This window comes from Tasmannia lanceolata, unplaced genomic scaffold, assembly GCF_043159265.1.
Source record: "Tasmannia lanceolata isolate RefF3 unplaced genomic scaffold, GAP_Taslan_0.1 ptg000037l, whole genome shotgun sequence".
Lineage (NCBI taxonomy): Eukaryota > Viridiplantae > Streptophyta > Magnoliopsida > Canellales > Winteraceae > Tasmannia > Tasmannia lanceolata.
In genome coordinates this window covers 23,336,711-23,408,799 of record NW_027518714.1, presented here as the reverse complement: position 1 = coordinate 23,408,799, position 72,089 = coordinate 23,336,711, and the positions used below count along the sequence as shown (strand labels likewise).

The window sequence follows — 72,089 nt, the reverse complement described above, 5'->3', positions numbered from 1 at the left end:
TTTTATCTCTCATTTACTTTTCATTTGTTAGATTTGTGTTTGTTTGGCGTGTTCATGTCAATATGTATTCATATGAACGGGATTTGTGTTCTTAAGTTTATTGTTTGTGTTCAAATTTGATGGGCTAATGCCTATGGTTTGACCCACAAACACACAAAGTCTTATACACATTCACAATTTGCAAGATAAATAAATCAAAAGGTCCCTTCATAGTTGAAATAAACAATATCATCAAGTTCTCCACTAGTTCCTCCCCATAAAACAAATGAATAGTTACCCATAACTAATATAATAAAATCATCAAATAACGAAATAAAATCTTTCGCGTGGTTCCATATGAAATCAATAAATCACTATCTAAAGCTTGGATGAGCTAATCGAGCTATGTCCATCATCCATTTATTTTCCTGGTCCTTGAAATAATCTCCTAAACGCAATTGCCGTACCTTGGCGATCCTAAGCCTCTTGGTCATTTGGAAATAGTTATATATAGATAGAGAGAGAGAGAGAGAGAGAGAGAGAGAGAGAGAGAGAGAGAGAGAGAGAGGGAGAGCCAATGCTCAACAAGCAGTTATAAGCTCTATCTAGCTGAGATAATCATGTTAAAACAAAACATTTTAAGCGTAAATCTTATGAAGAAATTAGTTCACAATACAAGAGCAAATATGCAACTTTTCGTTAGTCAATGAATAAGTCAATTTATTTATTTCCAGAAACATGCACGTCTGGTAACCAAAATAAACAATAAAGGCGTTTGTCTCAGCTTCATAAACAATGCGCATCCGAGGAGAGAAAACAATTCAACTGCTGGAATCTACCATCCATGGAACTGCGGCCACACTCTATCCTTGTGACAAGGCCACTTCACTAGGTCACCACTTTGTGGCAAGCAATATTCACTAACAGTTCAGTATCACTATCATATGGTCAATAAAAATGATCGTATGCCATCGTTTAACCCCCACTGGCAGGATCACTTCATAGTTTTGTTCGACTGGGAAACCATAAAACAAAACATGGGGAATCAAACGATGTTCGATGTACAATACATTTTCAATTCAAGAATCGGTTAAACAATTGTCGTAAACATCGAAAATTTCAAATCGTTCAATTCAGTGTCTTTTGCATGTTCGACTCATAACGACTAAAAACATAGAGGTACATGAAGTCCGGGCGGTTCACCAAGGTATCAAATTTCTAATAGGGGAAGACTTCAATTGAGTAATGGTGGAGGGTGATTATTTAAATTTGATTCGATGGTTGACCGGCTCTCGTATATTTCCTTGGTGGTTTGCGAATCTATTTAATGAGATTAGGGACATCTTCTAATGTGTTTCTTTCCATCACATTAGAAGATCGGCCAATGGAGTGGCGGATAATCTCGCAAGGAGAGGGATCCTTTTGGAGTAGTTGATTCAATCCGTCTTTCTTCCTACTTGAGCTTTTGGATGTGCCCTATCTCTTGATTGTATAGCTTTGTTTTTCCTTTGCTTCTCCCTTTCTATCTTTATTCTATATTTTTTGACCATCTTGGTCTTTTTAATGAAATTTTTACCATTCAAAAAGAATAATAATAACAGGAATACTATTGAAGATATGTCATAACTAAACTTTCATGTGAACAACATGTAAAAAGGAAAAACCAATTCGAAATCAACATCATTATGTATCATTCATTCCAAATATTCGTTTTAGAAAACACATGGAGAACAACTAGATGAAAACAACTAAATAAAATATATCACCACTCACAGACAATCATTTCTCAGTGCCTTCACAACATTGGACAATTCTCCAAAGAGATCTCTTTTGCCGGTCCCTTGAAGATCGGAAGCCAAATGCTATCAATTGAGGTTTCTCATCACTAAAGTGTACCTAAGGGGGTCAAACATTCGATTTTGAAGCAAAAGAGTGCGTTTGCGGCACTCAAATCAACCCAAAAACACTGTTGGACAGATCATCGAGCTTGGTCGACCGAACTGAGGATTCTTAGAAAATTAAAAAGCAACCGGAGAGTTTGCTTCGGTCGACCAAACTGTCCTCGGTCGACCTACCGTGTGAATCTAGGTTTTTGTCTGAGTCGCGAGATTTTTACCCCTTCTTCACATCGAATGTCATAACTTCCTCGTCTCTCGTCGGATGCCGGTGAGACCGGTCTTGTTGGAAAGCTCATGACGAGAGGACCCTAATGAGATCAATAGGTTCGCCGGAATCATGACGGACGACAGGTTCAAAAAGAAAACCTAACTTTTCTTCCCTAAAACATCCTACTCTTCTCAATATTGATGGAAAACAAAATATCTTGTAATTAGAACATATTCGTACCTTAGATTAGGCTCTTCGGCAATCGATTCTCCTCAAACACCCTTTCTCTCTGGGCTTCCTCCAATAAGTTTAGGGTCTCTGTGGTTTGAAAAATTAGAGATTTACAGATTAGTATTTGTATCCCTAATTATAAAATTTACAATAGAGGATTGGACTTAAATACCCCCATGCATTTGGGGTATTTCAGGCTGTTATCTTAAATTCAATCTTAATGCGGAAAACCGATCATGCCTCGGCCATGATGATAAGAGGGAGTTGCTAGGCGATGTGATGCTCCTGATGAACACTGTTTGTCGATCACCGGAGAGATCTTCCAATCTAACCAAGTCTAAATGCTCATATCAATAGAATATAGGTCTTGCCCTTGGTAGGAGGGACTACCCAAGAAAAACCCTAATATCACTCTTAGTATCTTTATGTGTGTTGTTCCTACTAAGCAACCACTTATATTTATAATTGGGAGATTAGGTTTAGGTCACAACTTCCTTAATTTTTTGGAGATAAATGGCATGATTGTCCTTTTTTTCATTCTTAAGGGCATTTTAGTAATTTGCCCTCCTTTTGTCCTTTATGAAAAGTTTTCAGGGCAATTATGTAAATTTGTTCTTCTTAGAGCTTCTTTCATTAAATGTAGTATCTCCATATCATTTCAGAGATTCTTAGGAGTATTTTTGTAAAATACCCATATTATTAGGGTTTCTTAGGCTTTGTGGTTATATAGGCCAGAATCCAAATTAAGGCCCAAAACCCAGTCACGGAACCCAGAACCTAGGATGTGAGCCCTTGAACCAGTTTCTAAGCTTAAAACCTAGGTTCAGAACCCAGGCTCCAGAAATTTGGGCATGGGATCTGTACAGTAAGCCCAAAATCTAGTTTTGCGTAGAAATGATTAAATAGAGGCTCAAAATCAATTATTCAAATCCCATAATTAATTCTTTAGGGTCCAAAATTGATTTTTAAGATTAGAAAATCAGAGAAATTATATGGTGCTCGACCGTCAACTCCCGTGTGGGCGGTACCGCCTTTGATATTTGATCCAAGAGCAGCCTCTTAAAAAGTGGGCTGCTATTGGATCAAATATCAAGAGTGGTATCGCCGACAGGGGACTTGACGGTCGGGCACCATATAAAAACTCAAAAAATCAATTCTAAGGTCCATTTAAGCATTCAATTGAGCTAGAACTCTGTTTTTGGTCAGATGAAGTCTCTTCTCTGCTAAGACACGAGTTCTAACTCAAGGAATTATGGAATTGTTAATGGTTAAAGTTACCTTGGTGACTTTAATGCATGGAATGTGTTATTTTGTGAGGCCCACTTATTGAAACGAGTGCGTGTTAGATCATACGTGGAATGTTTGACTATGTGGTTGCATGAATGGTTATGCGAGAATTTTATGGTGAGGCCTACAATAAAAAAATTGTAAACATTGACTTATAAATGAGAACCATTTTACTTAAGCACATACTTTGGTTGATATCTCATCGATAAAAGTCTGTAAAAGTCGGAATAGACCTATCTGCATGCAGATTCTAATCTGTGAGTCGATTTTGATTTTATAAATTATAATCATGTCACATAAAGGACGACATGAAGGCAACATGATAGCGGCTACAACATCTTGATTTGTATTGACGTTCAATGATTAAGTGTGGCCGACAATTGCACCTAGCCAGGTTAAGAGAACTTGTTTTTCTTTAGAAGTCGATATTATGGGATCAATCGATTGCGAAATTGACTCCAGAAATCTATATACCCTCGGACATCTAGAAATATCTCGATCTCCAATTGATTACCCTGCCTGATTGATCCTTGAATCACGATCACTTCCCTGTGAGGCTGGGTAATCATATTTCACGGTTTGATCGTAATGCCTGATGTTACTTGACTTGATATGGATCAACCATCTCTATGTGACTGAGTGCACTTGGCAATTGCACTTTTGTCGTAAAGGTCTTGTCATGACCCAAGATGTTGTTGCTGCTCATTGGTCAGTCAGACACCTTTTCTAAGATTGATCAGAATCAACGGATCCTCAAGAATCAATGGATCCTAAGGTCAATTTGATTATATCAAGTCACCTTGACATGGTTGTGTGCAATTGTCGGCCACACTTCACCATTGACCATCAAATCAAGTCAAGATGTTGTGGACACTATCAAGTTGCCTTGACGTTCTCTTATATATGACGTGATTAATCAAAATGAACTCACCAACTAGAATCTATATGTCAATAGATCCATTCTGACTTTTACAGGCTTTTACCAATGAGGTATTGACCATAGTATGTGTTTAAGCAAAAGAATTCTCCTTTATAAGTCGATATTTACAATTTTTTTTATCACTCACCTCACCATAAACCTCTAGCACAACTATTTATTTAACCCAGTGTTTAAAAACGCGGACCCGACGCGGAATGCGGCCGAAGAAAATCCTTGTCAACTCGGCGCGAACGCGGCCAAAAAGGAGGCTGGCGCAGTTGATATGTTCAAATCAGATGAGTCTTCATTTAAAAAAATAAATAAATAATAGAAAAAGTATAGAAATAATATAGAGGTATTTTTAAAATGGAATTTGCTAGGCAATTTTGTAAAAAGCCATTCACAACCCACATTTACAGCAGAGAACCACCTAAGATTCATTAAGGGCCCATAATGAATAAGACAAAATATGCCACTAGATGGCTTTTTGCAAGATTGCCTAGTAGATCCCTTAAAAAATGTTATATTCTCCCTCCTATTTAGTCCAAAAAAGTAGTCATAAATACAGTCGAAGGGTTGCCACAAATAAACAAAGGGACACTTATGGCACTTCCCAAATATTTAGGGGTTGAAAATGCATGATAGAACGGCTGTATTGGTTGGCAGGTGACAAGTGACAACACATTCAGCCATCTTGTTTTTTTATTTTTACTGAAAAAGAATCTTGTGATTGGAAAAAGTTTTTATTTTTACTGTGGTTGGCAGGTGACAAGTGACAAGACATTCAGCCCTATAGCTTTCAGTGGTCTGCTACATTGAAAAAACAAATCTTGTTTTTTATTTTTACCGAGTCATTCATTTTTTTTGGTTCAACATGACTCAGACTCGGCCGAGTCTGTGACTCTATGACACGGCTACCACCATTCCGCGTCGACTCGGCCGAGTCCCGAGCCGAGCCAACGAGTTTTAAAACACTGATTTAACCACATAGTCAAACATTCCACATACGATCCAATACACAACCATTTCTATAAGTGGGCCTCACAAAATAACACATTAAAGTTCCAAAAGTAACTTCAATTATCAAGTTTATGAACAAAATCATAATTCATTGAGTTATAATTGTACTTTACCGATTTCAAGTAATTTTATTTTACTAGTATTTACATCAATGGGGGACTGATATTGGCGCTACCATATTTTGATAAAGTCACTGCTTACATTGTTTTACACTTTTAATTAGCATTCTACATTACTTAAGACACTATCAACATCCAATCAGGAAGTGTAAAACAAAATGTTTATTGCCATTATCATAATATGGTAGTGCAAATATCATTCCCTTTATAATATTATCAAGTTTATGAACAAAACCATAATTTCTTGAGTTATAACTCATGCTTTGGCCAAGAAGAGACTTTATTTAGCCAAAACCAGAGTTCTAGTTGCCATTAAAAAAAAAGAGAGTTCTAATATATTGGTTACCATTTTTTCTAATTTAGACCATGCTGTATCAGAATATTTTGATTTGATTTATTTATCAGTTTATCTCAAATGAACTCATGATTTTAGGTGTTTGAATTTGTGCGGAAGGAGGTTTGGTACAAGCCAGATCTATCATTATATTGTGATATGATTTTTGTGTTAGGAAAGAATAAGCTGATTGAAATTGTTGAAAAGCTTTTCTTTGAACTAAAGCAAGAAGGCTTGAAACCCGATACCAGGGCGTATACTGAGATGGTGGGAGCCTTTCTACAAGTGGGCATGGTGGAAAAGGCAATGGAGATGTATAGGTTGATGAAGGAATCAGGTTGTGATCCGGATAAGTTAACCTTAACCATTTTGATTAGGAATCTCGAGAAGGCTGGAGAGGAAGAACTTGCATCTGCTGTAAAGAAGGATTGTGCAGAATATATGGATTTTCCGAAGAGGTTTCTCGATGAAGTCTCAAGGAAACATGTAAGCATTTCTGTACTTTTTTTTAATATGAAGCAATGTGTGTTTCTATGTTCTAGTTTTGCTTTTTAAGTAGTATCTATACAACTTTATGAATTCTCACTTTTTCATACTTTTTTACATTATCTTTCATATATTGTGTTATCTTATTTGTATGCAACACGCAACTTTTCATTCTCTAGGTACATGTGAATACTATGTTGATGTTGTAGGATATGATCTCCTTTTCTTAAGCGAGTTAGTCATGTCAAAAATTATAATGCTGTTGTCAATTTCTTTTTGTTGGATTGTCTGTCTCCTTAATCTGATGAGGTTTTTTTTCGATAAAGATAACTTATTAGTGCAAGCCCAAGGCTTCATGGGTTAAACCGGAAAACTTTTAGGAGCTAGATAGGTTACTCTTCAAGTTAAAGTAGCACAAATCAGTCCCAATATCAGATAAGCATTCGATAAACAAGCAATCGTGTTAGGGTTTTACTAATTAGTTAACCATCGAGATAATTCATCAATAGGCTTAGAATATATTCAAACATGCTTTGCAATAGGAGTTCACACGAAAATATAATCAATATATAAGTATAACATATATAAGTATGACAGCAACATTAAAGGATCTGGTTACGATTTGGAAGTAAAGAAAGTGCAACTCTAAGCATCCTCAGGAATATGGTCAAGTGCAAAGAAACTGGTCAAGGCTGTCTGTGACTGAAATAGAATCTAATATGGCTAGAAACTAGTAGTAGTTAAGTTATTACCGGAAAAGTCAGTACATCAACCTCGAATCTCATATGCTCGAGGTCCATGAGGGTGGTAGAGAAGCCCAGGATGCTTCAATCAGTCCAAGATCGTAGCAGTCAATATGTCGCGGCGGAAGGGAAATTATAGTGGAAAACTGCACATGCACACCCCCGGGCAGCAAGATCACGAAAATAGTGCATAAGTAACAGCAGGGTGATGCAAGGCTGCAAGTAAGCCGTAAGGCTACTCCCACCAAAACAATAGAACAGTCCCCCATAGAAGGAGACAGGTGAAGAGGGTGATGGAAGGTAGTAAACAACAGGAATATCAACTAATGCTGGAAGAAGGAAAAAGAATGGTAGTGGGGACTCCCGGAGGGCCGGAGACAATACAGATATAGGAAGAGTGAATCAACAGTCCCTATAGAGGGAAAGGATCAAGAACGAGAAATTGATTCTTATAATTTCTTGGAACTGAGGTTTATTTGTTTTTAAGTGGCTACATAACTGAACGAGAAATTTCTTTACCTGTCCAATATATAACAGATCCTATCACTAGGCTCACCAACCAACCTAGACTTTGATTCTTATTATTCCTACCGGATATCAAAACCATAAGGATTGTTTGCAGCCATGAGTTCCCAATTGACATAAGCGCTCTTGGGTGGCGTGGGCCATTGGTGGAATACGTTGTGGATTGAGATTTTATAAAGCATGATCGCGCCATTTTTGTCATTCTGACATTTCTTGGGGAGAGAGAGAGAGAGAGAGAGAGAGAGAGAGAGAGAGAGAGAGAGAGAGAGAGAGAGAGAGAGAGAGAGAGAGAGAGAGAGAGAGAGAGACCCTTTTAGTATTAGGGATTTTGTGGAAATGGTGAGCCATGCTCAGAGCTCTTCCTGAAGCTGCTCTCTTGCTAGGCTGTCTAATTTGGCAAGTTTGTATGGTTCAAGGCAGCCCGCCCCTGTGTGTGTGTGACGGCTGGGGGAGAATCCGTTTGGGAGGAGGTGCAAAGCAGGAGAGGAAGGCATGGAGGGGAGCACTAAAATGCCATTAGAACAAGAAAAACAACTTGTTTAGAAAGAAGAATTGGGCTGATGAAAACATAGTTAAAATAGCGCCCCTCCGCTATGTCCGCGATGCGAAGAGTCAAAATCTACAACCAAGCTAGGTTTTTATAGAAAGATGAAGACTAACGAAAATATTTCAAAAAACACACGCAAAAAGCTGACATTAGGGGATGGAATGGCTATAATGGGTGCACATATTTTGCTCAATGATCCAAACCATTTATTTTGTAGGCATTGTTATGGATGGGCCATGAAGCAAAATCCACCACCGTTGGACGATTTTAACTCTCCAATTTGTGACCACTAAATGGATGATGAGGAAATAAAAGGCAATGGGCTGTCTTCAGCAAGAAAGCCTCTACAAATTCGAGTTTTGGAATCCTCCAATGGGGGCTAGTTTTGCTCCATGGCCCACCCATAACCATGGTTTCAAATTTCTATTTCGGAATGCGTTTCAGTCCTCACTGAAACTGACATTTCGGCTGAAATCTGACTAAATAAATTAAAACAATATATTATGTCGTACAAATTTTCGGCAGAAATTACCAAAATTTCTATAATTTCAGGGTAATATTAAAAAATGGACAAAATCCATATTTTTGGGGATTTTCCTTAAATTTCGGACCGAAATTTCGGGACAAACGAAATTTATACCATTTCAGGTTTAAAAGCGATTTCGATTTCGGTCTCCACCGAATCCCGAAATTTCAGACCGATATTTCGGATTTCTGTCGAAATTTCAAACCATGCCCATAACAAGGCCTAGGCAATAAATGGCTTGGATCATTGAGCAAATGGCCCCTCTTCGTTTTTGCCTGCTCAAATTTTTCCTTGGAATAATATGTGCATCATCATATTAGAGCCCATATATATGTATGGAGAAATTATATGGTGGCCGTTTGTGATGCACGTGCAGCCCCAAAAAACAGTGGGGGCCACCTTGTTTGGGTGATCCAAACCATTCATTTGTTGGGCCCTGACCTAGATAGGGTGTACCCAAGAAATCTTCTCCATAGGATGATCCTAACCCTCCGATCCGTGGAGGTTTCTTTACAGACGGCACAGTATAGAAACCTCCACAGATCGGAGGGTTAGGATCATCCTATGGAGAAAATTTTTTGGGCACACCCTATCTTGGTCAGGGCCCAACAAATGAATGGTTTGGATCACCCAAACAAGGTGGGCCCCACCGTTTTGGGGGGCTGCACGTGCATGCACGGCTCGCAACCATATAATTTCTCATATATATATATATATATATATATATATATATGAGAAAACGGTTCCTACACATATGTGTAGAGAGTTCTCTACACACTAGCTTAAAATACAGTGGGGGCCCACATTGTTTGGGTGATCCAAGCCATCCATTTTAAAGGCCCTCACATAGATAGGGTGTCTACAAAAAATCAGATCCATAGGATCATCCCAACCCTACGATTTGTGGAGGTAAAATGGATGTCTTTAAACCTTCACAAATTAGTCCATTTTTTGCCTCCACATTTCGAATGGTTAGGATGATCCTATGGATCTGATTTTTTGTGGACACCCTATCTATGTGAGGGCCTTAAAAATGAATGGTTTGGATCACCCAAATAATGTGGCCCCCACTGTATTTTAAGCTAGTGTGTAGATAACTTATCTACACATGTGTAGGAACCTCTCTCTCTCTCTCTCTCTCTCTCTCTCTCTCTCTCTCTCTCTATATATATATATATATATATATATATATATGAGGAAAGTGTTGGTGAGCTTAAGCTCACCAAACTTATGGTGAGCTTAAGCGCCCCAATCACATGGGTCCCACATTTTCTGTGGTGATCCAAACCATTCATTTGCAAGGCCCTATCATAGATAGGGTGTGTACCAAAAGTCAGCTCCATAGGATCATCCTAACCCCTCCATTTGTGGAGGACAAAAATGGGCAGATTTGTGGACAAATAATGTCTGTCCATTTTGACCTCCACAAATGGATGGGTTAGGATGATCCTATGGAGCTGATTTTGGTACACACCCCATCTATGTTAGGGCCTTTCAAATGAATGCTTTGGATCATCCTAACAAAGTAGGCCCCAATGTGATTGGGCGCTTAAGCTCACCAACATTTTCCTCTATATATATATATATATATATATATATATATATATATATATATATATATATATATATATTTATCTTGGTTTTCAATATCTAACTTTTTCTCTCTTCTGCAGCCAAAGTGATCAATTGAACTTGTCTAAAGGCTCCCATACATCTTCCTTACAAACTCAGATCAGATTGTTGCATTGTTGAGCTGAGTGAATTAAATGTATGTACAGAAAAAGATCATCTGTATGGGATTGAGCCTCTAGCTCAATGGTCAAGGCTTTGTTCTTCTATGGTTCAATCCCAGCTTACCTGCCACAAAAAAGATCATCTGTACATGTCAACAGGGGCCCACATCAAAATTGTACATGCCAAATCAAGAGAGAAATTGTGAAGAGGTAACTCCGTATCTCCAGTTTTTATGGAAGAAATATATTTCGAGAGAGACTTTCTTCATCCATTTGTGTATTCTTTTTCTGTCACTAGGAGTTCTATTCTGTCATATTATGAGCATAGAATTGGAGAACTTTTTTCCTTTCTTCATTATACAGTTAAAACAGTGGTCCATTTTCTTTATGAAGGTAACAATTATTTAATCAAACATAGTAATAAGTTTTATTTATGTAGGTAAGAATTATTAGTTGATCAACAAAGTACAAGCTGAACCTAAGATTTTAAACATAGTGATGCATTTTATTTATGTAGGTAACAGTTTTTTGTTGATCTCATTTAAAGTACAAGCTGAACTTAAGATAACAAGCTACAAAGCATGAGAAATAGCATGTGAGTCTTGGGGAAAAGGCATCTGCAAAAAAAAAACAAAAAAAACCTAGCCACTATGTCTGACAATAGTTGATTATAGAGAGAAAGATGGTGGTTGAAGATCATGGAGATACGTATTTTCACGAGAAATGGTCTGGTCTGGTATTCTGGCATGCCCTGTTTGATGGCTATGAAGGTCTGCTGCTTATTAATGATGTGGGGATGAATAAGAAAAGATCAGTTGGATTTTTTATAGAATTTGGACAATCATCGGGGCCAAATGGACCGCTCCGACATATTGGAGTTCTGCTTGGAAAGTTTCATTTTGCATTCTGTTTCATTTTCCCTTCTGGGAAAGATCAAGTAGCAGGTGTTCTTTGTAATGGTCTCAATTGTGAGGTCTCAATTGTCAGCGTGGACATTTCTTCATTAGAGAAGATTTTCTTAAGCTCCTCTCTTAAAGAGATATCTCTTGATTGAAATGTTTCTAATCTTAGATAAGGTTCAAATCCTTGTAGATTGTAAAGATTGAAACGTATTCTTATAAAGACGAAACCCTCCAACTAATGAAGGTAAGCAGTTCTAGCATTCCAATGCATCATTCTCTCCCTATCTCCATTTGAACTATATATTTCTACAGCATTTGCCATTACATGAATGTCATTTTTAGAGATTGTAGTGTGTGGGTTTAAGATCTAGTATTTTTCAAAAAGTAATATGGGGCCCACCTCAGAGGATGATCAATACCGTTCATTTGTTGGGACAACAACATAAATAGGCCGTGCGCTTACAATAGGATGATCCTAACCCTCCAATCTATGAAGGTTTCCATAATGTGCAGCGCTCTACAGATCGGAGGGTTAAGGTCATCTAATAGAAACGAATTTTGGCATTGAGCCTATTTACATTGTGGCCCAATAAATGGACGGCTTTGATCATCCTCCGAGGTGGGACCGACATTACTTCGATCATCCAGTACAAGGATTATCAACTGGACGGTTCATATCAATAAGGCCATATCTGGCAGCCAGGAATTTTTTTTCATGAGAAATCCGTGTCTTCCAAGTGGTGGGAAGGAGAGATTTGAGAGGCCACGATTGAAATGAGCTTGAGAAGTGGCTAAAAATAGGAAAAAGTCAATCCCATTTTGAGTAGTCTTTTGTTTCCTGAATTTTAGCCAGAAGAGTCTCATTCAATTGCCCTTGGGATCTTGAATTTACATACTTGGAGGAAAAAAGTCTCAAAGAAATGTTGGTTTTCATCAACAACCACAGAACTTTGGTCAACTTTAGGGCATAAACTTTCTCCCAAGAAATTTGGGAGAGAAATGTATATCTTATAAATAAGGCCTAGAATTTGTGATCAAATAATCGTTGGTTGATATCATTTCTAGAAATCTTAAAACGTCAGTGTTGATATCATTTCCCACCAAAAACTGTCTGATTACCAGTTATAGTTGTATGACAGTCTAACATAGTCGTATAGTATGTAGTTATTTAAAATTTAGTTTGAATACTTGAAATTTGACTTAGATGATTTTATATGCTTTGCAATATGATTTGAAATTTGCTCGGGACTTTTTGCAAGAAGGCATTTCACAAAAGACCCTAGCAAATCCCTTTTATAATTGATTTTAGCACATAGTTATGTAGAATACTTACATCTCACACCCCCAGTATCCTTCCTAAACCCAAATTTCATTTGATCCCCAACCAAATATCCTTTGGAATACTTAAGCCATGTTTGTTTTGGATTTTGAGAATAGATTTTGAGTCCAAAACTGATTATTGAACTCAAATTGACGTTTAATTTTGAGTCTTGAGCTCAAATTCAGATTCTCAAAATTCATAACAAACTGGGCCTTAGCAAGTCCAACCAAATAGTGGTCAAGTGGTCTTTAAGTAGTCTTTGAGTATAATTCAAAAGTTTTATTTGGTTGTCTGGTAAAAGACTAGTAAAGTATAGTAAAGTAGAAGTTATTACATTTGGTTGCATATATGAAAGGCCCATGTCTACTAACAATTTTGATTGCTAAAAAGGTCCATCATCTCATGATGGTTGAAGTCTGAACACCTTCAAAAAAGTTCTTTCATGTCTATAAACACAATAGCAGCCGTATAGTTTTTCTTGGCATCCCCAATTTCAAAGTTGAAATTTCTTTCCATTCAAGAACCAAAAACAAAAAGAAAAAGAAATTCAGAAGATCAAGTTTTGCAACTGATACAATTTATATGGGATCCATCTCATCAATATGTAGTCGAGCTCTGAGAATCGATTTATCATTCCAATATCTGGATTTCTATGATGACAATGCAGGCCTAAAAGCTCTCTCCCATAACTTCAACCAATAGGTCTTCGAGAGAGTGGCTTCATTTCTGCAGCTCCCAAGATGGGGGTTTCAATGGTAGCGCACCTACTTTCACTGTATAAAAACACAGTTATTGTGTTGAAATGAAAACCATGTATTCTGAACTTTTATATTGTGAAAGACTTGTATTGTGATTGGGGTTGGGATTTTATACGAGGTTTTGGTTGTAGACCATAACGAACATGTATTCATTTGTAATAAGAGCGTTTGAATCACCTTGGGCCAAGGAACATCAAACCAAGTAAATCTATTGTGTTCTTGATGCGTGTTTCTCTCATCTTATCTTGATGTTTTGTCGCACTTCGTGCTAGATCATATTTGAGAAGGTATCTCTTGATTTTCTACAGATATATCTATCGAAGGAATACATTATTTGACAGAAATAATGATGGGGGTTTGAAAGTTGACCTAAGTGTACTTGAATAATGATATATTACCAAGTAAAACCCATATCTATGAGTTCGAGGGGTCTTTGTCAGGGTGACCCTTTAGCAATCTCAAAGGATACCTCCAATACCTGCAAGCCCTGAGTTTCCCAAGCAAGAGCCATCAAAATTTAACTTCAACCTTCCAAAGGCAAGAGGGGTCCATCTGGGAGCAACAATCTCTTCTCTTTCCCTAATATCACAAATCTCTTTCCAATTCTTCTGCTGTCCTGAGGCCGAATAAAAAGAGAAATTAAGGAGCACTCTTGCCCATGAGATAACCAAGGTGATTATCTAAGAGAAAGACACCAACGCACTTTTGACCACACTCTTGAATGTTCGGGCATTCTTTTCTTTCCACAATACCCAAATAGATGCCATCAGAGAGATTCCACAAAGTTTTACCTATAGATGGCCAAGGGGCGAAAGATCAACTATCCAGAACATCAAGTATATGAGCAGGAGATCCCAAAAAGATTCAGGATCTTACTCCAAATCTCTCTAGCATATCTGAAATGAATTAAAATATGGGACACTGAGTAGCCCGCTTCCACACAAAGGTCACAATGATCAATAATGAAAAAACAACATCAACGAATATAATCAATGGTCTGAATCCCATTTTGAAAAGCAGACAAACCAAACGCTTCGATCCAATTGAGATGGTATGAATCCATTCTAAAATCCTTTTATTTAACTCTTTGAGCTTCTACATAAATTCAAAGCCCATCCAACCATTTACTTCAGTCTCCTCCTACCAGCTTTCCAACACTACTTAAAACCAGAAATTTCCAACCAAAAAATTCTAAAACGTCAATAGAGGACATGTTGCAAGATCCAGGAGAACCAAGAAGAATTCAAGAACCAAGAACCCAACAGGAGCTGGCAATGCAATATCATTCACCTTGTTGAAGTAAAACAGTAAGGAAGGTCCTTATATTTTTCTAAGGCATCTACAAGTATTCGAGCAAACACCTAAATTCACAGTGGACAAGGATACATAAACTAAAAAAGGTTGAGGCCATAAAGAAGCATTGATAGTTGAACAGTTGCCACTCTCCACATCTAGATGAACAAGGAAAGGTGAATTGTAATGACCCAGATTCCAATAGCAGATCACTGCGGAAAGAAAACAAGTAACCTGCATTAAAAATACCATAATTTTTTTTTCGAAACAAGTGTAACTGCAAAATTAAAATTCCATTAATGCCCAAACTAGATCAACATCCATAATGTATACTGTTCCACCCATTGAGGATTATTATTAAATCACCTACATTAAAAATCCAAAGCTTTAAAAGAGTAACTGACGCCAATAATAGAAATGAAAACTAGATTAAGACAAAACACCTGTTAAGGACACATGGCCACACCAACAACTAAGGGTGTCAATTTTGGCTCGGGCTCGGAAGCTCGCTCGAGCTCGGCTCGAAAAAAGCTCGGCTCGAATAGTTAACGAGCCGGCTCGGCTCGGCTCGGCTCGGCTCGTTAAGAATTTAATATATTTAAATATATATATTATATATTAATATGTACACTAAAAAGGGTTGTCTAGGGAGCGAAAGGGTGGAGGCAAAATATGTCACTTTATAAGTGCTGGTTGTATAAAAACTAGTACAAAAGCTAGGGTTTGATGGGATCTAGAGAAGGGAAAGGGAAGGAAATAAAAATGGATCAAGCTTTCTTACTGCAACGGAAAGAGAAAATCAGGAGGATCTGGTAGAGCCGAAGCATTTCAAAGAGGTGGGTTTTGGAATTTTTCTGAGCGGAAGATGAGAACTTGGTATAATCGAAGCATTTCAAAGATGTTGGTTTTCTGGCTCTGGAAAGTGGGAAATCTAAGGTGGGTTTGCACCTTCAATACATTCCTCTGAGATATTCTTTCCCTTCTTCCCACGGTCTGTTTTCTTTCTTTTCTCTTCCTTCTGTTTTTTTTTCCCTGTTTCATCTCAAAAGAAGAGTCGTGGGAAGCAATATCGTTGGAACCCACCAACTCCGTGCTCGTCTCCCTCGTTTCCTCTGCCGCTCACTTCCAGGAAAGAAATTGGGTGTGCCATTACTAAACATGTATGCAAATTCTATGCACTCCATGTGTTTGACAAGATGCCTCAACGAGATGCCCCGCTTATACAGCCATTTGTCTGACGAAATGCTAGAACCCCATTTGTTACTTGGATGGGGCTGTCCAGGGAAGATTAGGGATGTGAACTTAATATAACCCGAGCTCGGTAACGAGCCCGAGCCCGGTTTGAGCCCGACCCGAGCTTTTGAGCTTAATGAGCCGAGCCTACTGTCACGGACCTTTGGTTTGGGATTGAGGTCCGTGCGGCACTTGCGTTGCCTCACAACAAGCAAGTAAGCCTAACAAAGTTATGAGGATCAAACCTACAAAACAAACACAAATGGAGTGCTAAGTTTCCAAACACACACAAAGCAATAGGGCACACGCGTAGGCAAAACGTTAAGCTTTATTGATGATTCTAGAACAAGTTACAATAGGATCATGCCAAAAGGTCTACAACTCCTAAGGGTCCCCGATCACCCGTTGACTAGAATGGAATCCCTGCTAGGATATGCACTAGCAATGCACCACTCAATGGCCAACCAAGATCTCAGGGTAAAGAGCTTTAGCTACCAACCCCCTTTACCACCAGTGGCGACCAAAGGTGCTATAAACAACGCATTTCCAAGACGCAACGAGACGAGGCGAGATGGATTTTAATACCAACTATGTCCTCACTACAAAATGTACATAGACATGAGCCTTACATATTACATTGATAGACCAAGTCACGGGCCATAGGCCATGCGAACAGCGCTGGACGAAATGGCCACGTGACACTCCCCCACCCAATCATGTCGACGCCCTCGTCGACATTGCGTCCGTGTAGGTACGTATTTCATCTTCAGTGAGGTGGAGCTTTTCCCTTGGTTCCCAGCTAGCTTCTGAGTCTGGTAGGCCTTTCCACTTGATGAGGTATTCTAGTGTCGGTCTTCGAGAAGTTCCTCGCGGCTTGGTGCGTTCAGCCATGATACCCTCAACTTCAGGTGTGAAGGAAGTTGCGTGTGGTTCCTCTCGAATTGATGTGTTTCTGGTGTCGTCTTCCTTATCGGCTCGATAGGGCTTCAAACAACTGGCATGAAAGACAGGATGGATTCTGAGCCATGAAGGGAGTTGGACCCGGAAGGAGACGTTACCAACACGCTCAATGATGGGAAGGGGTCCTTCATATTTTCGAACCAAGCCTTTATGCACTTTGCGGGTAAACTTGAGCTGGCTAGAGTTCAATTTGACTAACACCAAGTCACCAACTTTGAAGTCATCTGGTCTTCTATCCTGATCTGCCCACTTCTTCATCCTCCTTGAAGCTTTCTCCAGATACGCTCTGGCGATGTCTATATTTGTGTGCCACTCTTTTGTCATATGATAAGCAGGGGGGCTATTGCCGATATAACCAGCAGCGATGGAATGGGGGGTGGAAGGTTGCCGGCCAGTCGCTAGCTCGAAGGGGCTTTGATTAGATGCCGAGCTCTTTTGTAGGTTGTAGCAAAACTGCGCTACATCGAGCAGGTGAACCCAATTTCGTTGGTTGGCGCTAACAAAGTGCCTCAAGTATTCTTCAAGTAGGGCATTGATCCTTTCTGTCTGTCCGTCAGCTTGGGGGTGTAGGCTCGAGGAGAAGTTCAACTTTGTGCCCAACAACTTAAACAATTCGGTCCACAAGCGGCCAGTGAATCTTGGGTCCCTGTCACTGACAATATTCTGAGGAAGGCCCCAATACTTCACAACATGGCGGAAGAATAGTCTAGCTGCCTCTTCTGCACTGCAATATAATGGCGCTGGTATGAAGGTTGCATACTTTGAAAACCTGTCCACGACCACTATGATAGAGCCAAACTCCCCAACTTTGGGTAAGCTCACAATAAAGTCTAGGGAGATACTCTCCCAAGGTCCCTTCGGCACTGGCAACGGGTCTAAGAGGCCCAGGGGCTTGTCCCTTTCCACCTTATCTTGCTGGCAAGTGAGGCACGTCCGAACATACTCTTCCACGTCGTCGCTCATTCGGGGCCAGTAGTAATTACGTTCAACCAGGGCTAGAGTGCGATGAATCCCAGGGTGCCCTGCCCACAGAGTATCATGGCACTCTCTCAAAAGCTCCTTCCTTAGGTCACCTGATCGCGGAATGTATATTCGACACCGCTTGGTCAGTAGGAGACCATTTTGGGTCCAAAACCGTCGTGATTTCCCTGCCTTCACAAGCTGCATGATAGTTTGGGCGAATGGATCTTTCTCAAGCCCTTCACGAATACGGTCTTGAAGGTTGCTCTTTATTTGACACATGGAGGCGTTTTCATCCAATTTCAAGGTGGCCAACTCAGCCTTTCGACTGAGTGCGTCGGCTACTTGGTTCGATCGGCCCGGCTTGTATTCTAGAACCATGTCAAATTCTGCAAGGAAATCTTGCCATCGAGCTTGTTTTGGTGACAACTTTCTCTGGGTTTGGAAATAGCTTGTTGCTACATTATCGGTCTTGACAACAAACTTGGAGCCAAGAAGGTAATGTCTCCAAACTCGCAAGCAGTGTACTATTGCGGTCATCTCCTTTTCTTGCACGGTGTACCTTCGTTCAGTGTCATTGAGTTTGCGGCTCTCATAAGCAATCGGGTGCCCTTCTTGCATAAGCACACCGCCAATAGCATAGTCTGAGGCATCAGTCTGAACTTCAAATGGCAATGAATGGTTTGGCAGCTGTAGCACTGGCTCCACCATAACAACATCCTTGAGATTCTGAAAGGCAGTATTACATTTTTCGGACCATAACCACGGGCGATCTTTCTTCAATAAGTCTGTCAAAGGAGCCGCTCGATTTGAGTATCCTGATATGAACCGCCGATAGTAGTTAACAAGCCCGAGGAATGACCGGAGTTCTCCCACCTTGGTTGGAATTTGCCATTCTTGGATGGCACGAACCTTCTCATTGTCCATGCGAATTTCTCCTCCACCCACTTCGTGACCCAAGAACATAATACGCTCCTGAGCAAATGAGCACTTCTCTAGCTTCACATAGAGTTGGTTATTTCTGAGTACCCCAAGGACCTTCTTTAAATGATCGCCGTGTTCTTCGAGAGTGTTGCTATATACCACAATGTCATCGAGGTAGACCACTACAAACTTATCTAGAAACTCATGAAACAACCCATTCATCAAAGTACAAAAGGTTGCAGGGGCATTAGTAAGGCCAAATGGCATCACCAAGAATTCAAATGCACCATACCTTGTTACGCAGGTTGTCTTGGCCTCATCTCCTTCTGCAATTCGCACTTGGTAATAGCCGGATCGCAAATCCAGCTTGGAGAAGTATCTGGCTCCTCCCAGTTGGTCAAACAAGTCAGCAATTAGGGGGATAGGATACTTATTCTTCACAGTCAGCTTGTTGAGGGCCCTGTAGTCAATACACAATCGTAGACTCCCATCATGCTTCTTTTGGAATAGAACTGGGGCACCAAAGGGGGCCTTTGAAGGCCTAAGAAATCCTGCTTCTAGTAGCTCATTGAGTTGCCTCCTAAGCTCTGCTAACTCTGGAGGGGCCATTCTGTAGGGGGCACGGGCTGGGGGTATGCTGCTAGGCTCTAGCTCGATTTTATGGTCCACTGCCCTCCTTGGCGGCAGCTTCTTGGGTAGCTTCTCAGGCATGACGTCTTTAAATTCTTCTATAACATCTTTGATGCTCGGGGGAATGATGATCTCCCCCACCAGTGTCTCTCCCATCTTTAAGGTTGCCACGAAGGTGGGTTCCCCTTTCTTTAAACCCTTCTTCAGTTGAAGGGCCGTCAAGTGTTCGACGTCCTTCCTCTCTTGTCTACTGGCAGGAATCATACAAGGTGCTTCTTCTCCAAACATACATAAGGAGTTTAAGTAGGGCATTGGAACTGCTTTGGCCTGGTTCAAGAATTCTATCCCCAAGATGACACAAAAATCGTCTAAGGGTACTGCCATGAGATTGGTTGTTCCACACCATTCCCCAATCTTGATTGGTACACTCCTTGCTTTCCCAGTGACGGGGCGGGCCTCTGAGTTTACTGCCTTCATTTTCCAGTCATCTTTTTCGAGCTTCAACGCCAAACGTTTTGCCTCTTGTTCCGAGACAAAGTTGTGTGTAGCACCTGTATCGATCATGGCCCGTGTCATCTTTCCATTGATGCATGCTTCAATATACATCAAGCCTTTGGATGGGACTCCCTTAGAAAGAATTTTCTTGGCACCTTGTCCCTTGATAGCACTGCACAGGCTTAGAGCTGTCATCTTGGGTTCCTCCTCATCTTCTTCCTCTTCGTTCTGAGCATGGGGTGAGGAAGTTGAAGCTAGCAAAGCATTGACAGACCCCTTCTTGGGGCAAAACCGAGTGTAGTGTGGACCGGTGCATATGAAGCACGGCCCCTGTGACGCAGGAGTTGGTGCCTCATTGTATTGTCTGGACCCTTCTCTAGGATAGGTTCTCCTATCACCCCCTGAACCCTGGATTCTTCCTTTTGTGCTACTAAAAGACCGATTAGAGGTATTCATGTTGCTGGGAGGCCTGTTGAAGTTGCTAGATGGTTTGTTGTTGAAGTCTTTCTTCCTGTTTGTTGCATCATCCCCCACATGATCAAACAACTTTTCTGCTTCGCTCATTGCCGTAGCAAGGTTCTGAACTCCTCTTCTTCGGAGCTCTGTCTGGGACCAAGGCTTTAGTCCCTCCATGAATTGAAATAGCTTGTCCTCCTCTGACATGCTCTTTATATCAAGCATGAGAGCAGAAAATTTCTTCACATATTCTCGAATCGACCCGGTTTGTTGAAGGCGCCGTAGGTTCTTTCGGGCAATGAACTCCACATTCTCAGGCATGAATTGTGCCTTAAGTTCTCGCTTCATGTCTTCCCAACTGTCAATAATACATCGTCCCGCTTCAATCTCTTCATAACGGGTTCGCCACCACAATTTGGCATCATCACTGAGATACATGCTGGCCGTAGTGACTTTGGCCTCCTCATCAAGATGTGTTGCACGAAAGAATTGTTCCATATCGAACAAGAAGTTCTGTAACTCCTTAGCATCACGGGCACCGGTGTAGCATCGTGGCTCAGGCACTCGTACCCTGCTACCCTGTCCATCACTGTGACCACCTATGCCATTACCGATGGTCCTCATGAGTAAATTCACCTGGCCAGTGAGGGTCTCAACTTGCTTTCGAAGATCCTCCATTGCGGCCTGATTCAATAACTCAGCAAGAGCATGGACTCGCTCTTCCACCTCTTCTATCATGCCCTTGGTCTCCACACCAAGGCCTTCTGTCAACTCGGCAAGATTAAACTGTTGTTGCTCTACCGCTGTCACCCTTTCCTCAACACCAGCAATCCGTTCTCTTGTACCTCGCACCGGTATTGGTTCTTGATCATCACGGACCTGACTAGACTCCGGAGGGAGTATTTGGGTAGCATTCTTCTTCGCCATTTCTGAATGTAGGTAGGAACTTCGGCTCTGATACCAACTGTCACGGACCTTTGGTTTGGGATTGAGGTCCGTGCGGCACTTGCGTTGCCTCACAACAAGCAAGTAAGCCTAACAAAGTTATGAGGATCAAACCTACAAAACAAACACAAATGGAGTGCTAAGTTTCCAAACACACACAAAGCAATAGGGCACACGCGTAGGCAAAACGTTAAGCTTTATTGATGATTCTAGAACAAGTTACAATAGGATCATGCCAAAAGGTCTACAACTCCTAAGGGTCCCCGATCACCCGTTGACTAGAATGGAATCCCTGCTAGGATATGCACTAGCAATGCACCACTCAATGGCCAACCAAGATCTCAGGGTAAAGAGCTTTAGCTACCAACCCCCTTTACCACCAGTGGCGACCAAAGGTGCTATAAACAACGCATTTCCAAGACGCAACGAGACGAGGCGAGATGGATTTTAATACCAACTATGTCCTCACTACAAAATGTACATAGACATGAGCCTTACATATTACATTGATAGACCAAGTCACGGGCCATAGGCCATGCGAACAGCGCTGGACGAAATGGCCACGTGACACTAGCCTGTCCAAGCTCGGTTCGGCTCGTTTCGTTTACACCCCTACCGGCAACAACTCTGCTCTCGGCTCCTATGCTTCCCCAATAGTTCCCACATCATCATGCGCCGCATAACCTGAAATGTTTTATAGGCATTAGTTTCATATCGCGAAACCAGAAAGGTCATACGGCAAGAAGCCCATCATTACTAGACGATAAAAGTAAGATATTTATGCAATACAATTTCATTTTTCAAAAAGAGGTAAGGATTTAAAAACAATGTGCGAGACAGAATAAATGAAATAAGAGTAGTTTAGTCCAACAGCTTCAAAAGCATGAATTACAAAATGTTTCAACTAAATATAAGAGATCATCTTGATAATTAAACTAAGAAACACATAACAAGAAGTATATATTAATATGCAAGTCACATATGCAAGGTGAGCAATGACAGAAACGGTGTCGTGTCCCACCTGCCCAGGCAGAAACAAACCCACATACGCCCCACCAAAATGGGCAGTCTATCCAGGTCTTTGTGCATATTAGCTAGACGGGTAGCCCTCAAAGTAATCACGGCTTCTCGAAGGATAACCCGTTACCTCTGCCCTACGCCATTCCACCGCCTACGGTCCCATCTTTGGTCGGTGGTCATACCGGTCTTGATTTCGGGATGCAATTGCCCTACCGCCCCTAAGACTCTAGGCCCACGGAGAATGCATTACCAATCCGGTAGCTGCGAATACTATCAGAATTGGCTTATGGGTTAACAACTAAGGATGGCTCGACGGCCACCCCTTCACAGTCCTTATTACACCCCATGAATGATTCAAATATATCATGACCAAGAAACTAATTTCCTTTTCTTCTTGGCAAAGTGCACTATTCATATTATAATGTTTTGCCATGAATATTGAGAACCTGAATGCGATTATGGAATATCATTTCGAAACTCATATGCTTGTTGGCTATCATCAAATGATTTTCACAATAGAAACATTTTCATGGAAATCCAAAATTTGCATGGTTAATGACGGATCTTCAAAAAGTTATAATTAGTTGCAGAAGAAGTATGCATGAAATATACATCCAATATGACGAAAAAATCAAGCGAAGTTAAAGAAACAACATGCTTATCAAAGAACAACACTACAGTGGCAAATCTTCTTCCTTATCTTCATTTAATGAAAAAAGTAATACCATCACCTACCTCTCTCACTCCTGCAATGTGAGGCACGGATAAGTATCTAAGTGAAGGGAAGGAAAAGAGAGACCTGAAACGACATAAACACACACTAAGACTCACGTTTTTTCTTAGAGTTAGTTCCCTAAAACCCGGTTTCACACACCAACAAGGTAGAAGTATTAACTTAGAGGTTCTATCATATGATAAGTTCTATCCTAACTGATTGTGCATGTATACATAAGAACTACTTATATGTATCTATTTTCTATCCAACACAGTACTCAAAATCTGATCGTGTAAGTCTATATAAGAATAATTATTTATGTGTATTATTTTTTCATCCAAATCGGTACGCAAATCTGGTCGCTCAAATATTCATAAGAGTAAAACTTATATGCGTCACATTTGTGTGTACAAAAATAACAACTTAAATGTGTAGTTTTTTATACAAACATTACCCAAATCTGCAGATAGGGATATACACAAGAATACCAACATCTATGGGTCAATTTGTTGTCCAAAACAGCACCTGAATCTGTACATGTATATGTGCACCAAAATAACGACTCGAATGCGTTGATTTTCATAAAAAAAACATTACTCAATTCTGGACATACATGTATACACAAGAATATCAACAAATATGGATCAATTTTATATAAAAAATTGTACTTAAATCTGGTCATATATGTGTGTACAAAAATAACAACTTAAAAGTGAAAATTTTCATTAAAAAAACATTACTCAAATCTGAACATACGTGTGTATACACAAGAATATCAACATATATGCGCCAATTTTATATCCAAATAAGTACTTAAATCTGGTCATATATGTATACAAAAATAACAACTTCGAAGGGTCGATTTTCATGCAAAACATTACTTAAATCTGGACATACATATGGATACAAAAATAACAGTGTATATGTGTCGATTTTCATCTTAAAATAGTATCCAAATCTGGTCAGATGTATGCATACGAAAATAACATTCCCTTAAAAATGATTTTCAGAAATAAGATTAGTGACATTATGCAACATTGATCTTTACCCTAAAAACAGTCCCAAAAAACGACTTTCACAAACAAGATTAATACCATAAAACATTGATCTTTACCCTAAAAACAGTCCAGTGAAAATAATTTTGACAAATAAGATTAGTAACATACAACCATGGTTTCAAATTTCAGTTTCGGAATGCGTTTCGATCCTCACCGAAACCGAAATTTCGGACAAAATCTGACGAAATCGAATAAAAGAATATTCTATCTCGTACAGAATTTCAGCTGAAATTTCGGGAAGATATTAAATAATTAATAAAAATCGAGATTTTTAGCCATAGATCTCCGTTGATCAAGTTGCTGTCGTTTTGGTGGTTTACCTTTTGTGATTACTAAAATGAATGTTTTTTCTTGGCTTTGATCTGCTGCTTTAGTAGTCCCAGACCCCGTAAAGGCGGGTGCCTCATGCATTGGGCCGCCTTTTTTTTTTTTTTTTTTTTTTTTGATCTGCTGCTTTAGTAGTTGTCCTTCGGTTGAACCCTATGATTTAAGATTCTATGCAGCCCTCAATCAGCTAGTTTATCTAATTGAGTAAGGGCTGACCAATTCTATGGTATTAAGTTCAAGATTAGAACGACCTCGCGGTAAATTTAAGGAGATCAACCACCGGGTTGGGCTAGCCAAGCTATCTGATGGTTCTACGGATGTCGGATCGTAGATCTAGAACGTTGATACGGTACGATCAAATCCTTCGATCAAGACCTCTCAAAAAATCCATAAAACAGGGGATCTACGGCCAGGATTTAATCAAGATAGTACACACCTCCGACCCTTGGTTGTGGTCGGGCATTACATTCTACCACTGATAAAAAGAATTTTGTTCCCGAAATTCAATTACTATCTTTTTACTATGGTATTAATAATTTTCAAAAAAATATGATTTACTTACAATTAATATAACATACAAAGCATAAATAATCCATTTTATCAAAATAACAAATCATAAAGTAGAATTAAATGAGATTATACCTCTAAATAACTCAGGGTAATTTTTTTGAACTTCATATTCACGCTCCCAAGTTGCTTCCTCGATGCCATGATGACGCCAAAGCACTTTGACCAAAGGAATCCTTTTATTCCTCAACACACTTTTCTTATGCTAAAAAATGTGCATAGGCTCTTCCAAAAAGGACCAATTCTCCTGAAGCTCCACCTCATCATCCTCGAGCACGTGATAGAGACGAAGCATAGACACATGAAAGACATTATACATTCGCCCAAGATTTGGACGTAACTCCAACTAATATGCTCGAGATCCAATTCGTCGAGTGATATGGTAAGGTCCAATGTAGTGAGGGCTCAACTTACCCTTCCGACTGAACCGCATAATTGCTTTAAAAGGAGAAACCTTGACAAACACCCAATCTCCCTCTGCAAACTCAAGCTCTCTTCGCCGTTGATCGGCATAACTCTTCTGCCTGCTTTGAGCCGTCTTCAACCTTTCCCGAATGATGCCAATCTTCTCATAGTCTGTTGAACTAATTTTTGCCCAATTAATTGCTTCTCACCAACTTCAACCCAACACAAGGGAGATCTGCATACACGACCATATAAGGCCTCAAATGGGGCCATATGAAGGCTCTGTTGATAGCTATTATTGTATGCAAACTCTATCAGCAAGTGCCGCTCCCAAACTCCCATAAGGTCAAGAATACAAGCCCTTAAGAGATCTTCTGATATATGATTCACCCTTTCCATCTGACCATCAGCCTGATGATGATAAGCGGTGCTAAAATTTAAGTTTGATCCCAGAGCCTCATGCAAACTCTGCCAAAATCCTAAAGTGAACCTTGTATCCCTATCTGAGACGATCGATGAGGCACGCCATGCAACCTAACAATCTGCGATACATAAACTTCTGCTAATTTTTCTAGATTGCACATCTTCTTCATGGCAAGAAAATGGGCCGATTTTTTAGGCCTTGATCTTTTCTGGATTGGCTTCTATCCCTCTCCTGCTTACCATAAAACCCAAGAATTTTCCCGAGCTGACACCGAATGTGCACTTGGTGGGGTTGAGCTTCATGTTATGTTTCCTTGTTGCACCAGGAGCTGTTGCACCGGGCGCTAAAGCGTGGGTGTTTTGTACCCATTGAGCAAAGATGGGTTGTAATTGTATAGCGGTATCTGAAAACATATCTTGGGGACGCCCTAGGACTTGGAATGTCTCTTTTAGGTCGGAGACATGATCTTGTACGCTTCGGCTTTTGACCAACATGTCATCTACATAGACCTCCATGTTGTGGCCGATTTGCTTTTGGAAGAGCTTGTTTACGAGCCTCTGATATGTTGCCCCGGCATTCTTTAGGCCGAAAGGCATGACTCGGTAGCAATACATCCCATGATCTGTTATGAAGGAAGTCTTTGGTATGTCCGATTCATACATTCTGATCTGGTTGTACCCGGAGAAGGCGTCCATGAAGCTCAGCAGTTCGTGACCTGCGGTGGCATCTATCAGCTGGTTGATCTTTGGGAGCGGGTAGCTGTCCTTGGGACAAGCTTTGTTCAGATCGGTGAAATCAACGCAGGTCCTCCACTTCCCATTAGCTTTCTTTACTAGGACCACATTCGCCAGCCAGTCCGGATACTGGATTTCTTGAATGAAGTCAGCCCTCAAGAGCCTCTCCACTTCCTCCTTGATCGTCTGCCGCTTTCCAGGGCAAAATGTCTCCTTTTTTGTTTCACCGGTCTGCAAGTGGGGTCAACACCAAGTCGGTGCGTGCTGACCTCCGGATCTATACCCGGCATGTCTGCGGGAGCCCATGCGAAGACGTCTGCATTGTCTTGAAGGAACCGGGTGAGATTCTGTCGGGTGCTACTGTTCAGAGAGGAGCCGATTTGGATGATCTTCTCGCTATCGCCTTCACACAGAGCGATGGAGATGAGGTCTTCGGCGGGCTGATTCACCTGGGCTTCGTCTCTCAGATCAAGTAGCTCAATCGGCAACGATTCTGAGGTGTTTTTGCCTTTGAGTGCCATGGCATAGCACTCCTTGGACTGTGGTTGATCTCCTCTGACTTTTCCCACGCCGTTAGGTGTTATAAACTTCATTTTCTGGTGATACGCCGAGGCAACGGCGCGGATGAGGTTCTGGCCGGGTCGTCCCAGGATAGCGTTCTAGACCGAGGTGGCCCTCACTACCAGAAAGTTGACCATCGCGAAGGCTTGACAGGGCGGTTCCCCGACAAGGACTGGGAGTTCAATCTGTCCTTCAACTTTAACAATTTCTCCCGAGAAACCGAACAAATCAGAGTTCGCCGGCCTCAAGCGGTCGTCTCCTATCATCATCTGTTTGAATGCATGATAATAGAGGATGTCGGCCGAACTCGCGTTGTCGACGAGGTTTTTTTTCAACTCCCAGTTCGCAACTAGCATGGTTATGACAAAGGCGTCGTCATGAGGGAGTATCAAGTTGTCGAGGTCCGCGTCTGAAAAGGAAATCTCGTTCTCTGTCTTCATCTTTTTACTGCACGTGTGCACGGCATTGACCCGGGGTGCGTAGGCTTTTCGAGCAGCAGATGATGTACCCCCGGCGGCCGGTCCACCCATAATTGTGTTGATGACCTCCTTGGGCTGGGATCAGCGCATCACCGGCTGTGGACTCGATGGTGGGGGAGATTGATTCCGCGAAGGGGGCGGCTATGATAGTCGAGGGCTCTGGCCCTGAAGACTCTTCTCCCTGCGCTCTCTTCTGTGGCCGTCATCTTTGACATATTTTTTCAAGTATCCCGGACCGATCAGCAGCTCGATTTCTTCCTTGAGCTGCCAGTACTCATCTGTGTCGTGCCCGTGATCCCTGTGTCGACTTGTCTCTCTTGTTTCCCTTGGAGATCATCCTGGTCGGCTACCTTACGATTCTTCTCCTCTGATCGTGGCCAGTATGTGTCTCCGGGAGGTGTTAAGAGGGGTAAAGTTTTCTTCCCTCCTCTGGGGGGACCTCTCTCTTCTGGGGGCCTTATCATGCCTACGCTGCTTGGTAGGGTTCTTTTCCTCAGAGGTTCTCCTCCTGTTTGAGTCTAAGGCTGCCAGAGTCTCCTCCACGGCTATGTATTCCTCGGCTCCAGCCATCAGATCCTCCAGTGAGTGCGGGTTCTAGCGAGCCACTGATCAGCGAAAATCGATGGATTTGGCGTCTGTGAGGAGTGCGTTCATGGTGGCTGAAGGATCCAAATTTCGCACTTGGAGAGCCTCCCTGGTGAAACGGCTAACGAATGTTTTCAGAGGTTCATTATCCCCCTACCGCAAGGCCATTAGGGATGCTGTTGTTTTCCTCAGCCTCCGGCTGCTCAGGAAATGGCGGACCAGATCGTCCCCAAAGTCCTCAAAGTTGCTGATGGAGTTCGGCTTGATCCTCGAGTACGAGTCCCGGGCTGCACCGGTTAGCGTGGTCGGGAATGCTCTGCAGAGGAACCTGTCAGAGGCGCCGTGGAGGAGCATCATAGTTCTGAACATCTTCAGGTGGTCTACAGGGTCGGTGGTTCCGTCATATTGCGGAACTGTCGGCATTTTGAACCCTCTAGGCACTAGTGCGTTCATAACATTGTCGGTGAACGGCGGTCTGCTTGAGAACGTCTTTGCAGCGGGCCGGCCTTGATCCTTTGTCAGCTCTTCTATACGGTGGTCTATCTCTTCTATCCTCCATAGCATTGGATCAAACATCTGGTCTGCTCGGCCCACTGATCTATCTTTCTCTACTGAGGGGCTCGGAGCAGAGCTGGAATGGCTTTCCGGACTCCTTCGACGATGCCGGGATCTTTCCCGGGGCGCACAGTCTTTCTTGGCTTGGTGCTTTTGCACGGAGCGAGATCGTGACCTCCGGTGGTGGTGAGGCTCTATATGGGCATGTCTGGTTCTGGAATGATGGACTCACCTTGTGGAGTGGTGGGTCCGGTCTCCACTAGGGCGCGTTGGCTCTCCCCTGTGGGCACTCGATCTTTCCTGTACAGTTCGTGGGGCCTCTGGGGGATGCTGGGGAGGCGCTTGGATCAGATGTTGGTATTGACCGACAAGGGCAGTCATCTGTTGAAAGAGAGCTTGAACTTGATCCGGAGTGGGAGTGGGATTGAGGTGTTCCAAATGAGCAGGGCTCTGCTCTGCTGTTGCAGAGGGAGCCACTACCTGCGAGGCGATTCGGTCACTTAGAAGCCCGCGAGGTACTACAGCTCGGGTAGCTCGGGCAGTTGGTACCCGAGCACTCTTCCGTCCTGCCATTTTGTATAGGGGATTTGAACAGCTTTTAGTTTAGGGTCCCACGGATGGCGCCAATATGTTAGGACTAAAATTGGTAACAGATACGGCAGTGACGTAAGAGCTGATCTGGCAGGTCCAAGGGACGGAGCTGAAGGAATGAAGCCCTACACAAGAACACACGAGGTCAGAAGACCAACCCGGAGTCGTACTCCGAACGGGCCCTTCTACACTCAAGTCAGTATAAGCAGAAGTGCAGAGCCAAAACTTTAAGAGTAGTAGTTGTTGAAGTCCCCTTGTTTTGAGCCTTGAGAGGCCTTTTATAGAAAGAGCCTTGGGGTGGTTGAATTACCTACCCCAGGACAGGTGTTGGCCCGTTTGTGGGTTTAGGTTTACCTGCTCTTGGCGGATTACCAGACTACCCCTGGGCAAGTGCCGAATTCGTGGTGGGCCCTTTAAGGGCCACATGTCAACAGCTAATTAGTTGTTGTTTTTTATACCCCATCAGATTGCTATTCCTAGAGTGCTATTATCAATAAGGATAGCTATCCTCTCGCCGAACCTTGTGAATTTAAGAATGTCATTTTCAGTAATTACTAGGAAATGGGGTGGAAATATTATTTCCATTTGGGAAAATTTTAATTTAATTTTATATTTTTTTTTCTGAAACATTATATTTTCTTTGATTTGCTATAGATGGCCTTCGGCCATAAAAAGTTTTCCTTCGGGGCCTATTGGATTTAGATTTTGCTTTCAAGACATAATATAGGGGAAGTTAGACTTTTCCCTTGAAGGGCTGTTTGGATGCAGGGGAATTTTTTATTGGAAACTTTGTGTCCTTGGCAAATGAATTCTTGGCATTTGCTAAGGCCCTGTTCATTTAAGATTATGACAACTGATGGCTCCCAAACCGATTATTGAACTCAAAATTACATTGATTTTGAGTCCAATAATCGGTTTGGGAGCTCACCATCTGTTATCATAATTTCAAACAAACGGGGCCTTAACTTGTTTTCACCTAAAAAAAATTTCTCAGTTCAATTTTATCCCATGAAAATTTTCATTTTCCAGTTCGCCTTTAGGCATGGATAAAACTAGCAACTTTACTGCTCGTACTCGTACCAAAATGGCACGCGGAGTCGTGAAGCCGATATCTTCTACAGTAGTCTCGTTAAGCTTAAGCTGATATCATCCTGTCCGGAAGCCTGGACCCCTGAAATGTAGGCCACTCTTCATATCAAGAGCATTATCCTTCTAAGTTGCGTATATTAATAATAAGCACTCATTTCCAGTTCACAGGAAACTGTGTAAGCTAACCAGAATGAAAAAAGCCTATCCAAGGGATATGCTAGGGTCCATCCCACGCTAGCAATACTCCATATAAAAAGCATAGAACCTTGAGTAAAAATTTTAAAAATACTCTTTCATGGGCCTTGCTTTGGAACAGTTGTGGCCCGAAAATCAAGTCTAACATCAAATAAGTTGTGTATTAAATGGGCAGTTAAGATCAGTGGTAAACAAAGATTTTGATTTCTAAGCACTAATCTTTACCAAACAAGTATATAAGAAAATATCTGTACCGGCAGAAAAATTTTTGATATTTGAGCTGTGTTCTTCTTTCTCATTCTCAAAACTTCGGAGCGGGTGAAACGGATTGAACATAATTGCTTGGAGCGACTCTGCTTCACTTGGAGAATTCAGGGCTGGTCAGGATTGCTGAAAGAATTTCATTCCTTAGATCAGATCTAGAGAGAGATATAGAGAGATCTGACCGTTGGATCATCATAGTGGTAGATTTGGAAGTTATTTTAGTTACTGTGTTTTGAAGATTTTTTTTATGATGAAAGGCCTTATAGTCCATTATTTTTCAAAAAGTAGCATACGGACGACGGCCCACACTAGGATGATCCAAACCGTCTATTTAGATTGTGGCCCGTCTAATGGACGGTTTGGATCATCCTATAGTGTGGGACGTACGGTACTTTTTGAAAAATAATGGACTGTAAGGCCTTTCATCATATAAAAAACTCGTGTTTTGAATTTCAAACACTAGTTATAAGCAGCTAAGTTCATATTTTTCGCGCATTTCACAGGAACTACTTGTAAAATTTCTCTATAAATACAGTGCATAGGCACCCATAAGACATTGGGTCATATTTTTCAAAATTTCAAACACGTGTATTTCATGGGAACCACTTGTGTTTGATATTCAAAACACATAACTATAATAACTACCAAACCTACCACTATGATGTGATCCAACAGTCGATCTTTCTAGATCTTATCTAATACATTCTAACAGGGTATAAGCTCACCCATCCAGTGGTGATCAACCACTACAGTGGATCTGTCCAGGGGGGGGCTTTTTGGAAACAGAGGTTAACAGAATCACCAACGCCTCAGTCAAGTTGCTAAAACACACAGCAGTCTGAATTACAGAAATAGATCAAGATTGGATAATAGAGATTATTGAAGGTTCTCTCTATAAACAAGCAAGTTAGGTAAGAAAAAAAAATGGTGTTACTCTCTCAAACTCTTGCATTCCTGAAGTGTATACAAGGAAACATTTGAAACATACAAATACAAGCAAGAATACACAAGAGAAGAAAACAAACAGAAGAGAATAAATCCACATCCAAGGAGAGGAAAGCAAAAATAGATTACTGAGGTAAAATAACGAATTTCTCTAATTTGCTAAGTGGCTTGGAGAACTTTCAAACATGGTGTGCCACATGTATGCCCTTGAAAGAACCATCTCCAGCTCCTGGTGAGTCCAGTTATGTGTTGGAAGATGTTGAAGGAACATGACCATCTCCTGGAATTCGAGCTTTTGGAGTTTGTCTGACCACTGGACAAAGATGATAGCATTTTAAAAGCTAAAGAAGAAAGGAACATTAGGAGACCCATCTGAGTCAAACAAGAAATTATATAGCTACTAAGGTATAAAATGGCAAGTATTATTGTAGCATGGGTAACTCCAAAAACTTTCACCCACCCACAGCTAAGCAGATTTTACTTAAAAGATTTTGATAAATGAGTAAGCATGCAAATTAAAGGATGCATGGTAGTTGACATAATAACAATAAATTTCCCCTAATACTTTCAAGGAAGATGACATACCAGAGAACTACTCATGTCCATGGTTTTAAATTTCGACCGAAATCCGAAATTTCGGTCCGAAATTTTGGATTTCGGTGGAGACTGACACCGAAGTCGATAAAAACCGAAACGGTATTTTATTTCGGTCGAAATTTCGGTTTTCCGAAATTTGACCCAAAAAATCTCTTTTTTTTTATATTAATTTAATATTTCACCGAAATTTCGGTAATTTTAGGCCGAAATTTAATATTGAATAAAATATTGGTTTTGGGTTTTGTATCAGATTTCGACCGAAATTTCAGTCAAAATTTCGAAATTTCAGGGTCCGAAACCCATACCGAAACCGAAATTTTAAACCTTGCTCATGTTAACCAAGAAACATGATACAATCGCACAGGAAAAATGTCACTAGTCAATTGATTAGTCTCAATTTTGCTACAGAATACACAACCAAGATGCAAATGCAAATCAGATTGTAATAAAACCTCTGTTCACATTTCATTTGCACATCCTTCCCTCACCTCTCTTCTAAATAAAAGCATGCCAACTAACTGTACAATTGACTGTCAGTTAAAATCTCAAAGCGGTTCTATTTTCATGTTAACATAAGTATAAACCAATTCTCGTAAAGAACAAATACGAAAACTACATAAATCGAACAGCCTGCATTGGATGTATTTTTACCATTATTCTTACAATTAATGAAGAAGAATCAAGAGAATAGAAGTAAAAGAACTATGAGGTTACCGTTAAAAGAAAGCTGGCAAATATGTACACCAGAAAATCTGGCAATGCATCTCCTTCCGCGAGATAGGTATCCCACAAACGTGTAACCAGGTGGAAAGGTATCTATAAAAATATTAAGTCTCAAATTAGATACTTTTAAGAGGAATTACAAAACATGAGAATAACCAATAGTATAGTGGAAACAAACCTCACGTATCAGAAGACAGTTGAACCAGCGGAAAGCAAACTGAAGAAACTCCAGCCCTTGCTCCTCCATGTGTCTTGAAACGGGTTCTTGTACAAGTCCAAAGTAACATTGTCAGAAACAGCATTACTAACTATTAGAGGAAAGTGATAATAAGATGTGATGAATGAAATAGCATAACTTAAAGGGTCACACGTTTCTCTAAGAAATCATTTTAATACCAAAAGTCTCCTAATAGCATTGTCGAAGTGACATCATTCAAAAAAAAAATTCGGAGTGAAGAAATTTCCCTTCTGCAGAAACTCAAAATAATAGCCCTCCAAAGGAAGAGATGGAAGGTGTTTTAGTTTCGGAAAAAAAAAAAGATGGAAGGTGTTTTCATATTTATTGGGGTGAAAGGAGGTTTGGGTTATCTTAGGAGTTGATTCCTTGGTAGTCAAGATCATTATCAGTTATCAACCCAGTTCCTTTGATTCATTGCCTTCTGACATATACTAAATCATTTCTTTAGTGATAAGAAAGAGTTATTAAAGATGCTGAGTGCTCATTATGCAAATTCTAAAAGCACTAATACAATTAGAGATGTGACATTGGAAACACCTCCGAGAATTGTAGCAGCTTAGCACAATACTTCAGAACTCACAGATTGAACTGGAACGCAACCAAGTAAACTCAGCTTGGTTGAGTTCCAAGTGCAGAGTCCAAAATATAATTTAAAAAAGAAGCATCTGAGCTCATCGGGTTTTCTACGAAATCAGCAAGATTTTCATCAACACAGCTGGATTGAACTTAGAAATCAAAATAGCAACTCCCAAATATAGATAAAGCTTCTTGAACTTTGATTGAGAGCAATAGCCCAGCAAGAACAGTTAAACAAACTTTGGTTCATAGAATCTCACTAGTGTAAGGTGACGAGAAAGAATGAAATCGAAGAAAAAGAATACCATCTATCCGTCGAACCACCTCCTTGAGTTTGAAAACAAGGCGCTGAATTCCTGGTTGAGCAAATGTGTAATGATCTTGCATACCGTCAAGCAATTTAGACAGACACCAATAGCAATCAGCTTCTATATTACAAATATTTGATGGAGATAGATCTGAAACCAACCAAGTCTCCATGTTTCCTTCCAGGTATTCCGATAAGAAAACAATTAAAAATGGTGTGACAAGATCATTTATTCCCTGAACATATCCACTTGCTGGATGACGAATGGCCCTGACAATAACAAAAATGTGAATGTGTGATTACATGAACAAAAATAACTAGACATTCAATTGATTGAACAAAGAACATTTAAAAATGATGTGATGATGATTATTTCCTGATATACATTACAAGGATCATGAAGAACCCTTCAAAGAAATCATTGTGACCAGTTACAACATTTGATCAATACTTGGGGCTTGGGTTCTAGCAAAACCAATTTAACAATTTAAGTCAGGAAGTTCTGAGAGTTCAAGTTGATCTTTCATACATTTCACTCGAGCACCTGTGTCTTGTATTCATAAGAAGTTTGTTTCAAAAGTAATTGGCTTACAACATTTACATCTGTTTTGCTTAGGTTTCCAAGTGGTATCTTCCATGAGCTTCCTGAACAGTACAAGTACATGACCAAACATAGCTGCAAAATGATGAAGCAAAGTGGCACGGATTTTCTAAGAACTAAGTCATCACTGCTAAGTAATGGATAGAAGTGAAAATGCCAATTCATTGATTTCTGTGTTGAAGGATAAAAGAAAGTCAATGTTAAGTATTGGCTGCATATATCACTGGGACTACCAGAATGAGCAATGAGTGATGGAAGATGGAAATTCAGGATCCAGCTCAATTGCAAATAATCACACAGATGATGGAAATAGATCCAAACTCCAATGCAGGGGTACCATTTGATGGCAATTATAATTTATCGCTAATAAAATTAAAAGGAGTGAACCATTCAAAAAAAATGACAAGGAGTGAATAAAAGGACTAGGGTGGATGTGATTAGATCTTGTTGCACAGATTAATTCATAGATTGGTGGCAACTTTAACTGGAGATGCAGGACACCAAAAGTAGCAATAACTGGGTGGAAAAAAAAGTAGAAATAAACAATTTATGATCCAAAGTGCCTGTTTCAGTGCAACATAGGGTTGTCTTGGCTAATACCATGTCCAGGATTGCTCTGTTCCCTGATAACTCCATTCTGGAATTTGTTTGCCTTCTGTTAGCCATTCCGACAAGACAACCATGTTGACACACTCCAACATGCTGGCACGGTTGATGAAATCAGTGAGTCCATCTCTAACATGTCAGTGTGTCAGAAGTGTGCCCCTAATGCATCATGTCAACGCGTTGGAGAGCATCAAAATGTTGGGCTCAGTGCAGCAGGATAACTTCCTTATATTTGTGAGCATGAGCACATGCGTGTGCATATATGCACGTGGATGAATGAACACACACACACACATATGGGATTTGCTAGGGTCCATTGCAGAAGGCATTTTGTCTTCATTCATGAGGTGGCTGCTCTCTCTCTCTCTCTCTCTCTCTCTCTCTCTCTCTCTCTCTCTCTCTCTCTCTCTCTCTCTCTCTCTCTCTCTCTCTCACACACACACACACACACACACACACACAATCACACACAAACACACACATATAGCATGGGATTTGCTAGGGACCATTGCAGAAGGCATTCCGCAGGCCCCAGCTGTTGCATGTGAGAGCAGCCATCTAAGATGAATTAAATGAATAAGATAAAATCTGTTGAAAAGTGAGCCTATGTGTCACTGTCTGCTCTCTCATGCAACAGCCAGCTCACGAAATGCCTTCTGCGAGGGTTCTTGCCAATCCCATTTTTATTTTATTTTTTTGAAAATGGCTAGCCAATCCCATATGACACACACACACACACACACACACACACACACACACACACACACACACACAGGGAAAACTGTTTGTGAGCTTGAGCTCATATAACTTATATGAGCTAGAGTGCCACAAAAAAATGGTCCCACATTTTTTGGGGTGATCGAAAGCAATCATTTGGAAGGACTTTACATGGGTAGGGTGTACCAAAAATCAGGTCCATAGGATCAACCTAACCCATCCAAAAGTGGAGGGGAAAATGGACAGACACTGTTTGTCGACAAATCTGCTACTCACCATCGCAGAAGGCATTTCGCGGATGGCCTGTTGCATGTCAGAGCAGCCACATGGGCTCACTTTTCAGCAAATTTTGTCTTTTTTCATGAGGTGGCTGCTCTGACATGCAACAGACCATCCGTGAAATGCCTTCTGCCATGGACGCTAGCAAATCCCTATATATGTGTATGTGTGTGCATGATTTCTGGGAGTATTATATAATTTTTTATATCGTGTCCGCACGTACTTGCACATATGTGGTGCCTAGGAAATCATCCACAGAATGATTCATAACCCACAGATCTGCCGAGGGATGGCACATTACAGAAAAATCTTCAAATCAGAGGGTTAGGATCATCCTATGTAGATGATTTTTGGAGCACGGCCTATTTAAGTAGGGGCCCTTCATTTGTTGGGTCCCAACTTAAATATGTGGTGCCTAGAAAATCATCCCCATAGAATGATCCTAACCGTCCAATCTGTTGAGGGATGGTACATTTCATAAACCTCTTCAAATCAGAGGGTTTGGACCATCATACCATGTGGGCCCGGCTGTACTTCTGAAAAAATACATGCAAGTGCGTGTCAACACCATATAATATCTCATATTTACATGTGTAAGTGAATAATTTATGTATATATGCATATATACACATATACAAACATAAATAGGCGTACATATCGATACGTCCTCAAATAAGCTTATCCTCAGAATCAAGGATTTGTATTCTAGCTGAAAGCTGGTTCTCTATCCACATAAATTGAGGATAAAGTCTATTCCTGAACAATCCATGGATAAAAATCATGACATGCAGCACAAGAATTTAGGATAAGTGTACTTTTAGTCAATATTAGCATTCACGAGTTACTACTTTAGGGATTTACAGCAAAATATGGATCATCTGAGAAATTTGACACCACTTGACTTCGATCAACCAAGTTCAGAATGACCTCCCATGACATCCAATTCCCCAATAGATAAATTGATTCGATCGATAGCCCAAGTAATGCGCGGGATAAATTATGGCCCCATTACTATGCTTTTCACTAATAAATAACAGTGAAATTTCATGAAGTACACTTAGAAGGAATCTGAGATTGAAGCCTGAATTCTTGCACATATGTTATCATCTCTTAAATTAAAGCAATATAAAAATAATGAGACCTAACCATGTATAAAGAATACGCTCCAAAGATTTCTGAATTTCCACTTGCTGAAAGAAAGTGACATCAGGAACAGTCCTTGGACAATCGACAGCAATCTAAGCACCAAAAATAAAACAAAGCCAGCATATGGTTCACAAATCACAAGTAAGAAAATAGTTTGATGCATCATTGGAAAGAGTTTATATGTACTCATTCATCTCTTTCAATCACCTGACGGAGCATGTTGATCTCATCATCTGAACGTTCAGTATCAGGAATATCATAATATTGAGAAACACATTCAATGTACTCGAGTCGTTTCCTCTTCAGAACACCCTCCCTTCTATCTGAATTAGGTGGTGCATATCCCTGTCGTCAGCTCATATTTAAAATTCAAACAAGCAGCAAAATGTTCAATACTAGATAACTGCAAATTAAAGAAAAAACGAAAAATTGTAAGCATAAAGGATGATTCTTGAGGGCCATTTACAAGGAGTCAAATAATATGTATCAATAATGATGTAATGGCACATAAAACAAGAGCACTTATGAATGGCACTAAGAGTTTAAGACCAAATAAAGGCATCTATATAGCTATATTTTTTTCATAAAAAGATGAATTGAAAGGAAAACAAGTCCAAAATTAACAAATAGTCTTGTTAATGAAGGATTGGTTAGACCAAATCCGTTTATTGGACAAGATTTGACCCTATATAATTACATCTTCTTGCTATAAAAAAAAAATTGCCATCTCTTATGCCATTATAAAGATGTTATCTATCAAATATAATAAAAGAAAGAATAAGGTAATTAACGGAGTAATCATTCAAAAAAAAAAAAAGATAATTAACAGAGTAATAAAAATAATTCAGTAAAATTATTGTTCCAGATTTATTTCCCAACACATTTATAACTACAGCGAAGTCCTTTACATATCAATATCCAGAAAAAATTAAATTTCTAGAAAGGGTAATATTCATACCAATTTCAGTATAGGAAAGGATAGTGATTCCTCATATAGTTCAGCATTATATCTTGTTATTATTCTTTGTCAGTCCTCAATTATCCTATGCAAAATAAATTTCATTTCAGAACTAATTCGGATGCAAAATATGCATGTTGGACACATTCAAAAGGTCTATCAGGGGGGAGTTTAAATTATCAATTTTTTTCATTTAGTTGGCATTATTTGTGTACTATTATAGGGGACTTATACAGTGAGAATCTCTTAATATCATAAGCAAATGAAAAGCTTGACCTGGGCCCACAAACATGATGTAAACATGATCCAAATCCATCATCCATGGTCCTGAGACTTGTACACAGCATCATGTGAAAATCTCTGTTCAAACATTTCTAATCATCCAATCAAATAACTTGAATGTGGGCCATTACTGTCTTCAAACCACCCATTTCCAAGCCATTGATTGGAGAGTTGGGATCATCCAAAAAGTACAATAGCTAATCATGTCATCTTCACAATATGGCCTAAAAATGAAGGGTCTACATCATCCCAAAATCCAGTGCGTGAACCCAGACTAGGCTTCACATATGCTTCTCATATTAGAGTGTCTCATAGCTCAAACTTTTTTTTTTGGGATAGCCCAAACTTTTAAAGCATTTATATTTATCCAATCTTACAAAGTTACTCCAATTTTTAGAAAAAAAATGACATGCAGAATATGCATGGTGGACACTCATTAACATGGTTATTAAGGATAAGATTTGATTTATCCTTTTTTCCAAATGGGAAATTATACATAAAATATTTATTTAGTAAATTTTTTACCTATCTATGCATCTTCTTTTACATGCCATGTTTTAATGAAGTAATATTTATAGAATAATATATCATGCATCATTAGCATATAACAGTAGAGGCGTGTTTATGGATCAAGATTTCCAAAGTCACCATGTTTAACACCCCATGTCCATATGTAACTTGGAGAAGGATAAATATGTCAGTGTCAAACAGAGCAAAGTGTCAGCAGTAGAAACCCTAGTAAGCCAGACAAGATGGCACATTTATCGACATAAAAATATTGAGAAAGCATACAAGTGCATAAGCATTAGTTCATCGTGTATAGAATTTTTATAAAACATATCAAGAAAAACAGACTACACTATACAAGAAAATAACAGAAAAATTAAATAAAGGTCTCGTTCAAATGCCATGTTGAATACTGTCTGACATGCATGCCTACAACGACATCTTTTTGAAGAAAATGGAGTGTCCTCGTGTTGTGATCTGGCCCTTTTTTATTGAATGGCGGAAAATATCATTAAAATAAAACGGGAAACCTGAAGAGGCCGAGGCCAAAGCAGAGAAGTATAAAGAATATACAAAAGGATAAAAGAAGCTAAAAGAACTTCTCAAGGAGGCAGATGATCGTATAGGGCTAGACCTTCCTTAGACACCCCCTCCCTCGCCAATTTATCCGCCCCTCCATGTGTAGTGATCCGGCCACCAGACTTTTTATTTATTTAGTCTTTTTTTTATATACCTAGGACTTTATATTTCATTATATTGTTATTTTGGAGCCTAGATATGGGGGTTGTCCACATCATCTAGGGCACACTACACCTTACACCATATTTCATGCTTCTTTTCATGACTTGACCATAATGCCCATAACTAGTTAGTATTCCCTTTTATTGCAAGTATAGGCATTTAAGTCAGTACCTAATGACTTAAGTGAAATGATCTCATTGACCCTTATTAAACTTAAGTGAAAAGATCCTACTGGGCAAGAAAGGAGGAACACCTCATCTCTTAAAATAAGTAATAAAAGGGAGGCCACATGGGGACGAAAATCATGTGAAGCCCTCCTCCCCCTTGAAGTGCAAGGTAGAGAAAACACGACACACACACACACACACACACACACACACACACACACACACACACACACACACACACACATCTCCCCTTTCTACTTCTCTTCATTTCCCTTATTCCCTTTCTCATCTCATCCCCTTATATCTCTCTCTTATCTTGTCTTACTTCCCGCATAGTTCTCCTTTCTTTTCTTCTCTATTTATTTTGTACCTCTTGGTTTTCTCCTTGTGCCAGTACATGAAGGGGGAAACAGGGCTAACTCTCCTACCTATTGCTCTCTCTTATCTCCATCCTATCCCTTCACCTTTTCTTCGACTCCTCACCTTCCCTTTTCTCCCCTACCTTCTTTTCTATCCCTTGAGTCGCTCAAATAGTCCCTAGGATTGTCGTCCGTCGGTCTATTGTGCACAACTAACAGCCCCTAGCCTCCACTTCCATATTCCTTGGTGACTTCCTCCTACTTTCTCCTTGCCCGGTTGATAACCTTGTTGGTTAATGGTTACAACCTTCCTCACCAACTTTTCCCATCTTTTGATGCCTATAGTCATTTTTTCTATTGAGAGGCTGCCCTATAGTTCAAGGGCTGCGCACAATCGTATTCCCTTCATAGCTTCCCTAGGCCTCGACCTATTGGTGCGACTGCGGTTATCTTGAGCGGTTCAGATTGTTATTTCCAACCCTATTAGCCTTTATTTGATTCACCATTACCCTTTTGGTACCCTACGTCATTAAAAAAAAACCCTTTTGGTCACACATCCATGCACCTGTTTTATTCATGAGATTGTTTGATCGTTATAGGTAGTTTGTTGGGCCCTAGATCTGACATTTCCTTTATTATATATTGTGATCATACCTTACACTACTTTTATATATTTGCTATTTTATTTGGTGTGATCAATTTGTGCAACGCATGTTCATGGCAGAATTTAATCTCATTGTTGAGTTATCTTTAAGGTTAAATTCAAGTAAAATCCAAAACGCGACTTGGTTACTTCTTGAACACCCAAGAGGAAAAAAATTCTCTTGAATCACCCGCGAACACCGGGTTTTGCACCACCTCGTTACATTCAAGAGAGTAGACATCTTCAAGCATCCTATGTACTTATTGAACCTACTCATTGGCCCATTCAAAATGTAGATATATTTCAAGTGGTTGAACCTACTCATCGGCCCTTTCAAAAAAATGGGTGATGTAACCAAATTTGCATTGGTCACTATAACTATGAAATTCGGTCAATTCTAACTTCGTCTAATCTTACCTTCTTGCAGGTTTGACTATGGGCTATTTGTTATTACGGAAATGGATTGCCTCAGTAGAGATGGAGCTTTGGACTTCTGGCAGGGTGATACTACTGCTATGAGAAGAACTCTACTCAATGAATTCTTAGAGGGTGTGTATGGGCATATGAATGTATAAGACTTTACCAACCTTGGGCTATTTGTAATTAAAGAACATGTGGTTCATTATTTTATGTAATTAAACTACTTATCTATGTTTTTTAATGTAAAGTTCACTGTTTTCTTCTCATATATATCAAGTGCATCATAATTAGGAAATGTAACTGACATTCTAAACGAATCACTTTGTTACAATGTAATCCGGACAGAATTTGAAGTAGAATTTGTTCCCCTTGAAATGTTGTTCATTTGAACAAACATTAACAAGTGTGGGAAGAGTTTGAACAACTCCTTACACACATTAACCACTATTAATAGTGTTGCAACTACTATTGATACCCTTTCAACCACTAATTACACAGTTTTAACCACTATTCCAACAATCATAAACCACTATTAAATTAGATGAAATCCAATCCAATGACAGAAACCCTCGACTAGGGTTATAGGGCCATATTTTCAAGCACCGTTCGCATGGCCTATGGCCAATAACTTGTATATAACGGAACGACTCAAACAACGCATTTTCAGCTCTTTAACCACTGCTTCTCCTTTTATAGAACTAATGTAACCTAAACCTCTCAAAGGTTAGTGAAGTGAGGGACCTCGGGCAAAGAAATAGCATTTAATCGTAGCACCTTTAGTGTGCACTACCAATGTTATTAAAATCGTACGATTTACGATTCAAATCGTAGTTAACGATTCAAATCGTGGCCCTGAATCGTTTTCTTCTTGAATCGTACGATTCATTTAATTGAAGCATTTGCAAAGAAGTGGGCCCCACAACTAAACTAAAAAGCCCCAAATCGTGCTTTTTCCCCCTATTCTCTGTGTCTTTCTTGATGGGTTTACACGAGAGAGAAAAACCCCTCTCTTTCTTCTGTCGTTTAGGGTTTACAGAGCAAAAACCCCTCTTTAGGGTTCGATCTCTCCACATTCAACATCGTTTGCTCACCTTCCAAGAAGAAGAAGAAGAAGAAGAAGAAGAGGTAAGCTTCTTTTTTTTCAGTTTTTTCTCATCTCATTCTTCCTCTGCTTTTTTTCTTTTTTCTTTTTTATTTTTTCTTTCCTCTGCCCTGTTTGTTTTCGATTTTAAGAACCGATTGGACTCCAATCACAATCAGTTCTGAAAATCCACAAATGCTTCTAAGGCCCTGTTTTGGATTCACAAATGGTTCTCAAAATCCTAAACAAACAGACCCTTAGTTTTGAGTCAAATATTCAATTTTTTTTTCCTTTTTTCCCCTTAGGCTCTGTTTGTTTTGGATATTGAGAACTGATTTCGAGTCCAAGATTGATTTTTAGACCCAAATTTAGGGTCGAATAATCTGTTTTGGATTCACAAATAGTTCTCAAAATCCAAAACAAACAGACCCTTAGTTTTGAGTCAAATATTCAAATTATTCCTTTTTTTCCCCTTAGGCTATGTTTGTTTTGGATATTGAGAACTGATTTCGAGTCCAAGACTGATTTTTAGACCCAAATTTAGGGTCGAATAATCTGTTTTGGATTCACAAATGGTTCTCAAAATCCAAAACAAACAGACCCTTAATTTTCCGTCTAATATTCAATTTTTTTTCTTTTTTTCCCCCTTAGGCTCTGTTTGTTTTGGATATTGAGAACTGATTTCGAGTCCAAGACTGATTTTTAGACTCAAATTTAGGGTCGAATAATCTGTTTTGGATTCACAAATGGTTCTCAAAATCCAAAACAAATAGACCCTTAATTTTCAGTCTAGTATTTTCAGTCTAATAGGGATGGCTGAGCTTAAATTAATAGTCCCTGTAAATAATTCTTGAGCTGTAATCCGGCTCTGTTTTTTTAGGATTTTGATAACTGATTTCAAGTCCAAAACTGATTATTAGAGCCAAATTTACTCTTAAATTTGGGTCAAATAATATGCTATGAAGTCACAATCTGTTCTCAAAATCCAACACAACCAGAGCCTTAACTTGTATTTTAAAATCCAACACCAACAAAGCCTTAACTTGTATTTTAGTGCTTCACTCCATTCATGTATTTTAAATTTTAATGTGCCATGTATCATCATTTCTTTTGTAATATGATTTTCATTTCAGCCATTGGTTTGAGAAGTTTGAAGTGTAGTATAAAGAAAGATGGTTATAGCTAAAGAAGTGGATGTGACATGGGAGCATTGTACGACGGTCGTTCCCAATAAAAAGACAAGATTACGATGCAATTATTGTTCTGGAGGTGTATTTAGAATGAAGCATCATTTGGGACGTACAAAACAGAATGTAGCTGCTTGTACACAAAATCCAAATGACGTTGTTGATAAATTTAAGTTACTATTGAAGGAAAATGAAGAAGAGAAGGAGAAAAGAGATGATGCAAAGTATGATGTGGGGCGGCCGGACTTCTATTATCAAGATAGGGAAGAAATAGATGATGCACATGTTGCTAGAGGGAAGATGAAGGATGATTTTGTGGTGTGATGGGGGACAAAAAAACCGACAAGCAAACAACTATCAATCAAATTTGGAAAAAGGGGGATAGGGAGAAAGTTTGCCAAAACATAGCAAGGTTCTTTTACTCGAATGCATTGTCTTTTAACCTTGTTAAATGCCCTTTTTTGACGCATGGTTGAATCCATAAGCCATTTTGGACATGGATTAAAAGTCCCAAGCTACCATGAGATGAGGAATACATTCATCAAATGAGAAGTGGAGAACATAGAGTCTATGATGGAAGAATATAAGAAAGAATGGAAGAAGACGGGTTACACACTTATGTCAGATGGTTGGACGAATGGAGTGAGTAGATCCATTACTAATTTCTTGGTTAATAGTCCAAAGGGGACAGTTTTTTTTAGATCAATAGATACTTCTGATATCTCAAAAAATGCAGATAACTTGTTTGCTCTACTTGACTCGGTTGTGGAAGAAGTGGGAGAGGAAAATGTAGTCCAAGTTATCACGGATAGTACGGCTGTATATGTGAGAGCAGGAGAGTTGTTGACGGAGAAGAGGAAAAAATTATTTTGGTCTCCTTATGCCGCTCATTGCATAGATTTGATGCTTGAAGACATTGGAAAATTAGCAACCCATGCAGAAACCATCGCAAAGGCCAGGATGATCACAGTGTGCATTTACAATCATAGTTGGGTTTTGCATCTAATGCGTAAACATATGAAAGGGGAATTGACAAGGCCAGCTGTGACACGTTTTGCAACGCGCTTCCTGACATTGAAGAGTCTAAGAGAGAGAAAAGCGGGTTTGATGCAGATTTTTGCCTCGGATGAATGGCAAAAAAGCCCATATTCTAAAAAAGCCGATGGGATCAAGATACATGGAATTGTGTTGAGCGATTCTACATTTTGGCCTAGTGTGTATTATTGTTTGAAATGCACATCCCCTTTGGTGAAAATCCTAGGCTTAGTGGATTCAGATGAGAGGCCTGCCATGGGGTACATTTATGAGGCTATGGATCGAGCCAAAGAGGCCATTGCAAAGAATTTGGGCCACATAAAGAAGAAATATGAGCAAATTTGGAATATCATTGATGAACGTTGGGACAGGCAACTTCATAGGCCCTTGCACGCAGCGGGTTACTTTTTAAATCCACGATTTCGGTATGAGATCTCAATGACGTGGACATTGAAATTAAGGTGGGGCTATTGGATTGCTTAGAAAGAATGGTTCCAAGTTCAAAAGAGGGTGTTAATTGGTAACCAAATTGATAAGTTCAAGAAAGCAGAGGGTCTCTTTGGAAGGGAAATGGCAAAGTTAATGAGAAAAGAACAGCTACCAAGTAAATTCTTTAACTAAAATTTTTAATTGATTCTTATCTTATGTATTTAGAAATTATCATTATTATTTTTTGGAAAAGTAGGTTTCTGGTGGGACACCTTTGGAGATGAATGTCCCGAGTTGCAAACATTTGCAATTCGAATTGAAAGCCTGACGTGTAGTGCTAGCGGTTGCGAGCGCAACTGGAGCACATTTGAGCAGGTAAATATTAGTAAGTCTACTTTTTTTATTCATATCTTTTTATTTGTATCCCTTTAATTTTTATTACTAACTTTTTTTTATTTTAGATACATTCAAAAAGAATAAACCGACTTGAACAAAAGAGGTTGAATGCACTTGTATTTGTCAAATACAATATTCAACTTCGAGTTCACAATTCAAAGAGGAGGGATAAAAAAGGATTTGATCCTATTTCGTTATCCGACATGGACTCGGACGATGAGTGGATAATGGAAAAAGATGGACCTGTGCTTCCAGAAGACACGACTTGGCTGGATATGGGTGAATGTTTTGTGGAAGAAGCTGCAGGAGATGAGACGGGCGTTAGCTCCAGCCAAGCGCCTCAACAAAAGAAAAGACGTAAGCTATTTGTAATTTCTTTTCTTAGTAATAATGACATGATTTATTGATATTCATTCTTGTAAATGTAACAGGCGTTAGAAACCTCAACAAAAGGAAGGACAAGCGCCAATTGCAAGATGAAGAAGAAGAATTTGGATCTGCTCCCGACACAGATGATGGAGATGAGGGTGTTAATGTTGAGGGAGGAACTACCGATGCCGATGAAGAAGATGATGATGAGGATGCGAATGAGATCGATGACATCCACGATCTATATTTTATCCAATCATGATATGTTTCATTTTGGGGTTGATGTGTGAGACTTTAAAGTTGTTTTTGAGATCATTATAGAGAGAATGAATGGATTTGTCACTTTGGTAATGAATTGTTAATTAATTTTACTTATGACAATCGGTTAAGTGATTATCAAGCATTTCATGTTATTTATTTTAATGGTTTTGAATGAAAAAATCATAATTACTCTTTTTATTCTTATTTGCCATTTTTCCTATTTTTTATTAATTTTTTTATTTTTATATATAAATCTGAAAAAATCTTACGATTTACGATTCGACCCTCTCACGATTTACGATACGATTCCGATTTTCAGAACATTGTGCACTACAGTCTAAGCTAGGAACATGCCTCCCCCTATTCACCTATCAGCTTGCTTGGCCATCGAGTGGTGCTTACTAGTGCACATCTTAGCAGGGACTCCATTCTAATCAACAGATGACCAGCTCCCACTAGGAAGTCTATAGCCTTGTTGCGTTGTAAATTGTACATTGACTAATTTCAGCAATAAAGATCGTTTGCTTTCCTCTCTATTGCCTATATCCATTTGCTGTCTTGTGTGCTCATGAATTTAGCTTCCATTTTGTGCTTGCTTTGTAGGTTTAAGACTTCCAACCTTGATTGGTTGAATTGCATTGTCGGGGGACAATGGCAAGTGTAGCACAAACCTCGTTGGTAGATTGAAGGCTCGTGACAGTTTGATATCAGAGTCGAAGTTCCCACATCCAAGAAGTGACCACTCATGTCAGAGGATGGCAAAAATTGTGTGTGGAACATCGCACGTAGTGACCGCGAAGGAGCAGCTTGCTAACCTTGAGGAGATGGTGGATGTGGTGACGCATCAGTAATACGATCGAGTTGAATTATTTGAGACCCTTAGCAATGAGACTACGGGCTTCGTGGAAGCCATATAGGGCCAAATCCATATCCTCACTGGGCAGACGATTTACTAATGAAGATCATTTTGGCAATGTCACATGTGGTAATGGTGAGGAACATACTGGTAGGGTTCAGGTGCCAAACCTCAACACTTTGGGGTCACCCGTGATGCCAAGGAACTACAGAACTTACTATTCGACATGGAACAATATTTTCATGTCACACGCCTCAAGGAGGAGGTCAAAGCTGTGGCAGAAAACTCGCTTTGAGAATATACAGGTAGAGCGGTGTGCAATTGATACTTGGGAGGGCCTGAAGAGGGAGCTGAAGGCCCAGTTCTTGCCTGGGAATGTAGAGTTCATTGCTCAAAAGAATCAAAGACATCACCAACACATAGAGATGATTAGAGAGTATGTGAAGTAGTTTTCTGTACTAATGCGACATATTAAGAGTATGTAAGAGGAGGACAAGCTTTTCCAATTCATGGAGGAGCTGAAACCTTGGCTATGTCCAGAGGATGGGAGTACAGGACTAGCGGCAGATTCTGCAATTGAAAGGTTAGTTGACCATGCAGTGAATGACACTGCAAAGAAAATATACTCCAACACCAAGCCTTCCAAGAACTTGAAAGGGAAGGGATCAAGGGATTTAAGAATAGGTCTCATTCCAAGGACGGTGGGGAAGAGGAGGTAGGATTGGATCCCCGAAAATAGGGGTCTCCAATTCCCAAGGTAGCATCTCGGAAGAATGCTACCCGGAAGAATCACATACTTCCATCAGTCAGGAAAAATGCAGTTAAGGGGTGAATCACATTAAAAAGGATGGGGGGATCAAACAGGGAGAGAGGTTTGTAAGCCAAGGAAAATTCGTGATAGCCTGACTATCTATTTCCTCACCTGACATTTATTAGTGATTAATGATTATGTCCCTATACCATCTAAAGCCTCTGTTTCCAATAGAGAGATTAAATATACTTAACCACTTGATGTATATTCTACTTTGTATAGACAAAAAGTAGGAACTATAGAGCAATACGAACAAGGAACCCTAGCTTCATTAACATGAGATATTTTTCCTAGTTTTTTAAGATTCATCTTAACTGCAGTAGAAAGGCAGGAGGGCTGGAATTACAATTCACAAGTTACATAACAGCATCAGGAGTCATCCACCCATAGTTCAACACAATGATCTGCAAGAAAAGGCTGAAAGTTGAGGTCCTCTGTGAATATTTGCACCAATTTTGTTCTCCTGATCAGAATTCAAACTTTACATTCACTTATGTACTATGTAATGTAAGATGGGTAACAGAAACAATATAAAACTATCTTCATACTTGGCTAGTCTAAGTACTACAGTTGAGTCCGAGGCCGTGAGCTAGTAAAAAAACGAGGCATTTCCATTGCCTAAAAGCCTATCCACCACTCTGCGGATGTATACTCAAGCCCATGAATCTATGCACATCGGCATGTCTATTGATTAATCAAAGACTTATATATATATATATATAGAGAGAGAGAGAGAGAGTTAGATAAATTAAAACTGTGAAAAGATAAAAAGAATTGAAAAACCTGAAACCTCACATATGTAATGGAAAGATTAATCCTAATATGATGCATAAACCGCACAAATTGAACGATATCCTCTAACATTTACAGCTGTGACTTTAGGGGGCTTTGACTTCATCACAGGCTGTTAACAACCTTACTTTCAATAATCCTCAGTGAAAATGCTTTTTAAGTCTATAGAGAAAGACAATGCCAAAAAAGTATTTTAAATTTTGATAATTAGTTTTGAAAGGTTTGTGGTTTTCTGGTAAATAATGACAACAATTTTGTGATTTATTGGTTTAACCAGGACTGTTAGCTTAGGGATCATTTTTTCCTGCCACATTAATAACTTTAAAAAGGGCAGCAGAGCAAATGATTTTGAAATTTAGAGATATTTTTTGTGATTAATGATAATGGCTTTCATTAATCACAAAAAATGGCTTTTCAACCTTGAGGTCTCAGGTTCGATCCCAGCTTGCCGATAAAAAAAATAATGATAATGGCTTTTTAGGGATTTCATGTTTCAAGGGGAGCTGTTTGCTTGGTCATTGTTTTTTCCCATCAGGCTGAGGAACAGCCCTCACTAAGCTATGAATTTCCATCAGGTTATTTAAAGAAAGCGCTTCCCATGAAATTGAACTTGAGCATTAAGCTATACTGTGGACCCCCCCCCCCCCCCCCACACAGACAATACACCTTGAATTCCTGTCTTTTCTCAAGACAAATTTGATCCAGAACTCATTGATGATTAGGTTGTTAATAGCCCATATTGAAAGTTTGAAGCCCATAATTTTATGATTAAATCCACAGAAACTCATGTCATTGCTCACTCTGCCAAAGTCCCAAAAATGTAAGATCCAAGTGCCTAACAGTCCCATACCATACCACATTCAAAAACAAAACAAAAAAAACAGTCCCAACCCATATTAATGTTAATAACCCATTTCTTACAAAATAATATCACAGGCATATGTTAACATAAACAAATAATAACAATAGCATGAAGGTGGTGGTGGTGGTGGTGGTGATGATGAAGATGATGAAGAAGAAGAATAAAACAAGAAAGACCATAACTATGTCTGATCCTCACTAGAAATATTTTATCTCTTATCCATCACATTTTAACACAAGCAAGTCACACAAGAAAGAACAATTTGATTGCAAGTCTCCTAGTCAACTAGCTGTCTGAAGATCATTGTCTAGTTGTTAAGAACTGGACCTACCAAAAGAAGCCTCCATACATTTGGACGCATATATGATGGTACGCCACTCCAAGCTAACTGACGCAATGTCTCTACAAGATGAAAATTTTCAAAGCATGAGCAGGATCAGAAAGCCAACAGGATACAATATTAGAAGTTTGGAGTGAAAAGAAAGCCCCTGCCTAAATAGTTCCCACAGGTGTTATATTGCTTATAATACTTCACATCAAACAGGAAAAGATAAATGTGAAAACTAATGAGACCAAGAAACAAAAAAAATTGATGAGCCCAAATTCATAAACCTTATTGTGGAAATGAAATATCATATATCACAAGAATCATTGTCAACCCACAGAAAAACCTATATGACTCTATCTACTAAATGGAAGTCTAAGAATCATCTGTCAAACATATTAGAAAATTTCAAAGAAACTATAAAATTGTGAAGTGTGCATTAGAAGAAGAACATGATGTGAATTTACCATGTCGCTCTTCATAAGAAGAAAACGACATGAACAATACATGGTAGTATGAAATAGAAAATATTTTTTTTGATGGCTTATATGGAACAGTATGAAAAAAAAACGTGTTTCTTTGATTTGCAGGGTTTATTCAATTTTACAGCAAATTAGGGCATGAATTATTTATGAAATAGCATGCTTAAACCTCCAAATCCCCACGTCTCGACCGCTAACAATCTCTTTCCCCTCGCAGCCTTCCCATATGTTGAAAAGATAATCGCTCTACAAAGATAGTCCCTCTCCTCTCCCAAGTGCCCCAACCACTTGCCTAGAAGGGAAGAATTCCCAATCCACAAGTTCCCAAGGTCGAGATCACACTTAGACAAGGTTTTAAATTTTGGTTTCGGTTTCGGTTTTGGTCACACTTGAACAAGGTTTTAAATTTTGGTTTCGGTTTTGCACGGAAACGAAAACATTTCGGTTTCAATTAGAAATTTCGGTGGAAATCTTGTAAAATCACTCCCATAGACAGGTTGTTAGAAGTCCTTGAAGAAGGTTATATGAAGCAAGATGAGGAGGATAAAAGGGTTTGGGTCTAGAACTCATCGGGAGACTTCACTGTAAAATATTTTTATCTACAACTAGTTGTATGCCCTGCATCTACAAGAATCGCCAAAGTGTGGACAATCCAAGCCCCTCCAAGGGTCGGTGTTTTTGGATTGGCAGCTTGTCTTGGGAGGATCCAAACAATGGACTTCATGAGAAAAAGAAGATGCTAATTGTAGATCACTGCACAATATGCATTGAGACATGAGAATCAGCTAACCATCTTCTTCATCATTATAAAGTGGCTAGGGCGGTATGGGGTAAGTTGCTTAATCGTTTCGGGATCCATTGGTCGTTGGTCCCTTGGAAGGAAAAAGGGAAAAAATTTTAGAATGTCTCCTTCCTAGCCACGATTTGCGTACTATGGAAGGAAAGAAATGCGAGGCCATACTTTTAAAACTCCCTCGCGTACGCGTCAACTCCCCTGAGTCGACTCCCTTTTACCTTGGTCGCGTTCCGCGTTATGCCGCATCCGCGTTCCGCGTTTTGCCCCACGTAGTCAATAAAAACTCCATTGACTCTCCCGAGTTATGACCGCATCAACGGAGTACTCAGCCGTGTCAACCGAGTACTCAGTCGCGTCGTGCTGAGTCGACTAGGAATTTCTTCGGCCGCATTCCGCGTCGCATCCGCATTTTTAAACACTGATTTAAGGGTTATGCGAGGGGCCCCGCTTTTCTATTCATTAAAGTGATAGCCCTCACTATCTCATGGGTGAAATCTCTCCCATCCTTTAGTTTTGTTTTAGCGTACAACCTTCGGGAAGGATGGAATGAAGTATGTATGAGAGTGGGAAAGAAGCAAATTGTCTCTCAAAGGTATCAAAAGGGGTGGACAATGTGGTGGTTGAAGGGGATTCCTTAAATGTCATTAAGTGGCTTATAGGGTCCCAAAGGAATCGTTGGAGATTTGATAGATACTTTGATGAGATTTCAGATTGCATTAAGTCTTTAGATCTATCCTTCAAGCATGTCCAACGATCGGCAAACGAGGTGGCCGATAGCTTGGTAAAATTGGGGGTGTCAAAAGAATCTTTGGCCCTCTTTGACTCTCTTCCACCGTGCTTTCTTATAGGTCATCATGTATTTGTCTCTAATGTTTTTCTTATCTTTTGTATCTTGACCATCTCGGTCTCCTTTTTAATAAAATTGGCGATCATTCAAAAAAAAATTCGAGGGATGCTAGAATAAGCAAAAATACATACTTAGAAACCATCACAAAATCACGAAAGCCATCTATAATGGCTTGATCATATCAAACACCTAGTGACATGCGTGGCTTTCTATAATGGCTTGATCATATCGAACACTTAGTGACATGCGTTGTCACAAAAGTCTGGAACAGTAAAGTAAATAAAGAAGTACAATGTAATGAAGTATAAGAAAGTACAGTGACCAGTCATCCCTCCAAGGTGGTATTGGTCTCATGCAGATCTGACATCCCATGCATAAGATACGGTTACTTTGTTGTGCAGTCTAATGATGATGCCTAACAAATATCATTCTTTATTTTAGTCATTTCCCCTTTCTATTCTTAGTCAGGCGCTCATCATTTGTATGATGCATAGGTTTTTAAATTTGAAATTCGCATGACTATTCGCATCTAAATTAAAAGTGGGCCCGGCTTCGATACAACTAGAATGGGCCTATAAAGCATATTGACAAAGATTAAAAAAACTTAAATGTTGTTATACCTTTTCAATTGGTATTAGAACCAAGGTTTTAAATTTCGACCGAAATCCGAAATTTTGGATTTCGGTCGAGGACGAAACCGAAATCGGCTATGCCTGAAACGGTATAAAATTTCTACCGAAATTTAAGGAATTTCACCCCAGAAAAAAAAATTCCGTTAAATAATACTTTCCCAAAATTTCAGCCAAAATTTTTTATGGAATAAAATATTATTTTTTTTATTTAGTGGATTTCGCCCGAAATTTCAAAATTTAGGCCGAAAATTTCGGTTTCAGTGAGGACCGAAATTATCCCCAAAACCGAAATTTAAAACCTTGATTAGAAATACCATTTGCATCATTTACATCCGAAGAATAATTCTTCTATAAATGCAACAAATCCAAAGTTTAAAACTGGGCCATAGTAAAAACAAAAAAAGTTTCAAACTGAAAAATATGGCCTAATAAAAACAAATAAAAAACATGTTTGAAGGAAAAAAAATCCAAACATTTTAAGGTTTTCAAAAGACAGGTTTTCTAGAAAAAAATCCAAACATTTAGGGTTTTCCAGAAAATTTATATGGAAAAGTACGAAAAAAACGTGTTTCTTTGATTTGCTGGGTTTTTTCAATTTACAAAAAATTAGGGCATGAATTATTTGTTTTTGCTTTTGAGAAAAATAGTTTTTTAATGGTTTTGAGAAAAATAGTTTTATACGCTGGAAATTGGAACATCTTTCCACTTTTTTGTCATTTTAACCATTTCAGTCGAATTTCGGTTGAAATTTCGAAATTTCAACCCAAATAATGAAGTGGAAGAATCCACTGAGATTTCATTTTAGTGGGGATGGAAACAGAAACATTTCGGTCATTTCATGTCGGTTTCGATGGAAATTTAGAACCATGATTTGGGCTTGCACACTGTCTCCCAAAAATCACCAAATGTTTCATCCCCCTGCCCCTCCCTCCCTCCCTCCCCAATTTAGCAAAGGTTTATTTTCTTCCCATGCCTCTCTTCCCAAAGAAAATATTTTTGAAGATTTCCAATCCTATTACCCACCCCTCTATGAATCTTAAACAAGGACATGTAAGTAAACCGGCAAATCTGTGAGAGCAGCCTTTATTAAGATAAACCTACCTCCTCCGAAAGAGAAGTTTTTTTTATTCCAATGGTGGCTAAATTGCTTGTCAATATGACATCGTTGGGTCTTAATGAGCTTTCTTAGGAATACCCACCCCAAGAGGCATCCCAAGGTATGATAAATGGCAATATAAACTCAAAGCAGGAAAATATTATATACCTAAGAACGCATGAAATGTGGCCAATATTATATTCCATAAATAACAAAGTCTGGGACCCAAAATTCTATAATTGAATGATAAATGGCCAATATAAACTCAAAGCAGGAAATTATTATATTCATACCCCGAGACCCAAAATTCTATATTTGAAAAAAGAAAGGCCAATATAAACTCAAAGCAGGAAAATATTATATTCTTACGGTAGCTAAGGGTCTTCCATTTCCCAAGTACGAATACAAAGAAAACAATTAGATACGAAGAAAATGTACCTAATATGACAGCTGGTCCAGAGAGCTCCTTTGTGAACTTTGTAACTCTTGCAGAATCTGTAGCTCTTGCCCCAGACATTGATTTCTGCACATCCCCAGATTTATTCTCACTGTTTGTAGTCGATGATTTTAACTTATGAGCCTCTCCAGAGCTTATTGTTCTTGTAGCATTTGGAACTTCTCCCTGTAGAAAAAAAAAATTGTTTAAATTGAAACACTTCAGTAAATTTCCTTAATATATTGATCCAACATAAGTAATTCCAGAAACAATCAACAACATTACCCATAGAAAAAAACAATCAACATGGACATGTTGTATCAAAATTACCTCAGGAGGACTGTCCATGAGTTCACCTCGTCCAAGATCATCTTCAGAGTGACTCCTTTCACTATCTAGAGGACGCTCAGGTAAACCAAATTCGTATGAGGGCTCTGATTTTCGGGTTAGTAAAACTTTACCAGGAAAGCTGCGACCTTTAAGCAACCTGGATAACAAGTAAAAGGGGGGAAAAACAAAGGATCAAAATTTCAAAAATATTACAAATTCCCACCCTCGCCACCTCATAGAATGAGAATAAAAACATGATGCTGCAAAACTATAATAACAAGCTCCAGAATATTCACACTCAAAGAGCTACATTCCAATGTAAAATGAAGAACCAATTCCATGATAAGGGAAGTGATCCACTCAATGGAATGACCCTAATTTCATGAAGATATATTAACATGCATGGAACCAACACCACCGGTAACATGCCTTGTCACAATCTGCGTTGAAGGAGTTTAGAGACTGTCATGTTTGCTTCAGGTGAATAGAAATGTAATCAACTATTTTTTCATGTATTTGTGTCATCCATTATCAGATTTTAGTGTCAAGATCTCAGACCTATAGAGATTACGAATTATTGGAAAGATTATGAATTATTGGAAATTTTTCAATAGCATGTTTATTTGTCTCATCATGCTCGCACGCTGAATTTTCAAACAGATTCTAGGGTTGTATATGGGTGACTTGCAGATAATTTCTACGAGCATGAGTATGAAACTAATCATAATAGGTAAAACTAATAAAAACTAAAACAAATAACCCATCAAAAAATTTCTTTGAAGACGGGAATGTAAAAAACTTTTTTTTTTTTTAATGGTAGGGAATGTAAAAATCTTTTTTTTTTTTTTGAAATGGTAAAAATTGTATTAATACAGGAGCCAAGACGACCCACAATATTTACAAGAGAAAGGAAAGAAAAGAAAAAAAATAGAAGCACAAAAGCTCACGGCGGAAGAAAGTCAAACCACTCCAAATCCAATCTAGACACTCCGGATCTTGCTAGGGAATCAACTTCACCATTAGCCGTTCTCCTTACATGTCTAAAAACAATTGAGGAACCGGAAATCTTATCTTCGATCTCCTCAAAAAAACTAACGAACCGCCAAGGAGGGGCCGTCACCCCGGACAACCAACTAACGACATTGGAAGAGTTTCCTTCAACTATTACAGAGTCAAACCAAGGTTGCCAGAGCGGGAATCGAAAGCGGGAGTCGAAACGGGAATTGAAAGCGGGAATCGAAGGCTCCCAGGGAAAAATCCTACTCAAGGTTGCCAGAGCGGGAATCGAAACGGGAATCGAACGGAAATCGAAGGCTCCCAGGGAAGAATCCTGCTTCCTTGAGTCAAACTGCTCTCTATCTAAATGCATGATACCAATAAATGCCGCTCTGACTTCTGCCTAGGTCGAATCAGAGATGCCAATTGGACCCGAAAAGGCCCACACAATCGCGCCGAAGGCATCTCTGCATAAGCCTCCAATACTCGCCGGACCCGGGTTACCAAAACATGACCCATCAAAATTGAGTTTGAGGAAACCAAGAGGAGGAGCTACCCAGTGCTGAATAACAGGAGCCCTTCTTTCCGCTTCGAAGCAAACTGTCTGCCAACCTTCCCATAGATCAAAAGCCGATACAAATCTAAACAAAGGAAGATTTCTAGCCCACATAATAGATAAGCCAATGATTCTAACATACAGCCAATAGGGAGATTTAGCACCACCAACAAATACCCTATTGTTCCTTTCTTTCCAGATAATCCACCACGAAGCCAATAGACAAATTTTCCATAAGACCTTCCCTTTTCTTTTCCAAGGAACAAAATCCCAACTCTTTATTACTTCAGATGGATTTAGGGAACACCCAGCAAATACCAGACCCCAATAAAATGTAACCCCAAATCTTTTTCGCTACCTTGCAATGGATAAACAAATGGTCTATAGATTCCCCATCCTGCAAACAAAGAGGACAATGATCCATTAATATCATACCCCTTTTACGTAATAAGTCAATAGTTTGAATACGACCACTACACACCGCCCATCCAAATAAACTAACCCGAGGAGGACAATGGAATTTCCACACTTTGGCTGACAGAGCAACTTCAAATGATGGAACAAAGTGAGAGTAGAAAGACTTAACTGAAAAGAAACCAGAAGTGTTCCAAATAAGAATCAATGACTTCATTCGCAATGAGAGAGCAATCCAAAATTTGTCTCTTGCTAATGAAAGCACTGTGGCTATCAGAGATCAGAAAAGGAAGTGCTACTTTGCGTCGATCCGCCAATACTTTAGCTAAAACTTTGTACAAGCAACCCACCAAACTAATAGGCTGAAACTCGGACACCCTTGAAGCTCCCTCTACCTTTCAGATCAAAACAATAAATGACGCACTTGTGCCCCTGTTCAACGACAAACCTTCAAAGAACTCTTTAAAAAATCTTAGAATATCTGTCTTGACAAAAGACCAATAAGCCTGAAAGAAAGCTAGACAGAAACCATCTGGCCCAGGGGCCTTGTCTTTTGCCAAAGAGAACAAAGTTTTTTCAAATTCCTCCTCTTCAAACGGACATTCCAACTTAGCACTTTCCTCTAGACTCAAGCAATTGAACTCCACCTCCTCTGGGATGGGTCGAGAAGAGTGCTCAGACGAGTACAAAGAAGTATAGAAATCAATGATAGCTGCTGAAATGACCTCCTTACTCGACATCGAATCGCCATTCACATTAAGAGATACAATTCTATTCCTCCTCCTTCTAGCACTTGCCATTGCGTGGAAATATGCCGAATTTTTATCCCCTTCTGGCAACCACTTCACCCTAGATTTTTGACGCCAAGATATCTCCTCATGGAGAAGCAAAGACTTATGTTCCTGCCTAATTCTACCCAACTCCTCCCACTCCACCTCAGCCCCTAAACCACTTTCTTCTAGAGCTACCAACTCTGCCATTCTATTCTCCAACCAAAGCTTTCTGCCACCCGACCACACCTTTCTCTCTTCTACCCAATCTTTTAACCTCTTCTTAACAGATCTCAATTTATTTACTATAATTACATCAGCTAGACCTTCCGCATTACAATCAACCCACCACCCTCCCAATCTATCTTCCATATTAGGAATGTTAAGCCACGCAACTTCAAATCGGAAAGGTGGAGGACCCCAAGATTCTAATCTAGGATCCAGAAGGATAGGACAATGATCTGACACCGAGTGTTGCAAGGCTTTCTGATAAACATCCGGAACCGAATCCATCCAACTAGTCAACACGATGAAACGGTACCGACTCCGACTTTCCCCTCTAGACCATGTAAAAGAAGCACCAGACAATAGAAGATCTATTAATTCATTTAAAGCTATGAAGTCAGCAAAAGCCCTCATATTTCGACTAGACCTAGAGCAACCCAATCTCTCCCCCACTACCTTTACTTCATTAAAGCCTCCCCCTATACACCATGGAAAAGAGCAAGCAACTCTTACCCGCCCTAACTCCTCCCAGAATAAACTTTTCTCCTCCCTTAGGACCGGACGATATACACTAGAGAAACACCACATCGAATTATCTTCCACTTTCCTCAACGCCACTGAGAGAGAAAATCTACCCCTCCAAACATCATGCTTCCTCCAGAAAGTCTCATCCCAAGCTACTAATATTCCACCCGAGGCCCCTACTCTGAAGCTCCCTAGCTTTCTTTTTTAAGGGTTCTTCAGAACGTTTCTCAGATAATTCTTGAATTGCCATATCCCTTAACTCTGCTAATTTTATCTCTGACCTAAAGTCTTCTTCAGGGCCAACATAAATCAGACCCAACTCCTAATCCCCATAGTATGATTCACAAAGAAATCCACCGCTTCCTCCTGAGGTCCCTCCCACAGCTTCGCCGAATCCGGAGAAACCTGAGATTTAAGCCCTGACTCTGATTCAGAAGATAGATTACCATACTCCCCATCAGGCAAAACCGGAACAGATAATTCAGCTACCAAGGCAAGATGCTTCTTTTTGTGACCACCCCCCTCCGATAATAGAGATTCGAAAGAAACTTTAACTCTTTTCTTCCCCAATAAGATTGCAGAAGCATCCCTGATTTGAAGCATATTCCCTAGAAAGATTCTAACCAGGTTATCGAAGGAAGAAGCAATAACTGGTCCCCCACTCGACAGATCCACCCGGACAGAAACAAAAGAACCCACCGAGATATTGCTCGAGCCACTTTGATATATAATCCGAACGAATCGATTATTACATTGCAAACTTCCTACTCCACACGAGCCAATCAATGCCACCCTTAAATCGGAAGATCGAGAATCGAAAGGACATCCCACCACTAAAAGTTCTTCCACCGAACAAGCATTTGAATCTTCCCCATCCTCGAAAACCAAACGAGTGGCAACCCCACTCAGAAACATGTACCTGGAAAGGCGGTCCGAAGAAGACTCCCCCACCGGATAGACTCCCTTCGAGGACCCCTCCCTGCCATGGCGAAAAAAAATCCCTGATTTCCTCATCCGATTCCTCATCAGCATCCCCTCTTTCATAAAAGTTATTTTTAAAAGACTCTACGAGAGAACTCAGCCGAACCCCACCAAATGAAAAGGATCCTAAGTCTAAATGATTCCGTAGAGCCAAAGGGCTGGGCCGAGATTCAAGCCCAACAACCGCACTATTAAGGGCCAAGACCAAAGGCCCACCCTCTGCTCCACTCAAGTGATCCAAGGCCCAAAGACACCTATCCAAGCCAACAGACTCTTCACGAGGAGTTCTCGGGGAAGTCGATGCTATGATGTCCATAAAACAATTAATCGAGAGCGTGGGGTCCACCACCGCCGAGCCTGCAAATGAAGAACCACACACACTCCGCCACCTGTACACCACTAGGGAAACCTCATTTTGAAATTCAAAATCACCGCCATTTGGCCATCGCTATCCTGAGCCGAATAATCCAAAAACCCAACTTCAAGGCTATCGTGCACCATCTCCTCCAGCCTTCCCATCTCAGCACCACCCAACCCCGCCTCCACCCCCAGAAGACCCGAGTCCTCGAACAAAGACTCTTCAGATGAGGCCTCGCTACCTGACCCAAACTCACTTCCAGATTCATCGGGCAGTTCGGAATCACAATCGGAACTGGACTCTCCCTCCTCCATTTCCTTCTGAACATGCACCCATCTAACAGACCCATCCAAAGAAAACTGGATGGAAATCTCCTTACCCACTACTCCTGCAGATAAAATCTGAATCCTAGCATTGGAATACCCATTACCAGCTAAGCAAGAAGCATCAATCTCTACCACTCTCCCAATTTTCTCCCCAATTCTCCTAAAATTTTCTTCACACCACGCCTCAGGCGGAATTCCTTCAACCCTCCACCAATGGCAACTCCCCACTTTAGGAAATTTCTTATCCCACAATAAAAGCTCTAAGAATGGGGAATTAATGGCAGATTTCCATGAATCCATAAGATGTGATCTATTGAAACCTAGTGAGGGCGTAATTAACACCTCAATTTCAGCGATTCTATAAACCACCACCTCACAGTGAAGACTACTTTTCCGGATAAGCCAACTCTCCAAAGCCTTCAGATTACCGGACCATCCCGGTTTAATCCTTCCCCAAATGCCGAAATCCGCATTGCTAATGGATTTTAGAGGTACCACCTCCAAATTAAAAACCGCTCCATCAGAAGTTGCCGGACTAATCTTCCCAGATTTCAACCCCGAGTGATTCTCCTCCAGTCCATCAGGAACAGAGATACTTGATCTAGGCTTGACCATATCTTTTTGCATCCCCAACAAACCGATCTTTTTTTAAAAATTTTAAACCCACAACGACAGCATCTCCAGTCACCCAAATCACCCTCTTTACGTCTCTGAATCACTCTTTCAATTCTACTAGCCCTCTTTCCTCTGTAAATAAACCACCCATTTTCAGCCCCAGAATTCCTATCATTGAGTACTCCATTAGACGGTCCGACTGATTCGACAAAAGGTCTTCCGCCCGGAACCAGATTAGCCCCAGTCGCGACGCACAGATCGCCACATTAGGTTATCTGCCGGATCCCTTCTTCCCGAAACCCCACCACAGCCTAGCGGAACCCGATTAGCACCGCTAGCCATGCGCAAGTTCATGCTTTTTAGGGTTTAGCCTATTAAATCTTTTCCCACCCTGTGTCTTTTTTGTAGAAGACTTCAATTAATCATGCTGATGCAGGGAATGTAAAAATCTTAAAGAGCACTTTGTTTAAATCACATGTCGGTGATTAAAATCAGAGTAAAAAATGAATAAATATGTAATATTTACATTATATACACATATATGTATATCAGTATGTGTGTCTGCGCGCATGGTTTAGGGAGGTAGGGAAACTTTTGGGATGGTAGCGGACTGCTTACAAAGAAGGGGTGGCAAGATATGTTTGACGCCAAGTTGCCACAAGTTCTTTCAGATCAAGCCTTAAAAGAATCCACCTCGATGTCGGAGTTGAGTGGTCTATTCCTGTGATGGTTAAGGGATGTGTCGGTATGGCAGCTGTCACAGACTCAGGCTCTTTCTTTGTAAGGCCTTTTACAGGATATGTTAGACGGAGGACCATCTTCACAAAGAACTGTGAAAGGCTTTGGTGATTGTGAGCCTGAGATCGATCACCTTTTGTTTCAAAGGAACAAAGGACTAGGATAGCTTCTTCCAACGTTCTACAGTTCCACAGTCATCCTTGCTCCTGATCATTGTCCCTTTCGCAGAGGGGTGGAAAAAACAAATCATCATCTAACTTCGTTAGTGCCATCTTCCTGGGCAAGCTAGGAGTAGTTGCAACTTTCTAGTGAAATCTTACATTGTGTTTGGAAAATTGAGTGCTCAACCTACAGTGATTTTGGAGGAGCTAGGCTGCCATTGAGTAGCGCCAACTTCTACACTATATCACAGTTATCAACCTTTTTTTTTTTAATGGTTATATCACAGTTATCAACTCTGCTTTGTTCTAGACAAGATTTGTGGAACTTTCCATTCAAACAAGAATTCTGTAATATGAACCCTGTTAAAGTATAAAAGATTTAAGAACACCTTCTCCAACAGCTTGAGCTTTTGGAGCAATTGGTTGTTTCACACAGTATCAGAGCAAAATGTTTTGGGTTCGAACCTCTTTGATAGTAAAAATCCACATGCAATGGCCAAAAGAGGGGCCAACACCTTCTCCAACAGCTTAAGCTTTTGGAGTAATTGGTTGTTTCACAAACCCCAAAGAAATTTTCCAAACTGAATCCAAAAGATCTCAGAAATTCTGGTCACTTCGGAAATTCCTTGCAGAACACCCTGCTCCGGAAGAAATCAACTAAAACCAGATTCAGTAGACCATACTGGCACGATTTCATTTTAATAGAGATTCTGACCGGCAAGGGGAGTTTAGGGGAATTTGAGATATATCATCCTCCCAATCGTATGGGAGGATTCAAATTCATCAAGCAGCATAGATCTGGAGTTCTTTCTTTCTTTCCCACAACCCTATCTCGAGCTTCAACCTATTTCGTCATTCTTCATCTGATTCCTTTGTTGGTTACTTCTACAACACTGATTTACGGTTAGGGACAACCACATTGCTTCCCTCAAACGGAGTGATTTGAAACTTGAAAGTAGCAGGGTAGCATTTTCTTTCATTTTTTCCCCATATTTTACAGTTACTTGTTTAGGTAAAAAGTCTCAAATGAGTTCGCAACCTTACAACAGAGCATCAACCATTGGAATTTCCTAGATTTCAATCAGGAAAGGATGGGATTTGGGGTCTGTTAGAGAAATTGGATTGCGAAGAGCACATTCACAGCATGATTTTCTATTTTGGTCAATGGGTCGCCATCTGGTTTCTTTGGTACTTCCAAGGGTATTAGACAGGATGACCGATGACCCCATGTCCCCATATCTATTCACCATGGTAGCAGAAGCTCTAAGCCTTCTTCTTTCCAAGGCATGAGAAAGGGGCTTTATTTGTGGGCTCAAAGTTCAAACTGAGTAGAAACTCCCTTTTGATATCTCACTTGCAGTTTGCCGATGACACTTTTAACTTCCGACATGAAGATTTGGAATACAAAAGAAACCTAAAAAGAATTTTCAGGTGATATGAAATGGTGTCTGTCCTGAAGATTAACTTTTCTAAGAGATTTCTAGCTGGGATAAATATGCAGGCCGGTGAGGTGATGCAATACACTCTTACACTCAGATGCAACCTCGAGGAAATACCCCTTACCTATCTCGGTCTGCCATTGCAATACGAAGTTCCCAAAGCTTCTTTGTGGGACCAGGTGGTAGAAAGTGGAAGTAAGTTAGCCACTTGGAAGACGCATTATCTATCTCTAGAGGGAGAATTACCCTCATTAAAGTGGCCCTGGCCGTTGTTACCTTCTCAAAAAAAAAAAGTGGCCCTGGCTAATCTTCCAGTATATTATATGTATCTATACAAAATTCTTGTTAAGGTGACGAAGCGAATTGAGAAATTGCAAAGAGACTTCTTATTGTAAGGAAGGAGAAGGGTAAGTTGAAACATTTAATCAGATGGGAGAAGGTCTGCGGACTGAAGCCTCAAGGAGGGGTTGGTAGTGGCAGAACAAGATTGAGGGATCTATCTATACTGGGAAAATGGATCACGAGGTATTAGAAGGAGAAGGAAGCTCTATGGGACATCACAGCATCATTGGTGACAAATATGGACGGAGCCGGAGAGATTGGGAGAGTAAGAACCCTAATCTAGGCAAAAATCCGGGTGCATGGAAATCCATGTGCGTCTAGTCCGTTGTATGAGCCTTGTGTCAAATTTTCGGTGGATAGAGGCAAGGGAACTCATCTTTGGGTACACCTCTGGCTAGGTGAGTCTTGTCTATGCCATGCATCCCAGACATATAGGTCTATTAGCAACAAATAGAGTGTGTTATCACGTGGATAGGAAAATGGATGGCGTGGATTGGATCATTAAGGTTAGGGGAAACCTTAAGCATAGTGCAATTGCTAGCCTTTCCGGATTCTTTCCCTCCTTGGTTCCCTGTATTGTTCCTTTTCTTGCCATGACCATAGAGTGTGGAACCCAGCCATTTCAGGATCTTTTCTATTCATTCTTGGCTGGCGATGTTGGGGCTGGAACCAAATTCTCAAGAATTTGGCACTCATCGACTCCTTGGGTTGTGACGTTGGCGTGGAAGGTGACAAACAGGAGGATCAACACGTGTGAATGCCCCAAGAGAAGAAGAGTCACACTTTTCAGTCCATACATCATTTGCTGCAAGAATGAAGAAGAATCTCCGCATCGTGTCTTGCTCTATTTCCCTTTTTCCTTTGGATTATGGAGGGCCATCACAAAAAGTTTTGGTTTTTCTTGGTTTTTCACAAGTCCGTAAAGAGAACAATTCTATATTGGAGTAAACTAGTAAAGGCACCTTTGGAAAGGCATGACGGAATTTATGAAGCTTAGGTCCTTATGCAATGACCTGGCATATTAGGAAAGAAAGAAACAAGCGTTTATTTGAGGATAAAAAAAGAGCCATGTAGAATAGTATCGGATATCAAAACGGACCTTATTGCATGGGAAAGAAAGGAGAAGATAATACTATCATATGCCCTGTGTTTGGATGGGTAATTTTGACGGGAGCCCTAGAGGAAAACCGGGGCAGATAGGGATAGGTGGCGTATTTTGGGACTCTAGCGGGCTTATTCTACTCTCTTATTCCGGGCCAGATGGGGTATGTGATTCAAATGGGTCGGAGGCGAGAGCTTCAGTATGGAGTTTAAGGTGGTACGCGAGTCATCTCTTCACCCCGATGATTGTAGAAGGGGATTCCTCTAATATGTTGGCATGGAAGAGAAGTGCGGTGCCAAGTCCATGGAAGGTGTCAAACATTATAACAGAAATTCGAGACTTGTGCAGGCTTGTCCCCTTTTCTCCCATATGAATTGTTCGCAAACGACCAAGAAGATAAGCTTGCGAAAGAGAGGGCTGGGAGAACAACAACGGAAATTATTAGGATAAGTCCAGAGTCCAGACAGACGTTAGCAGATTTTGGAATGTGGGCGAGTTTATACTTGTTTTAATGCCATTCAGACAGTGATCGTAATCGTTTGCGTGGTGATGGTAGGGGAGTGGAATGCCTTGTCCCCAGCTTTTGGTTGTAGATCGGCTGTTGGTTTTAATAAAAATACCAGTGACGATTTCAAAAAAAAAATTATCACTACGTCAAGCAGCAAAATGCTGGAATGTATACGTCTGATAGACCAGGGAGTGAAGTCTAAAATACCGGTTACCGTTTTGAAAAAAAATTATCACCACTCACACCAGCAAAATGCTGGAATGTCTATGTCTGATGGACCAGAGAGTGAAGTCTAGAGATTATTGCCTTAACTGCTTAAAAATAAAAATCCCAATTCTAATCCGTGAAATCGATGGGCTGGATCATTCTATAGTAAACTATCGCAGGCCACAGCTGTGAAGTACAGAAAATTCAAATCTATTAAGGCCGCATTTGGATACCTGATTTTTGTATTTGGATTTGGAATTGAGTTTTGGATACAAAACAAATCAATCATCCTCACACTCATGTTGTACGAGAGAGAGAGAGAGAGAGAGAGAGAGAGAGTGACGGAGGGGAAGTCGAAGAGCAGAGAGGGTGAAGTTTGTCACATATACAGATTTTCAATACTGCTCCTTTGCTAGAGAAGTCTGTGGATTTATTGTGATTAGATTTGGGTTGACTTGGGTGTTTCCGAGTTCTATTCTGGAGATGATTTCCAGTTGGGATCTGGTGCCATGGGGAAGAAAAGGTAAGGTGTTGTGGAAAATGTGTTTGCTTGCCTCCTGGTGGGCAATTTGGGGAGAGAGGAATTCTAGGGTCTTTGAAGGGGTATCTAAATCTCCATATCGCATATATATATAAATTATTTCGTGGGCTAGAAGTCTCCCTTTGTTTCGTTTTGTATCGGCTTATGATTTGTGGGAGGGTTGGCAAATTGTGTGCATGGATAAGGAAGTGTGTTCTAAGGTTTCTCCTCAATGGAAGCCCCCTCCACAGGGTCTTCTTAAAGTTAACTTTGATGCGTCGAGTTTAGGGAATCCGGGTTCGGCTAGTATTGGAGGTCTATGTCGTGATGCGCTTGGAGAGGTGCTTTGGTCCTTTTCTGGGCCTCTTGGGGTCTGCGACTCTAATGAGGCAGAGGTTAGGGCGATGAATACTGGAATCAAGAGAATTGATAAGGAGTTGTATGATAAGATAATAGTGGAGGGGGACTCTAAAAATGTGATCACGTGGTTATTGAGGTCAGCGGCTCCCCCTTGGAGGTTCTGGTCTTTTCTCAACGAGATTGAGGATTTAACAGCCGGTTCTTCAATGGTGTTTCATCATGTCAGGAGATTTGCAAATTCCGAAGCAGATTCTCTTGCGAGGTCGGGGGTTCATAGGAATGTATTGGAGTGGTTTGATTTTCTCCCTCCATGAGGTTTTATTTTGTTCTTGTTGTTTTTCCTTCTTGTGTTCTTGTACTCTCTTGAGGCCCTTCTCGGTCCTCTTTTCTCTTAATATATTGCTATTTCAAAAAAAAAAAGATTTTCAATACTGTTTTCCACAACAGATTTGGAAAGCAGATTTTTTTCCACTGTTGTACCAGATTTGAAAATCTAAGGATTTAATCCAGATCCAAATCTCAATGCAAAAAAGGCTGCCAAATGTGAGAAATGCAAATCAAATACTAGTGGGTATCCAAGCAATCCCTAAGAGAGCTCTGACCAGCTAAACTAAAGACCCCCAACCAACTAAACAAAAACAGTGTTCTCCACTTTACTGTTGATGCATCAAGAGATGGAACAACGCATCATGATCGTAGCTATGTGATTTCGGCAATAAAAATGCAAAATATACAAAACTAAATTGAACTTTCCTATCGCCTCTCGCTGAATTAAACAATCAAAAGCACAGCATGTGAAAAAACTTAGTTTCGAAGTCATTCCAACATTAAAGTCCAAACTACAAAACCTAATTGAACTTTCCTATTGAAACACTAAAATTAAGAACATCAAAAACGTTTCATTCAAAAAAAAGCATTCAGGATTCAAAGTTGAATTCTTTTACTTCTAGTCCCAAAAAAATGGGAAAAAATGGGATAAAGTTTCCGATTTGATTGCAAGAATCCAGAGATCAAACCAATCCTGCGAAATTGTAAAATCAGAGATTTTTTTTATTGAACTTGACTTATTACAATTAACCCTAACTAGTACTTATATAAATCACTTTAGTGTATGAACAAGAAAAGAGAAAGATCACTATGAAAAGATATATCCTGATCTTAGTAGCCTAATCTAGTCCAACTACTAAATCGACCCCAATCAATCCAACAATCAGATCTTAGATGATCAGATCTTATTCTCTAACACTCGGCACATATAATTTTCTAGGGTTAGCAAGATCAAATCTAAAAGAGCCAAATGAACTCTCCAAGTTTTCTATTTGGGAATTTTCGATGGATGAATGGGACCATGAGATCTGTAGCATTTTATGAGAAATTATGTTCATTCAAGTGAAACCAATGAGAAAGCAAGATCTAATCTAAAGGGGCATGAAAAAGGAATTGTAAGAACGTACCCTTGAACATTTCTTAGGGTTTGGTTGAATCTCCAATCGAGATTGAAGCTTCCCTCCTTCTTTTCCTCCTCCTCTCTGTTGTTCCTCATCGTTTCTCTACAACGACCATGGTGTTGCGGCTTTTCTTTTTCCCTTTTCTACACAAGAAAACTGGTAGAATGTGGACAGAGAAAAATAGAAAAAGAGAGAAAATAAACTTCACGGACCCACTACCACATGAATAGATGTTAGGATCCTGAGTGGAAGCCCGCCTATGAGACTAGGTGGGACCCAACCTGGTATGGGACGGGTTTAAAGGGGCTTGCCTGACCTGTTCCATCATCTCTAGAGCTTTTGGCATATTGGTAAGGTTCCTAACAATAGAGATGTGTGAGGTGATCTGGTCTGTTGATCTAGTCATGACCCAATATGGTACAATTGGATTGTTGGAAAAGGCGATATAATCAGCCTATTCTAGTTTCACCGGATTCATATATATAGGGTGCCTAGGGCTTTCTGGAATCATGTGCTAGAACCCGGATTGATTCCAATTTCACTCGGGGCATGTTCGGCAATTATTCTTTTACGGCACTTCCCCCTTTTATAGGGGTGGAGAATGAGGAAAGCTCAAAAAATCTCAAAAATCTCGTTCGGCTGTGTGACCCCACTAAGACCCATTTCTTGCCTACTTTTTTGACTAAAAAATAGGATCCTATGAAGAAATTGATAACCGTTTCTAAAGTTTCTAATCACTCTGTTTCTAGCCAAGCCTTGCCGAACACGCCCTTAATTTCCAACATTTGGTTCCAAAAAAAAAAATGAACGAAAGCAAGGGGGCGGAATTGGCCCGGGGGATGGGGGAATCCGGAATCTCTTTTATGCCCCAAGAAGTAATATTCTACTTCCACCTCGGGAGGAAAGTAATTTTTATTAGAAAAAAGTTTCAATTAAATTTTCTCTCGTTTCATTTAAAGAAGTATCATAATATGTATTGAAATACGATATCAATTCAGATTCTTTATTCCTGATTCCATTGGAATTAGTGGGGCAAAAATGACACTAGGGCGGAATCAAAGGTGGAAAGATGTGAATTTGTTTCGGCTGAAGGAGGTGGTATTCTGATTCCGTCCTGCTCGGAATATGAAGTTTTTTTAATTATATTTTTTATTTAAATTTTTTTCATTTTATATCTAGGGAAATCAGAATAGGATGCCAATTCTGATTCCGAATTTCGGTAATCCAACCGCAACATTAATCTAATTAATGCACATTTGTCATGATTGAATGATCATATTCCGTTGCTTGATGGATGATAATAAAAAGAAGAGGGCTGCTACCAAAATCAGATTTCATTTGGAAAATAAAGAAGAAACCCTATGTTGTGACACATGCGCAAGAAGACAAGCAAGTGAGCTTGAATCCACACGAAATGCAAAAAAAAGAGAGGTGAAATTAACCAAATCTTTGTTCATTTCTGCTTTCATCTCCGAAAGCCTGTTTTGGAAGTGTTTTCCTAAAAATGCTTTCATCTTCATTAGCGGACGCTAATGAAGCTGAAGTGCGAGCGGTGCATCAAGCAATCAAGGTTCTAGACAATATTGACCTTAACAAAGTGGGGAATGAAGGGGACTCTCTTAATGTAATCAGATGACTTAGGGGTTCCCATCGGTTTCCATGGTGGTCTGTCGCTTTCTTTGACAAGATGCTTTATAGGTTGGGGAGGCACTACGGTATCTTTCGCTCATATTCGGCGGTCGGCCAATAAAGTTGCTCTACTTCTATTTCGTGTATGTGATCAGATCCGTTGATCCAAATAGCGACCTCCTAGCCAATTGTCATTGTGAGCACTTTGATCAGATAACCTAAGCCCTTGATCTATCTGGCCTCATTTACGGTTCTGCCAAAAAAATATAATCCATTGATCTGTGTTGATCATTATCTTATGATGGGATTTCCAATCCCAACTTACATACCTGTAGGAATACAATGCCTTCGTGTCGCACCGAGTAAATTAGGATTTGCTTTGGCCGTATTTTACCCTACATACCCGTTTTTAAACATTGATGCCAATAACTCAACTGCCACATTCATCTAACATTCAATCTAACCTTCATTGTGACACTTTCTTAATTATCCATTAGAGGCCACTATAGAACCCCAAAAGCTATCAATATCCAATAAAAAAAGTGTTCAATAAATTGAGGAATGACATTAATAAGAAGAGGAGTGCAGATATCATTTTCGATGTACTGATCTCTATGCAATCAAGGACAAATCTCTTAATCATTCTAACAATGCTTTCAAACCCACATCTTGCCGATATCAAGTGATATCAAAAGGGAAAAAGAAAGAAAGAAAGAACAAGAACAAATAAATTACACATGTGATTCATGAAAACGTTAGGACAGTAGCCCGAGAAGAGATCTGTGCCTTAGACAAAGGGAACTGCTTCTTCAGCTGTAGAAGGATGAGTTAGAGAGACCCAGAGCAGCAACGACAACATCTTAGAAACAACCATTCCAAACTGCATATCATTAAAATCAGAGTCAGTTTTCAACAATAAGAAATGAAAATAGCAATACTTCTTTGATAATTTAGATTAATCTTGGCATTAGAAATTCAAAATTTTTATTAAAACCCACTATAGTATTTTTTTTTTCATTATCTTAAATAGCAAGAAATTCTACGGACTGGATTTTTCACCATGGCCGATCCATAGGAAGGCCTAGTCGCCTAGGAAATAAATGGTCTGGATCATTGAGAAAGTGGGCCCCACTTGTACTTTTGCCCGCTCATATTTGTATTTTTGATAAATATGTACATCCATCTTATAAGAGGGGCCATTTCGCTTCCTAGTGGCTAAGTTTGTTGCCCAAAATCAGCCCGTTTCGCCTTTTTTGTGAAGGGCTGAGATTAATTCCACTTGAAACATGTTTTTAATCTCAGCCCTCCACAAACAAGTCAAAGTGCTGATATGAGGCCACAGGCATCGTCTCAAAGTAGATTTCATTATAATAACCCTTCTAAGAACCCATCATTATAAGAACCCTTTTAAGAACCCTTCTAACCCTTCTAACAATCTCATCAATTTGAAAGTTATTTAAAAAAAAAACTTTCTCTGAAATGCTTTTTTCTTTTGCTGAAATAGCCAGAATATTTTCATTATATTACAGGGAAAATATGTTATTCATCATGTGGAGATCTATTTAAAAACACTAGAATTATAAAAGACATGTGGGTTTTTTAGATCAAACAAAATAATTTTCGCTAAGCAATCCTCTAACCTCTAAAGTAAAAATTTTGTAATTTTATTTTTGTTGTAAACGATCATTGCTTGGCGTTTCATTGCAAATATTACAATAATGTTGTAATCTGTATTACCATAAAAACCCAGCCCTAATCGAAACTTATAAAAGATTTACAAATATTAGGTCAACCAATATAGTTTCTCTAAAAGCATCCTTTCTCCTCTAAATGAATAAATTGGTTTTTTTTTCTTCTTAAAGCGACCATTGTTTTGACGTTTCTATGCATAACTTCCGATAATTTTGTAATGTGTACTACCAATAAAAAAATCCATAATTTCCAAATAATTTCCGATAATTTTGTAATCTGTACTACCAATATAATTTGGTTTAAGCCTGTAAAGTCCAGTACTTTTCAAAAAGTACTTTACGGTTTAAACCATAGGATGATCCAAACCGTCTGATGGGCCACAATGTAAATAGGTTGTGCCTCAAAGATCATTTCCATAGAATGATCCTAGCCCTCCGATCAATAGACAACTACATATTACGGAAACCGCTGTAGATCGGAGGGCTAAGGATCATCCTATCAAATGAATTTTTGGGAACAACCTATTTATGATGTGGCACATCAAACGATCATCTCGCAAAATTGTCCTACTTACATCTCCTTCCAGCATGAGCTTGGTGGCGCCAAATTGTCTGGGAGTCGATCGAGCGAAAATGAAGATGGCTCCTTCGGCCTGACCCGCCATTCTCTATGTAGGAGAGGGGTGTTCTCCGGCGAAGTATGGGAGGTGGGTGGGGAAAATGGCGGTGAACCCGACGGAGAAGGTGAGAAAGAGTACTTATGGTTGCCCGGGCCCACGCTGATGGGAAGGGGAGATGGAGGAGTTGGAGGAGAAGAGGAAGGAGAAGAAAAATTATTCTGCATCAGTGCAAAAATTTTCAGAAAAAATTTCAAATTTCATTAAGAACAAGAGCTTTGAAGTCTTGGAGAAGCTCGACTTTTATTTTTGTAAAATTGGAGTTCAATTTCACCTAACGGTCACCCCCCAACGGTCAACTGAAATAAGCCTCACTTTCACGTTGCCATGCCTAACATTATATGATGCAAAATTACTGAAATACCCTATCTTCCAATTTTCTTTCCTCTATGTTTTTTGTATTGTGATACCATCTGTAATGCCATTAATGGCATTCACTCCAAAATCCAAATTAAGTGTTATCGCTTTCATACTAGTTTATTTATTAGCTGTTATCTATGAAAATAACTAATATTATTTGATACTGGCACTACCATGTTTTGATAATTCCACAACTTTTCGAGCTTGGATTTTTTTTTAAATTTCTTCATACATACATGGCACAAGTAGAGCCCAAGAGTGTTTGTTAAGGAGCCTAATTGTTAACGTATTTTTTTAACATTTTT

The 72,089-nt window shown here is 39.8% G+C and overlaps 2 protein-coding genes and 1 long non-coding RNA gene across 4 annotated transcripts in view; 1 reads left to right on the top strand and 2 right to left on the bottom strand.

Annotated features, from left to right (window-relative positions):
* The window catches only part of LOC143862160 (protein THYLAKOID ASSEMBLY 8, chloroplastic-like), a 12,556-nt gene extending 829 nt beyond the window's left edge, over window positions 1-11,727 (top strand). Inside the window, exons 2-4 of one of the 2 annotated variants that reach the window (XR_013240202.1) lie at window positions 6,095-6,481; window positions 10,496-10,765; window positions 11,073-11,727. Coding sequence is in view for 1 of the 2 variants with exons in the window: in XM_077373155.1 (XP_077229270.1) it covers window positions 6,095-6,481; window positions 10,496-10,504 (396 nt within the window). In the remaining variant the exon portion in view is untranslated. Of the gene's footprint in view, window positions 1-6,094; window positions 6,482-10,495; window positions 10,980-11,072 lie in introns of those variants that run through there. The other variant, XM_077373155.1, reaches the window with a different exon arrangement.
* Window positions 11,728-31,840: 20,113 nt separating this feature from the next.
* Window positions 31,841-67,636, bottom strand: LOC143861996 (Ypt/Rab-GAP domain of gyp1p superfamily protein). The gene is made up of 10 exons (XM_077372986.1): window positions 67,434-67,636; window positions 54,837-54,993; window positions 54,509-54,692; window positions 50,224-50,294; window positions 37,944-38,081; window positions 37,737-37,828; window positions 34,386-34,657; window positions 33,445-33,530; window positions 33,258-33,359; window positions 31,841-32,259 (listed from the first exon to the last, which is right to left on the bottom strand). The coding sequence occupies exons 1-10, from the start codon at window positions 67,520-67,522 to the stop codon at window positions 32,098-32,100; spliced, it is 1,353 nt and encodes a 450-aa protein (XP_077229101.1). The 5' UTR covers window positions 67,523-67,636; the 3' UTR covers window positions 31,841-32,097.
* Window positions 67,637-69,562: 1,926 nt separating this feature from the next.
* Window positions 69,563-71,662, bottom strand: LOC143862015 (uncharacterized). The gene is made up of 2 exons (XR_013240126.1): window positions 71,323-71,662; window positions 69,563-69,936 (listed from the first exon to the last, which is right to left on the bottom strand). It is a non-coding gene; the product is annotated as an uncharacterized LOC143862015 (long non-coding RNA).
* Window positions 71,663-72,089: the final 427 nt, after the last annotated feature.

Bases quoted from the DNA above. Each gene is read 5' to 3' on its own strand.
- LOC143861996 (XM_077372986.1), bottom strand. From the start codon at position 67,522: ATGAGGAACAACAGAGAGGAGGAGGAAAAGAAGGAGGGAAGCTTCAAT. The intron at 54,693-54,836 runs GTAATTTTGATA...TTTTTTCTACAG, and splicing joins TCATGGACAGTCCTCCTGAG to GGAGAAGTTCCAAATGCTAC. The intron at 34,658-37,736 runs GTTAGGTCTCAT...TGTTATTGTCAG, and splicing joins GAGCGTATTCTTTATACATG to GGCCATTCGTCATCCAGCAA.